Source organism: Pongo abelii, chromosome 5, assembly GCF_028885655.2.
Source record: "Pongo abelii isolate AG06213 chromosome 5, NHGRI_mPonAbe1-v2.0_pri, whole genome shotgun sequence".
NCBI lineage: Eukaryota > Metazoa > Chordata > Mammalia > Primates > Hominidae > Pongo > Pongo abelii.
The window spans coordinates 161618482-161686737 of record NC_071990.2 but is presented as its reverse complement, the minus strand read 5'-3'; the positions used below and the strand labels follow the sequence as shown (position 1 = coordinate 161686737).

Sequence of the window (68256 nt, the reverse complement as noted above, 5' to 3'; positions counted from 1 at the left end):
CCACTCAGCCTCCCGAGTAGGTGGGACCACTAGCATGCACCACCACGCGAGGCTAATTTTTAAGTTTTTTTTGAGACAGATCTCACTATGTTACCCAGGCTGGTCTCAAACTCCTGGGTTCAAGCAATCCTCTCACCTCAGCCTCCCAGAGTGCTGGGACTACAGGTGTAAGCCACTGTACCTGGCCACAGCTCCTTTTTAAAAACTCTTTTAAAAATCTCTTATTATCAGATTATTGCTGAGACAAACAGATGAGATTCCTGGCTTTTGGGCTTTTTTTTTTTTTTCACCCAAGTACCCTCCCAAGTGAATTACCAAAACCAATAAACCTTAACCAAGGTTGTAATTTAATCAAGAATGCATGAGGTGTCTCCAAAGAGGTGCAAAGCAGTCCTCACAAGATTCAGAACCACCCCAAAGACAGCTCAATGAAAGGATAGTTTCACTAACCACAAATGGAGTACAACTCTCATTCTGTCCAGCTTTGTGGGCAGCTGAGCACCTACACATGAAGGCCTGAAGGCCCCCCTGTGTCCCACCAATGGAAAGACGAGAAACCGAAAGCTGTCCATGAAAGGAAACAGGGTCAATAACAAACAGGTATTCCCAAAGCCAAAAGTCACCCAAATACCAAACCAAAGGGATGGTTCTCTGACTAAGGCCATGGCAGTGAAGGTACAGGATTTCACCTTCCAGAATTCCAGGTGGAGCAGCCTTCACTGTGAATCCCATAGGGCATCTGAAGCAGGCACCTTAAGCTTACAAAGGATTTTAACTTTGTTTTTGGTCAAATTTTTGCTCTTTACTTTTGTCAAGAGAATTTCTAAAGCTGGCCATGATACCATTATGTGTCTTTTAGAAAATCTGATCTCGGCTGGGCACGGTGGCTCACGCCTGTAATCCCAACAATTTGGGAGGCCAAGGTGGGTGGATCACCTGAGGTCAGGAGTTTGAGACCAGCCTGGCCAACATGGTGAAACCCCGTCTCTGCTAAAAATACAAAAATTAGCCAGGCATGGTGGCAGGTGGCTGTAAATCCAGCTACTCGGGGGGTTGAGGCAGGAGGATCGCTTGAACCTGGGAGGCGGGGGTTGCAGTGAGCCGAGATCATGCCATTGCACTCCAGCAGCCTGAGTGGCAGAGCAAGATTCAGTCTCAAAAGAAAAAAAAAATCTGATCTTCCCATAAGTACAAATAAAGCAATTTGTTTAGAATGAGAGATCATATATATGTATCTATATATATGTTATTATAATTCAAAGGATCCATCTCGTGGCCACTGATGATTAGAATTTTTAATGGTGTACTTATTCTAAGAGCAGCTCGATCCCATATGTGTACCAAGAAGTACACCAAGGTTGCTATACCCAAGACTAGTCACACAAATCCTTTCCTCCCATTAGCCAACATTTTGCAGAGGAAAAAGAGACAAACATGGTTTTACTGTCCGCTCAACCAGATTCCACAAAATGAAAGACAGGGAGGCTGGCTGGTAAGAAGTTCTTACCCTTCTGCTGGCCTGTCAGGTCCTGGGTTCCCTTCACTGTGGCTTAGAGCAGAGCAGGCTGGGTACTCTGCTCATAGCGCTAAAGCTGTAGGGACCATGGGAAAGCTTTCTCCTCACCCTCTGAATGTTCGCTGAAAAAAATCAACTCACAAAAAGAGATTAATGGGGGAAATGGCATGCAATTCATTAACAACCACACAGGGGATAACTATTCCCCTTTGGAGAGAAAGAGATAGGTGTGTTGTATAATTTCTAAAAGTCTCTGCCTGTCAGGTGGATGGGAGCTGAGGGAACCGAGAGGAAAACTTGTTCCCTAAAGAGAACCTAACTGAAAATCAATTTTGGCAGTCTTTTTTCAATTCAGAAATTGTTGTAGACAATTGTTTTCCTCTTGCAAATAAAAGACTTTATTAGAAGCTTTGTAAAATAGAGATGGAGTCTCACTATGTTGCCCAGGCTGGTCTTGAACTCCTGGGCTTAAGTGATCCTTCCACCTCAGCCTCCCAAAATCCTGGGATTACAGGTGTGAGCTATCACACCTGGCCTAGAAGCTTCTAAGTATATTGAAGATAGCTCTATCCATTATTTTGTTTTACTTCGGCCAGCATTTTCTGATTGAGTGCACAGATAAACTACTTTAGGGATTTTAAAGATACCCACCCCATTTTGGCCATTGTAACTTGGGGCCTTCATAAGTTATGTGAGACCATTTTTCTGAATATATGAATGAAGAGGTATTATTAGTATTGCACATGCATCCAGGCAGTATTTCTAAAGGCAGATCTCTCCTTTAGCAGTATAATTGTCCATAATTTAGATTTTCATTTGAAAGACCAAAAAGTCCTAGTGGGAGGAATTTCAGTCACTCAAGAAGAAATTTTAGATCTGTCAATTGCACCAAGTCGCAGAATCCTGCCAGTTTTACAGATTACAAATTTTTCACTTAATCCACAAGGATATCACTTTCTCTTTTCAGAGAAAACTGTTTTCTCTTTGACCAAGAGAAAAGGTTGTAAACTTTAATGAGTGAGACACACAATACCTGAATCTCAAAGAAAAGTGAAAATCACAAACCTGCAGTCAGCAGAATTTCTAGAGATTAACAAGCGAAGCTCCCACCTTAAAGCTTTAAAATAGAGCTTCAGTTCCAGCCCCGTCAGGTGTGAAGTCAGGTCAGTTGAGTAAAGTTTGAATCTCAAACCAAAAATCAGGGAGATTCAAAATCTGAGAGGAGACTCCACAGAGATTCCCGCTCACCTGCTGAGGTTGAGTGAACACAGATGTGTTCGTGTTGGCACCAAGGCCCTGATTGTTGGCAAAAGAGGGGTGTCTCCGGAGGCTCATTTCAGGTCCCTTTGTAGTCATCTCACCTGAACCCAGGCACCTCCTGGGATGAAAGGAAGAAGGGGAGAGGCTGAAAGAATCTTGGGTTAGCTGAGTGGTTTCTCAAAAGAAACTCTAGTAAACTGGAGACAATTGAAGCATGGCAAGACATAGATATCCTCCATCAGAAGAAAAAAAGTTCTTGGCTAAGTTGAATTCAGTTTTAGAGAAGTCACATTTCTGCACACCTGAGTTTGTGGATGGGGAAATTTATGCCTTTTGTGGGTTACTGTCAATCTCCTGCTAAAAATATTGTAATTGTTTCCTTTGCACTTATAAATTAATCCAAACTCTGGCCTCAGACCTTTAAGACTCTAGTTCCACCTCTCCATCTCTAACCAAGCTTTTGTCCTACTGGGTCTCCTTTTTGATGGGCACACTTGTCAAGCTCTTTCCTACCTTGGGGCTTATGTGTGTACAGTTTCTTCTAGCAAAAATGGTATTTCCTGTACCAGCTCCTTCTCAGATTTGGTGAGGTCAGTTGCAACTGGCTTAAATAGTTGTTCTGGCCACATCTCATTCTTTATCTCAACATTCTTTTTTTTTTTCCTTAACTTTATAGCATTTCACACTTTATAGTTACTTGTTTATTTATTATATGTTTGATTCATGAGATTACATGCAAATGCCTAGTGTAATACATGTATGAGGAATTCATTGAAATAGTTAATAAATCAATGAATGAGAAGACAATTTCCAATGAGTGATTATTTTCCACTTTTGCTAAGCACAGAGAGAGAAATTAGAGATAAATGCCAGGAGGAAATTTTTATATTAGACATTTGTTACATGGCCTAACATCAAGATTGGGTCATACTTTACGATAACCTATCATGGCCTATTCATCACACAGCTGAAAATCAAGTTCATATGGGAAGTTCTCTGTGACCTTTTCTCAGGTAAGATTCAAGTGATTCCATTCATCATTTGTTATTTGCCATCTCCTTACCATTCCTCAGTTGTGGTAAACACCATGGAAAATCAGGAGAAGCATTAAAGAATCAACAATTCAGCCACAGAGTTAAAAATAGCACCCCCTGGGAAATTGCAGTTAGGGACTACAAAGCAGCGTGTTATCATTCCCAGTATTTTGGGAATTATGGCATCTTTCTCTGGTTTGTGCAGATAATTTTCCTCTTTCCTCTCTAATCTTCTCTATCCTTAATAGCTGTGTGGTGTGGCATTTTAAATGAATTAAAATCAATTTCATTTTGGGAATTTTTATACCTCTGAGATAGTGCACCTGGAATTATCTGAAAACCAGGACTGGAAGATCTAAAACAGTGTTGGGGAGTATGATGAATGGGAAAGGCTTATAACAAAAATTCCATATTATCCATGGCATAGCTTACTTAAGAGAATATGCTTTACTTACTAATGAAAAAGAAAACATTATACCTAGACAGGATTTAAAAAAGAAAAACCGTCCCTGATGTTTAGATGCAGTGATGTTAATTCTAGAGGGGGCCCAATGACTCCCTACCAGGCCCTGCTGAGACAGAAGAAATCACATTTTTCAAGCTCCTCTTCTCTTAGTCTTCTTAGTTAGTGAGAGAGGAGAATCTCCACTCACCACAGGCAACACTTTGGGGCATACTTCAATGTGTTCTGTTCTGAGTCCAATGGTTCCTAATGGTTCACCTCCCGCCAAACAGAACCCAGGCTCATTTTCTCGTAGCCTGAAGAGCACTGTGCATGGAACACACTTCCTAAAGTTTGGATGAATGAACTCCAGGAGGATTCTGTATTTGTAGGGTGAGAGGCCCTGGCTCCCAGAAAAGGAACACTTTCACTGGGGCCACAGCTGCCATCATGTCTCTTGGTGCCAAGAGAGCAGCTGCAAAGGAAAGGATTCATCAGACCAGCAGGAGAATCTGCCCTTACATGTCGGGGTTGTGGAAGAATATATTTGTACACTGGCAGTTCATGAGGGTGTCTCTTGGTATTTCTTTGCCCAATTCTAATAGCAATTAGACATGATGCAGCAGCCATAGCCTGAGAAGGGCGTGATTACCAAGATTTCCAACCCCTAGAGATGAGGGTTTAGATCATCCTACCGGGATCAGGTAAGGTAACCAGACCAGCACAGGTGCTGGTTGAGTGGCAGGGAGATCTAGAATAGCTAGTAAAGAAGAGAGATGATGAATAGTGATTGCGGCCTTACCTGCAGCAAAGGAGACTAATGTCTTGGACTGTTTTATGGTGCTGTAACAGAATACCACAGACTGGGTAATTTGTAAAGAAAAGAAATTTATTTCTCACAGTTCTCGAGGCTGGGAATGCTACATTAGGGCAATCCCAAATCAAGGTGTCAGCATCTGGTGAAGGCCTTCTTGCTGTATCACCTAATAGCAGAAGATGAAAGCGTGAATGAGCGTGCAAGACAGAGAGCACACTGGGTGAGAGATTAAGCCCCCAAGGCCTCAGGCAGCCTCACCCACATGGCTTTGCTGGGCTCAGTCTACACTTCGGCTCTCTCAGGTTGAGTCTCATGACTGTAGCTCTCCCAGGCTGGTGTTGCACACTGGTAGCTACAGTTCTGGAGTCTCAGTGGTGATGCCACTCCCATCAGGCATTACCCTTGTGAGGACTGTCTGTGCTGGCCTTGTTCCGATGGCTTCACTAGGCATTGCCTTAGTAGGAACTCTCTGTGGTAGCTCTACCCCTGAAACAAGTTTCTGCCTGGGCCCGCATGTTGTCTGAACATTCTGTGAAACCTAAGTGAAGGTTGCTATGCTCCCATATCTCTTGCTTCTGTAAGCCTGCAGGCTTAACACCATGTGAATGCCACCAAGGTTTACTGCTTGCACCTTGTGGAGTCCAAGCTGCACCTGAGCCTGCTTGAGCCACAGTTGTTACAGATGAGGGGTATTATATTGGAATGCAGAGAGCAGAGTCCTGAAGTGGCTCTGGTCAGTGAGCCCATGGATGGTGCCCTGGCCCTGTCCGCTGAAACCATTCTGCCCTCGTAGATGCCCTAGGCCTGTGATGGGAGGGGCAGCCTCAAAGATCTTTGAAATGCCTTTGAGGTATTTCTCCCATTGTCTTGATGAATAACACCTGGCTTCCTTCCTGTTCATACTAATCTCTTAAGCAAACAATTGCTTGACCATACCCTTGATTTGCTCTCCCAAACACACCTTTCTACTCTTCACATAGCCAGGCTGCAAATTTTTGAAATCTTTCCATTCTTCTTTTCTTTTCATTACAAAAGTCTGTCTTTAAGTCATTTCTGGCCTCTCACATCTCACTGTATGTGTTTAAAAGTAGCTACACAGCAGCCTGATTCTCAGTTGCTTAGAAGTTTCTTCTACCAAATATCTTAGTTCATCACTCTTACATTCTGTATTCCATAAAGTCCTAGGACAAGAACATAATCCTGCAAAGTTCTTTGCAACCATATAACAGGGATGGCCTTTACTCCAGTTCCCAATACCATATGAGATATCAGAATGGCCTTTACTATCCTTGTTTATACCAACATTCTGATCACAATCACTTAAGTAATCTCTAAGATTTAGGCTGTCTGTAGTTCTGGGGTCTTCTTCTGAGCCCTCACCAGATTTTCCCTTAATGGCATTCTAGGCTTTTTCTAGCCTTCTCCTCCCAATTCTTCCAGCCTCTACCCATCATCCAGCTCCAAAGCCACTTCCACTTTTCAGATATTTGTTACAGCAACAACCCCACTCCTGGTACCAATTTTCTTTTCATTTTGTTTTCTGCTGGTATAATGGAATACCACAGACTAGGTAATTTATAATGAGCAGAGATTTATTTCTCACAGTTCTGGAAGCTGGGAAGTCCAAGGTTAAGTGAACCACATTTGGTGAGGGCCTTCTCTGTCACCCCATGGCAGAAAGTGGGAGGGTGAGTGAGTGTAAAAAAAGAGAGGAAGAGGGCCGGATGCCTGCAATAGCAAAACCACTTCTGCAATAACAGCATTAATCCATTCATGAGGGCAGAGCCCTCATGACCTAATAGCTCCTTAAAGGTCCCACCTCTTAATACCGTCATAACAGCAATTAAATTTTAACATGAGTTTGGAGAAGGACATTCAAACCATAGCAACCAATATTACTGTCATAAATTTACCCAGGAAAAGCGAGTAACTAAGATCCTGAAGTAGCTGTTTCTAGATGAGATTAAATCACTATATGAAGCAGTTGGGCAAAAGGTAGGCTGTAGTGGATGCTGTGGTATGCTGTTCATATTCACCCTTCACATTCAAAGGCACTAATTTCTCCAGATTTAGGAAATGTTTTATGCTTCACAGCTGTGTTCTTCTCTAGGTACAGTCCTCAGCTGAAAGCAGCTACCCCATCCAAGGTAACATCTTCTCCTCAGGGGCAGCTTGCATACAGTGATCAGTTTATGAAAAGATGCAGAGACTTAGTTCCCCTCTTCATTAGGGACATAAATGTGTATACTGGTACATATTTAACAAGTTGTTCCTGGTGGAGGGGGGAACCCCTGGTTTGTAATATTGGGCAATTTTCATGGTGTAAATATTTCCACTGTGCCAATGTCAAGATCAACCTGATATCACTGTATGAGGAGTTGGGAGGAGATCCACACAGCTGACTCAGGAATCCAGCTGGTGGGAACCAGGGGACCCAGTTCAGCACACCACAGACATCCCTCGAAGGGCCCTCCTCGTTTCAGAGCTCCTCACGAGATCAGCTGAGGCCTCTGTTGAAACCACATCAGACTTCCACTTCTTTCTCCACCCAATCCAGCAATCCTCCCTCCTTACAGATGTTGATTCTGGAACACTCCCCAATACACTTCCTGCTCGTAAGTTTCCGTCTCATAGTCTACTTCTCAAGGAACCCTGAGCTACAACACACTTAGATGCCAGTGTCCTTGTGCATTCGTCCTTGGCTCTGTTTTCTTCCCACTCTGTACTCTTGCCCTGGGTGTCCTCACACATTCCTGAAGTTTGACATCACATCTGAATCAGATGACACTGCTCCATTTGGGACTCCTTTTCTGAGTCCAATCCTAAATCTCCAGATTTCTGGGGACAGATAAACAAATTCCACTGGTGCAAAAACCTCACCTTATACAAAACAAACTCACCATCTTCACAAACCTGCCTTTTCCCCATGTACTCTCTCTAAAATGAATCCTCATCTTTCCAACAGCATAAGACTTTAAAACAAAACAAAACCTCAAACCCAGAATGACCTTGAAACAGTTCCCTCTCCCTAAGCTCCTGGCAATTCTCTACTTCTGTCTCTGAGTGTCTGTCCATTACCTTACATTCCTTGCATCTCCACCTTACCTGGGCCCAGGTGATCTCTTGTCTGTGCTATCACTATCATCACGGCCTGGAAGGGTTTTTCTGATTCTCTTTTCCCCATTTTCCTGCCCATACTGGTTTACAACAGCAATCTTCAAAGTCAGGGGACCCTGACGTCCAATAGGATGCAAGAAGAAAATACTTGGGCTACTATTTTTTTTAATCATTTTAATCTCTTTATTTTAATATATGTCTTAAATTGCACATGCTAGATCCATAAATGCTTATATTTTATAAGTAAAATGCTTTGATTTGGTTGCACGCTCACTTAGTTGGTTTGGTTGGTTGGTTTGTTAGAGGTATGTGATCAAAAACTTTGTGGATCACTGCTCTAGTAGCTAGTAGCCCAGTGACCTTCCTGCCACACAGATTTTCTTATGTCCCTCCTTTACTCAAAGATACTCGGTGACTCCCTGGACTCAAACACCACTTTCTTCATCACCCTTCCCAGTGTCCAATGTTGTTAACTTCTTTCCATTTATCCAGAGCTCCTCATATAACACACATTTATTTTTTTGGCCTTGTAATGTAGGTATGTGTGTAAACTGTCCTTATTCTCTAGCTCACTGAAGCTCATTGAAGATAGAAACTGTAATTACATATTTTTCACCAGAGCCTAGGATTGCTCCATGCGTATAGGAAGATAAATATTTGCTAAATGAATATTTGAAGTTTCATACACCTCAAAGATTCATCTTAATGATAGATTTCCTATTTAAATAATCCATTCTTCATAGAAAGCATAATGGCAGTTAGCAAGACATCACGCAGGGCTAAGCACTTGTCCTCATCAGGATAAGTCCACATCTCTAACAGCCACAGACCACAATCACCACAGAATCCAGAGAATGATACTGCCACAAGATGGCAGAATGACATCGTACTTCAATATAACGTTTTCAGTTTGAATTATCTTCCAAAACATTGGTAGCCTACCCACTAGGCTGCCCTTAGAGCACATTGCACATCCCCAGGAGAAAATGGAATAGAAGTTGACTTGACTTCCAGGCCATCCTCACTGTGTCTCCCGGTCTTTGCAAAGGGCATTAGACGACAGGTAATGCCCATCTCCCAAGCACCTGCCACAGGAGACTCTAACACAGTAGGTCCTGTCTCCTGCAGGAGGAGCGGACTGTGGCCATCCGAGTGTCAGGACTTGTGGGTGGTCGGGGTGCCAAGGCGTCTTCTGCTGGCAGCTTCTTAGCACTAGGTGCCTCCTCTTAGCCCACAGAGAACCAGATGGAAGTTAACATTTGGACCTGTTGGTCGGGGCTTCCCCCTCCATTTCCCTGTGTCCTTGAGCCACCCACATGCAGTCACCCAGGGCACCGCTACCTGTGGCTCATTCAAGGGATGGCAGAACGCAGACAGAAAAGGAGTAGTAATTGGCCTTGCATTTTGAGAGACTGGTGGAGATATTTTTGAATGTATTTTTTTTCAGAAAATGCACGATGAAGACTAGCAAGGCTTTCTGCTCTTGCACTTTCTCCCCAAGTCTGGATGAAGATTTCTGGAGCTAGACCTCTCTAAAGATAGAAGCCATAAGCAAGTAGATTGTGATGAGGCCCCGGGCCCTGCCCTCTCCATCCCTAGAATCCCTGGATCATTTTGAAGAGAAAGGATCAGAAGCACAAGAGCCACCTTTCGTGGGTACAGCCTGAAGGAACCAGGAACCCAGGAAGAAGGGCAGACAAGCTCCCCTGACTCCAGTGTGACAAAATAAATGTCACTTACAGAAGACTCACCGTATTCCAGGCACTGCTCTAAGTACTGATTCCTTTAATTTTCACAACAACCCTATGACACAAACTATTTTTATTTTTATTTTTTTGAGACTGAGTCTTGCTCTGTCGCCCAGGCTGGAGTGCAGTGGCACAATCTCGGCTCACTGCAATCTCCGCCTCCCGGGTTCAAGCGATTCTCCTACCTCGGCCTCCTGAGGAGCTGGGATTACAGGCGCATACCACCAAACCCAGCTAATTTTTGTATTTTTAGTAGAGATGGGTTTTCACCATGTTGGCCAAGCTGGTCTTGAACTCCTGACCTCAGATAATCCTCCCACCTCAGCCTCCCGAAGTGCTGAGATTACAGGTGTGAGCCACCACGCCCGACCTGAGTCAAACTATTTTTAATTAATGCCCAGTGTGGTTTTCAGATGCGAAAACAAAGTTCCTGCCTTTGCTGGGAAATGTGGGACATTCCTCCCATCCAAACAGTCTCTGAAGCCCATGCCTTTAACTTCTTTTTTTTATTTTTATTTTTTGTAGAGATGGGGTCTCCCTGTATTTCCTAGGCTGGTCTCAAACTCCTGGCCCTAAGCAACCCACCTGCCTCAGTCTCCCAGAGTGCTGGGATTACAGGCATGAGCCACCGTGTCACATACCTCTGACTTCTGTGCGTGGAAGACACCAAGGAGAGCTGAACCTGAAGAGGCTTTAGGCTGCACCAGGAAGATCAAATCATGAGCCGTGGGTGCTCAGCTAGAGGAAGGTGGAGGGCACCAACTGCTGAGTAGCCCCCAATGAGGACAAGACCCCAGCAAGCGTCATGCCCAGAGGCCTCCACATAAACCTTCCTCAACTTAGAACTTACTCTTAGGAAGGGCACCAACCAAATTAATTGATTTCTACTCAACAGTGGGTCGATGGCTCAAAGTAGAAATTAAATTCAGTACCAGAAAAGTAAAGAAAAAATCAATTTCTGGCATGTCTGACTTGGACTGAACTTCATTCCCACTAGAATAAGGAAAAGGAAGAAAACAAGCCAGGCACTCTTTAACACTACTCCATGAATCCTCCCCACAGATGCAAGGGGCTAATAACCTCCAGTGTTGACCCTGAGGACGCACATGCCAAGGAGTTGAGGGCCGCAAAGGCCAACACTAGTGCCGGAGCCTGGTGGAGAATGAAACCCAACCCAGACCAATAGAAAACGCTCAGTGTTTCCACTGCCATGAAGTCCTGGGTATTAAAGGTCATCTTATCCAAGGCTGCCATCTTAGTGATGAGAACACTCAACTTGAAGATGGAGTGAAGCCTCTTGGACTTGCTGACCCGCCAGCCCTGCTGTTCACCCTGGCCCAGTCCCGCTGACTGAACCCCTCTGGAGAAAACTCATGTGACTGGAAAACTTCCTCTTATTCAGTACAAATGACTCCATTTTATTTGCAGTTTTGGCACCGCCTTATCTCTGATTTTGATAAAGGGAGCTTTGCTGAAAAGCTCTTGGCAGTGGTTCAGTAAGGGATTTTTTTTAATTTAAAAAGCTTTATTGGGGTATCATTAACATGCAATGACTTGCTTATCGACATACAATAAATTGTCCATTTAAACTGAACACCTTAGTAAGTTTTGACATATGCATACACCCGTAAAACCATCAGTACCATCGAGATAGTGAACGCATCCATCCCCCATAAAACTGTCCTTTGTCCCTCCTTTGTATACCTTTCTGCCCCCTGCAAGCAACCACTGATCTGCCTTCTGTCTCCATAGACTAGAGGGAATTTTCTAATTTAATATAAATGGAACCATATAGTATGTACTCCTTTTTATGTGGATTCTTTTGCTCAGCATAATTTTGACATTTGTCTTCTGTGTGTCAATAGTTCACTCAGTTTTATTGCTGAATAATATTCCACTGTATGGGTGTACCAGTGTATCCATTCACCTATCATTGGACATTTATCCTTTTTTGGAGGATAAGTATCTAGGAGTAGAATGGATGGAATGCATGGTGGGTCTACTACTTGCAAAGATGGTTGTACCATTTTATATTCCCATCAGTAGTGTCTGAGAGTTCCAGTTTTTCTACATCTTTGCCAACGCTTAGTATCATCAGACTTTTAAATTGCAATCATCTTAATGGATATGTAGTGGTATCTCATTGTGGTTTTATTGATAATGTCTAATGATGTAGAACAGCTTTTCATGTGCTTATTTGCCATCCATATATCTTCTTTGTGAAGCGTCTGTTCAAAGTTTTTACCCATTTTTAAATGGGCTTGTTTGTTTCTTCATTGTTGAGTTCTGAGAGTCCTTTATATATTTTAGATAAAGTCCTTTTCACATACATGCTTGGCAAATATTTTCTGCCCATTTATGGCTTATCTTTTCATTGTCTTAACAGAGCCTTTTGAATGGCCAAGTTTTTAATTTTTATAAAGTACAGTTCCTCACTTTGTTACTTTACGGATGGTGCTTTTGACATCATATATAAGAAATCTTTCTTTGCCTAACCCAAGGTAACAAAGGTTTTCTCCTATAATTTGTAGAAATGCTATAGTTTTAGATTTTACATTTAAGTCTATAATCTCATTTATTAGCTTTTTGTTTTTGCTTTTTTAGGGTCTCACTCCCATTGCTTAGGCTGGAGTGCAGTGACATGATCTCAGCTCACTGCAGCTTCAACTTCCTGAGCTCAGGTGATTCTCCCACCTCAGCCTCTCAAGTAGCTGGGACTACAGGTGCATGTCACCCCACCTGGCTAATTTTGTGTATTTCTTTTAGTAGAGATGGAGTCTCCCCATGTTGCCCAGGCTGGTCTCAAACTCCTGGGCCAAAGTGATCCACCCACTTCGACCTCTCAAAGTGCTGGGATTATAGGCATGAACCACCATGCCCAGCATTTGTTAGTTTTTGAACACACTTTAAATTATGGATTCAAGGAGCTAAGTTTCTTCTTCTTCTTTTTTTTTTTTTTTTTTTTTGCACCTGTTCCAGTATCTTTTGTCAAAAATCAGTTGTCCATATATGTGTGAGTATATTTCTGCACTCTCTACTCTGTTCCATTAATCTATTTGTCTATCTTTATGCCAGTGGCATGCTGTTTTCACTGCGGTAGAGGAATTTGAGCACGAGAAGTTTAAAAATGGCTCTGAGGTCCATTTTATCCTGGAGATTTGGAATTCCTTTTTCCTTCCAAGTCAAGGGGGAAAGCCTACAGCCTCTTCTTAGAGGTGAGCATGGCCCGTCTTTTGCTCAAAGGGTCTTAGAACTACTGCCAACAGGTTGCAACAGAGAATTTTCTGGGCCTTTGTGGACGATGGGAAGCTCTGCAGAAAATTCATCCATCATTGGCTCCCCAAACCAGCCTCAGAGCCAAGCTGACAGCAAACCAAAGGCCTCATGTAGCCACTCCCACTGGCAAGGAGGAGTGCCCCCTCCTGTAGGAACAAGGACTACTGGGTGTTCCTAGCTCTGGGCCACCCAACTGGACACTTGCTAGCAGTTTCTGTAAAGATTTGCAGACACAGGGGCTGAAATGAGACATTAAAATCAGATTTAGGAACATTAAAGAATTTATTGTACCTCCTTCCCGTCCCTCATTTCCCTCTTCCAACATCACTCTCGATCTTCAGAAATTGTGAGACAGTTACATGCTAAGAAGGAAGTAGGAAAAGAGGCTGTCTCTAGCTCTCTCTCCCTAGGAGCATGGTATTGACGACTGCATGAGCCTGGCACTGGGCAATGGGCAGGGCTGGACAGAAAGTTAGGAGAGCAGGGAACGTGGAACCTTCTGTATGATCTGTGTGATTTGCCTGTAAATCTAAAACTATTCTAAAATAAAAAGTTGTTTTTTGTTAAAGGTCCAAGTAACCATTTAGAAGAAAAGTTAGGGAAAGGAAAGGTTTATTAAAACTAATGAAAAACAACCTAGCCATTATAAAAAGTAATGACTCTCTTTTTTTTATTATCTTCCCAACTGAAAAATAACCATAAATCTTCAGTCTTCCAGAGACTCCTATTTGATTGGGTGTGCATATCTTCAAGCTGTGAAATAGCCATAGATGGCTCCACGCAGCAGGAGCAAACATGTTTTTGTTTCTCCCCCAACCCTTCCTGGTTCAAACACCCTTCCCTTTTTTCCTCCTTCTCCTCAACCCTGGTCATGTCATTTTTATCTCTGGTTTAATCAGAGATAAGAAAAACAGATCTTGAAAGTCTTTTCACAGGACAATCTAAAAATCTCAGTGCTGATGGAAGGTATGAAAGCATGGGAAGTTAAAGAAGAGGATTTCAGGCTCTCATCATCTATCTCCGCTGTTCTGGCATAATACAAATGAAGGATATGAAAACATCCATTCTGTGACCTGGGAATCAGCCCCCTGCTGAGAAAAGTCTTCTACTGAGGAGTGTCCCACTAATGGGACAATCTCACTGATGGATAAACACAAAGACACAGGGCTCTGTCACACACTAGCACCAACCAGGTTGCTGTGTTTCCTGGGTCAGAGATTCGCCCAGGAGAAAGTCTATCCAGTAAATGCAAGTGTTAAAATGAAAGCAAATACACTGGAGCCTGAACACAACAATGCATACTGCAGAGTGGAATTCCATAAATGGCCTTTTACTACAATAAAATCACAAGGAACTCAAGATAAAACCATTGAACAGTATGTACAATAAGGGCAGTGTCAGTCCAAGACTTGGAGACACTTACCAAATGGAATGGAGAAGGCATTAAACATTCACTGACATGTCAAGTCAGTCTTTCCACATAGAAGGTCCAATGGAGAATGTGGCGGAAAGACCCAAAGTGACCCCCAAAGACACCCACCTTCTGGGATCATGCCTCTGGATACTCTCCTCCCCTTGAGTGTGGGCAGGACCTGGGACTTACTTGTAACTAACAGGATATGGCAGAGATAATGGGATGTCCCTTTATGATTAAGTTACCATATGTATAAGACTCCCTCTTAGGAGCAGACATGCTGTACTCTCCCTTACTGGCCTTGAAGAATCTGACATGAAGTAAGTGGCCATGGTGAAGAAGCCCATATGGCAAGGAACTGCAGGCAACCTGTCATTGCTGAGAGCAGCTTCAGCAAGAATGCAAAGCCTCAACCCTGCAAGAAGAAGGAAATGAATTCTGCCAACAAGCTGAGGGAGCTTGGGAGTGGATCCTTCCCTGGTTGAGTCTCTGATGACACTGCAGCCGAGTCAACACGTTGACTGCAGCCTAGTGAGATGCTGAAGCTGAGAAGCCAGATGAGCCATGCCCAGGCTTCTGACATGCAGAAACACTGAGATAATAAGTGTGTGTTGTTCTGGCTGCTAAGTTCATAGTAATTTGTTATGCAGCAGTCACTGACTAATACAGGAGATAAGAAATAGTTTGACTTGCTAGCCATTTTTACTTTCATAAAAATGTTGTTTCTAGTTATCCTTTCATGCTATGAGAAGCATCCTTTGCAACTCCCACTGTCACAGAGGGGATCCCACATCTCAAGCTCATGGTGGTCCCCCAGCTGAAATAAATGACTGACTGTAGAAGAGGGGTGGTTCCCCAAAGGAAATCCAGGGTCTCATTACCAAAAGAAAAAGGAGATAGAAAGTGAACATCAAAAAAATAGTAATTGCCCACCTAAGAGCCCTCCCCATTTAATTTGACAGGGGAAGGAACAGGTCCAGACATGGTGAACGGCTTCCACGATCACACAACAACTTCATGGCAGGGCCAGAAGCAACACTGTTTCCTCATGCAGTCCAGGAGTCTTATCACCAGAGCACACTCTGTGACTAATGTCTTTAGATGATTTCATTTCTCTGTTATTTTAACCTATTTAGGAATATTTATTCAGTGAGAAGGCATGAAAATCAAAGTTAAATAATTAGTGAAGATGAATAAGTTTTTAAAAAATCCAACAGTGGAATCAAGCTTGTTATTTGGAAGAGAAATACCTACTTGGCTGCCCTTTTAAAACATTTCCAACTGGTTTTTTGCATACTTGAGACTTTGAATTACTGCCACGACCAAGAACAACAGAACAGCAAATATGAACCTGTTAAAGAAAGAAAAGAAAAGAATTGAGTTTTTGGTTTCTATTTCCCCCCACCTCCTCTTCTTTTTCTCCTTTCACATATAAACTCTCAAGGGTCTTTTCGTATATGAGAAATGCAGGCTCTTGCATTGAGATTATATACTCAAATGCCCCCCTTTACACGTAAATAAATGAGTGGCTAAAGGGGCCAGTTTTGTGCTGAGGACTATGCTGGGCACACTAGAGGTGACTCTGGGCTTGAGTCTCCTTCCTTGACCTTGTGATTTCTGTCCAGTACATCTGTGGCCCAGGAGCACCAAAGCTTCCAAGAGTAGCAGCAGCTCCTGAGATTGGACCACAGCTGCTCAGGACCCCACAGGGGCCCTGGGACCACAGAGCAGCTGCATAGAAAGGTCCTATAGGTAGCATGTCACTGCTCAGCCCCTCGGAAGCCAGTCAGGCGTTTGCCTCTTGTGTTGCATTCTACTTTTTATTAAATTGATGCCAATTTCACCAGGCATGCTCTTAGGGATGCCCACAATTCCATGAAGCCTAAGGGGACAGAGGAGGAAGGAGGATGCAAGTAGAACAGAAAGTAAGTATAGTGCTACATCTTAGGAATTCTGCCACCAGCTTGCTGTGTGAGTCAGAACAAGTTAATCTCTTTGAGTCTCAGCCTCTCCTGTGTAGAATAAAGATAATAATGGCTGCTCTGCAACCTCAGCAGTTTGGGCATGTGAAAGCTGCCCGTAACGTGTTTAATAAGCATTATGGGTGCCAGTTTGAGCCAATTCTGTTTCCATAACCACTTCTCAGCCATGGCGGAGGCCCTGAGGGCTTAGAGGTGATCATAACTGACACTGATGCAGTCTTACTGTGTACTACATGCTATGCTATGCACTTTACACATGGCAACTCAGTTCATCTTCACAACTGCCTATGAGAAAAACATTATCATAATGATCCCCCATGTATAGATAAGGAAACTGAGTTACAGAAGGTTCAGGTACTTGTTTGGAGTAAACAGCTCGTGTGCTGGTACAGCCAGAATATAGGTTCTGGCAATGGGGCTCCAATGTTTGTGCTCTTCATCAACAAATTCTATGCCTTGCAGATTAAGGCAGTATCACCCAAGAAATGGACCAAACAGCCCAGGAAACCATCCGTCTCCCCGTCTCCCACCTCCTGTCTCCCATTCCCCATCAGCTGCCCCCAGCCTTCTAAACCCACTTCTGGTCTGTAACGCCTCTATCTTGCTCCAGGTTTTTGGATCCTGGGCCCTGTGCATAGCTCCCTCTATTGAATTTGCCTCTTTGAATTCTCTTAAGCACGTGTGGCTTTCTCCAAACCACTCTTAGCTCTTGCACTGCAGCCTGGAGGCTGGGAGTTCCGTTGGTTCCAGGGCTTGTCTAGCTGTGGAATTAGGAAAATTGCAGTTGTTGGTCATTTGGCAAAGAAGGCTGCTTAGGTGACCCTCCAATATTGAATGATGAGACAGCAAGCACCTGACCATGCTAAGGTAGTAATGTGCTAGTCAACCATCGAGTGGAACTTACCAGGAGATTCAAAACCCTGGTGGTGAGTTCCCGTTCAGGTAAGCTCCAGGAGACCAAAGAGACAGTACCAGGAAAAGAGATCACCCTTAAGTTCCCATCTGCTGTGACACAGATTTTTTAAAGGTTCTGAAAAGATCATAGTGGAGGGGGAGCTGGGGAATTGTGTATCTCCTCTCTAGCATCTGCTAAACAAGGATCTTGGGAATAAGGCCAAGCTGTGGGCTGCTTCATAGAGCCACAGTGCTCTTCCTCCAAGTCAAAGTTATGCTAACACTTTTCATTTTATCAAAAAGGTCTTTTGAGTTTATGACAATCTCTTTTCTTCAGCTTTCAATCTCAGAAAGGTTTAGTGTATTTTTGGATTACTTGTCAATATATTTGACAAATGAGAGTCCCTCTATTCCTTATAGTGGTGCTTAGAAGCTCATATCTGATGTTACAGTAGCAGTAACTACCAGTATCCAACCTATCGATATTGCACAGGACTAGTCTTCATTGGTTGGCCACTCAAACTTTTGTCATTTTGTCATATCTAACCAATGAAACATTGGGTTGTATCTGATACAGTGGGGCCAAAAATATACATGTGATCTGCCCTAGTAAGTAAAAGAATTACTCACTCTCCATCAAGTGATGGGGAGTCTGGGGTTTTTGAACTCCAGACTTAGCTGCCCGGGCCATCTGGTCATAGGAGCTGCCACTCCATTGAGTAGTTCTGATTGGTTTCTGATATGGCAGGCCTGGGAGCATCCCTTTCTGCTGCATGTCCATGTCGAATATCTTTATCTGCAAAGATATTCACTTGATTTAAGGGCATGACCTTCAATATTCACTTGATTTAAGAGAAAATCCCTTCTTAGCTCAAGAATAACCTCCAAAGACACACACAAAGATATTTATGGGAGACACACCGTCTGGGATTGGCTTTAAAATTCTTCAGCAGCAAAACTACGAATAACAACAACAAGACAGGAGTGGAGTTAAATAAAAAGGAACTATGGAATGTTGACAATTGTTGAGCCTGAGTAATTTTATTTATGTATTTATGTATTTTGTTAACTAAATTGAAAGACCAAGAGGAAAACTAAAGCACCCCAAAGTAGCATCACAGGAACAGATATCCTAGGACTGAGGGCACAGAGGGAAGGATTTGCATTATTAAAACTAGTAAATCTAGAGGAGACACCATGGTGCTTAGATCCAGGCTTCTGAGGAAGGGGCACCTTCTTGGCAGCAAGAAAGTGCTGGGATCTCTGAAGTGAGGTCTGATGATGCTGGTGCTGCATGTGCTGGAACAACTGCCAAGTGGCCTCAGCTGCTGCTACGGAAGGACTTCCTGCTGCGAGGGTGAAGAAGCATGGCCGGAGGAAGATCGTTAAGGTGAGAATCGTAGGATCACAAGCAGACATGGATCCCGTAGGGAGCAAGCAGAGAGGAGTGTGTTCCCTTTCCTCCTCCTCCAGCCTTCTCTCTTGAGCCCTCAGTTAGCAAAACCTAAGAGAGAGCCAGTGGCATAGCAGACATGTTTGCAGAGCTTTAGCTCAAGCACCACACAGCGGAGCATAGACAGCTGCTTATTGAGGGACAACATAATAACTGGCACAGTGGACTTACTTTGCCTCCTGTGCTTGTGCTTATCTTTTCCAGCTTAGTTCATTCATTCAAAAAACCTTGAGCACCTGCTAGATGTCAGGTGCTATTCTAGATTGGAGGATATGATACTAACAAGATGGGCATAATCCCTGTCCTGGGACTTCAGTCAACCTTGACTTTTTTTCAGTCTTTCACTTTTCTAATAGATTCCAGCCTCTGGCTCCACCCCTGCTGCTGTGCACCCCACTGTAATGTGTTGTTCTTGTCATTTTATTATATATAAAATATACATAACATAAAGTATACATAACATAAAATGTACCATCTTAACTATTTTTAATGTACCATTCAGTGGCATTAAGGACATTCACGTTGTTGTGAAACTGCCTTCATCATCCATCTCCAGAACTCTTTTTCATCTTGAAAAACTGAAACTCAGTAATGATTAAACTCTCACTCCCCACTTCCTCCTCCCTCCAGCCCCTGGCAACCATCATTCTACTTTCTGTCTCTATGCATTTGAGCACTCCAGGGACCTCATATAAGTGGAGGCATACAGCATTTGTCCTGTTATGACTGGCATATTTCACTTTGCATATTGTCCTCAAGGTTTATCCATGTCATAGCGTGTGTCAGAACTTCCCTTCTAAGGCTGAATAATATTCCATTGTATATTTCACATTTTGCTGATCCATTCACTCGTTGACATGTGTTCGGTTTGTTTGCACCTTTTGGCTACTGTGAATAATGCTGCTATGAACATTGATGTATAAGTATCTGTACAAGTCCATGCTTTCAGCTCTTCTGGGTATATGCCTATGAGTAAAACTGGTTGTTCATATGGTAATTCTATGTTTAACTTTTTGAGAAACCACTCCATGTGTTCACAGCAACCATACCATTTTACATTCCCACCAGCAACTGGTATCTGTGAGGGTTCCAATTTCTCCATATCCATGCCAACATTTGTTATTTTTCTTTTTCAATAACAGCCACAGGTGTGAAGTGACCCACTGTGGGCTCTGACATAAATTTAGCCTGAACACATCAAGTTTCTGCACAGTGTCCTTATTGAGACAGTGCCTCAATTGTCACCCTTGCAGCCTTTCGTCAGCCCAGGCTTTCTCTCCTTTTCCAAACTAGTTTGTTTTTATTGGCTTTTGGAAGTTTCACAATTTCTCAGAGAGAAGGTTTGTATTCTTTTGATAGAATGAGCTTAATGAAATGTCATAAGATCAGAGATGCAGAAAGAAACCAAGAGCTTTTTACTTTGATGTGTAGGAGTGTGAACACTGATGGGGCAGGAGCCCTTTCCAGTCTCATCTGGAGGCACAGCAACAGGGGTGGCCTTGGCCCCAGCAGCAACTGCAGCATTGGCTACCAGTGGGCTAGTTGGGTACCAACCTGAATGTCGAATAACTGGACAAACACACTATGACCATAGAGTGTAATTTCATGCTAGCATTAAATATGCTTCCAAAACATATTTAATGACACAGGAAAGGCATATGACTTAACTTAGGTGCAAAAACCTGAATACAAAGCAGTAATGATGTTAAACATTATAAACATGCCCTTTAAAAAACTAAGAAAAAGTACGTCAAAGTGTTAGTACTTATCTATGGTATAGGTCACTTTTAAGTCTCTATTTTCCTACTCCCAGATGCTTTATGATAAGCATTTCACATATTTTAACCAGAAAACAAGAAAAACATTTTTAAGCAAACACACCAGTGGCTGTAGTGGGTGCACTAAACTGGCTGCTAGCCAGGGAAAGCACATGGAACCGCCTGGAACTCTGCCAGGGAAAATCCAGAATGGGGATGGTGGCCGAAAGGATTCAGCTATTTTTATAACTGCTGCCCCCGTTACCTGAGCCCTTGTTTCTCTCTCCAGCCTGATGTGGTATAGACAAGCAAGGGTGACAAAGAGTTTGCAGCAAACATACAACCCCAAGCTCATTGCCACCTCGTAATAGAAAGAACCCCGGAATTAGGGAAAGCACCATTAGCTGCTGAGATGTTTACTGATGAAAGGCTCTCCTCTTTTTCCTCCATAGTTGCTATATAAATGAGCCAGACGTGGCCTCATGTGTTGGCCTACAATGGCTCCATGTCGTTTAGGCCTTCACAGTAGGCTAGGACCACTAGCTCAAAGCCCACTGGCACCAAACTCAAATTCTTCGACATTGATTGCTTTAAATATAATCCAGAGAAATCTTTTTTTGGTGATTTGGAGCCTACCTACTTTACATAGCCCACAAAACTGTGCCCAACATCTGCTAAGCCACAGGTAAGACAAACCCTGTTGCTATAAACTACCCTGTATTAGTCTGTATATTAACATAATGTCGTATATGTACACACGATAGAATAATATATACAGTCATGTGTCACTTAACTACAGGGATATGTCATTAGGCGATTTTGTTATTATGCAAACATCAGAGTGAAGGGTATTTCAAAAGTTATTTAAATGGTACACCTGTATAGGGCACTTACCACGAATGAAGCCTGCAGGACTAGAAGTTGCTCTGATGTCAGCGAGTGAGTGGTGAGTGAATGTGAAGGCCTGGGACTGCGCTGCACGCTATGATAGACTTTGTGAGCACTGTACACTTAGGGAACACTATATTTATTTCTTCAATAATAAATTAACCTTACTTTACTGTAACTTACTCACTTAATAAACTTTTTAATTTTTTTGTAACTTTTTGGCTCTTCTATAATAATATTTAGCTTAAAACACAAACATACTGTACAGCTATACAAAATACTTTCTTTATATCCCTATTCTATAAGCTTTTTTCTATTAAAAAATTTTTTTACACTTTTTTGTTAAAGACTAAGACACAGACACACACATTAGCCTAGGCCCACGTAGGATCAGGATCATCCATATCACTGTCTTCCAACTCCACATCTTGTCCCACTGGGAGGTCTTCAGGGGCAATAACATAAATGGAGCTGTCATCTCCTATGGTCACAATGCCTTCTTCTGGATGCCTCCTGAAGGGCCTGCCTGAGGCATTTTTTAATGAATAGGTGCACACTCTAAAATAACAATAAAAAGTATAGTATGGTAAATACATACACCGGTAACATAGTTGCTTATTATCATTATCAAGTATTGTGTACTATACATAACAGTATATGCTATACTATTAGATGATTGCAGCTCAGTAGGCTTGTACACACAAGCAGCACCACAAACACATGAATCAAGTGTTGCATTACAACATTACAGAAGCAACGATGTCACCAAGCAATAGGGATTTTTCAGCTCCATTATAATCTTAAGAAATCACCATCATCTATGATGTCCATCATTGACCAAAATGTCACTATGCAGTGGATAACTGCACATATTCTAATATATACACAGGTATCTATACATATATACACACACTATATATATTCCATATGTGTACACACACATAATATATATTATATAACATATATTTATACGTTTTATATATATATATATTTTTTAGAGACAGAGTCTCGCTCTGTCACCCAGGCTAGTGTGCAGTGGCATGATCTTGGCTCACTGCAACCTCCACCTCCTGGGTTCAAGCAATTCTCCTGCCTCAGCCTCCTGAGTAGCTGGGATTACAGGTGTGCACCACCACACCTGGCTAATTTTTGTATCTTTAGTAGAGACAGCATTTCACCATGTTGGCCAGGCTGGTCTTGAACTCCTGACCTCAAATGATCCACCCACCTCGGCCTCCCAAAGTGCTGGGATTACAGGCATGAGCCACTGTGCCCAGCAAATATGTTCTCTCTCTATGTGTATACACACACACAGAGGGAGACAGATTTATAAGGAATTGCCTAATGCAATTACAGAGGCTGAGAGGTCCCAGGACCTGTAGTTGGCAAGCTGGAGATCTAGGAGAGCCCATGGTGTAAGTTTCAGTCCAGGTCTTAAGGCAAGAGAAGACCCCTGTCCTGGTGCAAAGATGGTCAGGCCGAGCCAGTGAATTCTCCCTTACTCAGCCTTTTTTGTTCTGCTCAGGCCTCCAGCAGATTGGATGAGGTCCATCCACGCTGGGGAAGGCAGTTTGCTTGACTTGGTCTCACAATTCAAATATTGATCTCATCCAGAAATGCCTTCACAGATAAAACAGAATAACATTTAACCACATTTCTGAGCATCTCAATACCTAGTCAAGATGATGTGAAATTAACCATCACAGATCTCAAACTGCTTTGGCCCTTTGGAAGTCTCTGACCTAGAGACTCCCCACCTTGTTGCTGAGTGATGTCACCTAGACACATAAGCCCCCTCTTTGACTCTCTCTGGCCCTGGAGTTCCCTTGCCCTCTTCTCCTTCTGGGAGGGTCTCCTGCTGTGAGGGAGCCCCCTATTCTCAGGCAGCCCCACTCAAGCATCACCCAGTAAAGCTTATTGTGCAGGGCTGCCTCTTCCTGATTTGCCTTGAAACCCTCAAGCTGACCACAGCAGTCCTCATTGTATCATTAAAGAACTTTCTTTTGACCCTTTCTGTCCCTGTCCAAACTCTTGGGAAAAAAATGATCACTTTCAAATCACCATGTCCTCTGCATCAAATCTCTTCCCAAGGGGCTGGGTGCAGTGGCTCATGCCTGTAATCCCAGCACTGTGGGAGGCTGAGGTGGGTGGATCACTTGAGGTCAGGAGTTCGAGACTAGCCTGGCCAACAGAGCAAAACCTCGTCTCTACTAAAAATACTAAAATTAGCCAGGCACAGTGGCAGGCGCCTGTAGTCCCAGCTACTTGGGAGGCTGAGGCATGAGAATCACTTGAACCCAGGAGGCAGAGGTTGCAGTGAGCCAAGATCGCACCACTGCACTCCAGCCTGGGCAACAGAGCAAGACTGTGTCTCAAAAAAAAAAAAAAGTCTGTCTCCAAGCTCATTGCATTTCTTATCCCTAGCTCAGGAATTCTGGGTAGAGGGTGCACTAGGAAAGGAGAATCAGGCAGGGTGAATTAAGTATCCTTTCTTCCACTGAAGCTTCTCTCAATCAACTTGGCAAAGTCAGAGCTTAAAACGCAAACTACTTTGAGACCTTTAGTGGTTCCCAAGTACTGAAAAGATTATGACACCCACTGTGAACTTCAAATAAGAACAATATTAAACCATAAAACTCGAAACTTACATGTATGCTGAAAGTAAAAATAATTTCTAGATCCTTCTGGATGCAAAATGCTAAATGAGTTTATTGAAAATGAATGTTTTATTGAAAATTTTCTTATTCTGCTTTGTTTTTGAGCCCCTGACTTGCTGGCATGCTTAGCACAAAGCAGCCCTGTATGGCTTACACTCAAGCGTGGTAAGAAATCAAAGATCTCTGAACCAGGATCACATAATTTATGACTAGCATGGTGCATGGCATGAAGGAGGTGCTCAATAAATGTTTGCACTAATTTGGAAAATAAAGTAGAGAATCATAACGACCACTTTAAAGCCACACATTGTGGAGAACTGCATTTTTCTTCCAGCTGACATTAAGCCACTGAAATAATGTGTTATGGAAAGTATTGTACTATATTTATTGTTGTTTCTTTTTAAAAAAGAATATAAAGCTCCAGTTTCAATAAAGCCTGTAAAAAATGTCAAAGGGAAAACAGTTCCTTCTTAACCAAACATTCAAGATTTCTAAATTTAAATAGTGAGGTTTTTTTTTCCCCTCAGATCTCTTTTTGGTAGATGGAGGCTGCACTATTATATAACCCTTTCTGTTGCCAAAATACAATGTAAATTAACCAAAAGGTTAAAACTGTACCTTTAAAAATATCTTAAACAATTGTTTGAATCATGGAAAGAAAGGGTGGAAGGCAACTGACCTCTGTTCTTTCATTTGCCTTATTATTTGGTAATTAATAAATATATTTAGAAATGTTCTTTCTGTCACAAAAATATTGGAAATAATGTTCCTCATAAAAAGATGTCAGACAGAACTTGTAAAATGCTATTTATAGACTTTTCAGCAGAAAACTAAAGAATAATTGATTTGGCTTATTAAGTTCTGCCTATCTCTGGAAGCCAACAAAACTCCAAACTCCCAAGTTCTTAAATGTCAGAACCCTGTGATTAAATGTCTTGATATCTACAATCTGTCTGAGGCTATTATCTGTGGAAATGTATTTGCTTCTGCCAAATATATTATTCCCTAAAACACAGGGTGGTTGGGATTTTCTCTTGGTTAAAAGTCATCTAACATTAAAATGAGCACCTATTTGCAACTCCCAGAGAGATGTACCCCAGCAGGGGAGTCCAAACCAGAGAGAGGCAACATCTTCCAAAACTGCAGATCAGCCTCAAGGTTAGCTCAGTTCGTGATTAGATTAAGATGATCAAACTCACTTTATCTTCCTAACCAAAGCTTGCAGCACACACCCCTGGAAGAAGATAATAATATCACCCATAACTGCAGCATTCTTAACTAGGGTTCCTGATATGGTTTGGCTCTGTGTCCCCACCCAAATCTCATCTTGTAGCTCTGATAATTCCCACATGTTGTAGGAGGGACCTGGTGGGAAATGATTGAATCATGGGGTGGGGTCTTCCTTGTGCTGTTCTCATGATATTGAATGGGTCTCATGAGATCTGACAGTTTTAGAAATGTGAGTTTCTCTGCACAAGCTCTCTCTTTGCCTGCTGCCATCCATGTAAGACGTGACTTGCTCCTCCTTGTCTTCTGCCATGATTGTGAGGCTTCCCCAGCCACGTGGAACTGTAAGTCTAATTAAACCCCTCTCTTTTGTAAATTGCCCGGTCTTGGGTATGTCTTTATCAGCAGCATGAAAACAGACTAATACAGTTACATTTTCATATAATTGGTTTCTTTGTAATCTCATAGATTTTATTTTCTGCATTTAAAAATATTCTTCAAGAAGGAGTCCTTAGGCTTCTCTAGATTGACAAACGATTCCTGAGACACATTTCTTATATGCAGTGTCCAGAATTCAACCAAAAGATTCCAGGCACATACACAAAAAATAGAACCAAGAATAAAAATCAATTTCATTTCTATATACTAACAACAGTAAACATAATTATAGCAACCCCCCACCATCTACAATAGCAACAAAAACTATAGGGTGCCTAGAAATAAATCTAATAAAATATGTGCAAGACCATTACTCAGAAAATTATTAAAACTATTGAAAGTTATTTTAAAAGAACTATAAATGGAAAAATATTTCATATTCACATGTAAAAAAATACTTATTATAAGGGCACAATTGTGCTCCAAAACTGATCTATACATTCTATATAATTCCAAAACAAAATCTCAACAGATAACCTGAGAAGACATTCCAAAATCTATGTGAGATGTTTTTTAAAATAAGTTAGTTCCAAAGAAAACGCTGAGACAGGAATACATGTGAAAGTAATTTATTAGGAAGTACTCCCAGAAAAAATTGGTAGTGCAATGGAGAATGCAAATGAATCCAAAAGGATTTGGGGAGAGCCCTGGCAACAGTTGCCCTATTATCCTAAACAAAATGAACAGCAGAGGGAATTGCCCTCCAGATATCAAGACTTGTATAAGGCTATGGCAATTCCAGCATTATGGACTTGCCAGAGAAATTTTTTAACATTGACCAGGGGAAAAAAGTCAGAGTGCTGGCAGAGCCATGCTCATTCTGAAAGCACTAGAGAAGAATCCTTCCTTGTCTCTTCCCAGCTCCTGGAGGTTGCTGGCAATCTTTGGTGTTCGCTGGCTTGTAGATGCCTCACTCCAACTTATCCTTCTTGTATTACTTTTCACAAGACTGGGCAATGTACAAAAGAAAGAGGTTTATTGGACTTACAGTTCCAATAAACCTGGGGAGGCCTCACAATCATGGTGAAGGTGAAAGGCACGTCTTATATGGCAGGAGACAAGAGAAGAGAACTTGCGCAAGGAAACTCCCCTCTTTAAAACCATCAGATCTCATAAGACTCATTCACTATCAAGAGAACAGTGCAGGAAAGATCCATCCCCATAATTAAATCATCTTTCACTGGGTTCCTCCCATGACATGTGGGAATCATGGGAGTTAAAATTCAAGATGATATTTGGGTGGGGACACAGCTAAACCACATCATTCCACCCCTGGCCCCTGCCAAATCTCATGTTCTCACATTTCAAAACCAATCATGCCTTCCTAACAGTCCCCCAAATTCTTTACTGATTTCAGCATTAACTCAAAAGTTCACAGTCCAATGTCTCATCTGAGACAAGGCAATCCCTTCCACCTATGAGACTGTAAAATCAAAAGCAAGCTAATTACTTCCTAGACACAATGGGGGTACAGACATTGGGTAAATACAGCCATTCCAAATGGGAGAAATTGGCCAAAACAAAGGGTCTACAGGCCCCATGCAAGTCCAAAATCCAGCAGGGCATATTAAATCTTAAAGCTCCAAAATTATCTTCTTTGACTCCATGTCTCGCATCAGGGCCATGCTGATGCAAAAGGTGGGCTCCCATCGTCTTGGGCAGCTCTGCCCTTGTGGCTCTGCAGGGTACAGCCTCCCTCTCAGCTGCTTTCACAGGCTGGTGTTGAGTGTCTGCGGCTTTTCCAGGCACGTGGTGCAAGCTGTCAGTGGATCTACCATTCCGGGGTTTGGAGGACAGTGGCCTTCCTCTCACAGCTCCACTAGGTTGTACTCTGTGGGGGGCTCCAACCAACATTTCCCTTCTGCACTGCCCTTGCAGAGATTCTCCATGAGAGCCCCGCCCCTGCAGCAAACTTCTGCCTGGGCATCCAGGTGTTTCTATACAACTTCTGAAATCTAGGCAGAGTTTCCCAAACCCCAGTTCTTGACTTCTGTGCACTCACAGGCTCAACACCACATGGAAGCTTGTGGTTGGGGCTTGCACCCTCTGAAGCCATGGCCCAAGCTCTATGTTGGCCCCTTTCAACCATGGCTGTAGCAACTGAGATGCAGGGCACCAAGTCCCTAGGCTGCAAACAGCATGGGGACCCTGGCCCCAGCCCACGAAACCACTTTTTCCTCCTAAAACTCCAGGCCTGTGATGGGAGGGGCTGCTGTGAAGAACTCTGACATACCCTCGAGACATTTTCCCCATTGTCTTGAGGATTAACATTCAGCTCCTTGTACTTATGCAAATTTCTGCAGTTGGCTTGCATTTCACCTCAGAAAATAGTATTTTCTTTTCTATCTCATTGTCAGGCTGCAAATTTCCCAAACTTTTATGCTCTATTTCCCTTTTAAAACTGAATGCCTTTAACAGCACCCAAGTTACCTCTTGAATGCTTTGCTGCTTAGAAATTTCTTCTACTAGACACCTTAAAACATCTCTCTCAACTTCAAAGTTCCACGAATCTCTAGGGCAAGGCAAAGTGCCATTAGTCTCTTTGCTAAAACATAACAAGAGTCACCTTTGCTCCAGTTCCCAAGAAGTTCCTCATCTCCATCTGAGACCACCTCAGTCTGGACCTTATTTTTCCTATCACCATCAGCATTTCTGTCAAAGCCATTCAACAAGTCTCTAGGAAGTTCCAAACTTTTCCACATCTTCCTGTCTTCTTCTGAGCCCTCCAAACTATTCCAAACATTGCCTGTTACCCAGTTCCAAAGTCGCTTCCACATTTTTGGTTATCTTTTCAGCAATGCCCCACTCTACTGGTACCAATTTAGTCCATTTTCATGGTGCTGATAAAGACATACCTGAGACTGGGCAATTTACAAAAGAAAGAGTTTTCTTCCCACAACATGTGGGAATTGTGGGAGTTACAATTCAAGATGATATTTGGGTGGGGACACACCCAAACCATATCACCTCTGTCTTCACATGGTTCTCTTATAAGGACATATGTCATTGTATTTAGGGTCAACCCTAATCCAGTATAACGTCAATATAATTTAAACTAATTACAGCTATAATACCCTATTTCCAAGTCAGGTCACATTCTGAGGTCCAGGTGGACCGGAATTTTGGGGGAGGCAGGGACACTATTCAACTCAGTATACCATATGGCTAAGAGACATAAAAAATGCTCAACCACTTTTGTAATCTGGTAAATGTAAATAAGCCCACAACGTTACACCATTTTACACCCTGCAGATTGGCAAACATTGAGAAGTACAAAGAGAATGTGAATGAAGTAGACTCATATATCATGGATGGAAGTGTAAATTGGTTCACTTGATCTGACTGGCCCACCTTGAAAGCACTTTGGTATTGTTTTATAAATCTGACCTAGTAATCTTATTCCTAGGTATACACCCAAGAGAAATTCTTGCGGAAGTGTACAAGGAGACATATATAGAAAAGTTTTTTAAATAGCAATATTTCCACATTTCAAAAAATACCTGGAAACAGTCCACTGACAAGAGGATAAATAAAATCTAATATATTTACTCAGTGGAATATATTTTAGCAGTCAAAATAAATGAACTACACTACACACAAAGACATTGAACCACTCTGCATAATGCTGAGTGGAAAAAACAATATGAAGAAAACTACATAGAATAGGATATGATTTTTATAGACTTCAAAAACACAAAAACTATATATTATGTAACACACAGGTATGACAAAATGTTAATTGCAAGAGAGTGATAAAGAGAAAAAAGTTAGGGTAGCATTTGATGCAGACATAAGTAGATTAAACATGGACATCATAGCTGCCTTGATGGAATTTTCAAAAGCAAAATCTGAATGTGGTACACAGGAAGGCAAAAAGGTAAATCATTTCTTTGTGTGTATAGAGACTTGCTGCTGAGAACAAAGGGTGGGGGGACTTGGGCTGGATCATTCTGGAAAAGGAAGGGCTCCAAACTGCGGAAGGAGGTAGGGTGCATAACGACATTTTGTTTATTTTAAAACATTTAAGCTCCTTGGTGAAAGAAGATGTATTAGGTTGGTGTAAAAGTAGTCGCGAGTTTTTGCCTTTACTTTCCATGGCAAAAACCGCAATAACTTTTGCACCAACCTATAGATACCTGCTAATTATTACATAATGCATCTTTTATTCATAACTGTGTGTATTGCTAATCCTTATCTTTATCAAATCAGTTTCATTCTTCTTGGTTCCTTATTTTGCCATGCCCTTGGCCTTGTGCATTATCATCTAATTTATCTCCTATTCTCCCCAAGACACTTCAGAACTGCCCTTCATGCTTCCACCCCCATCTTCTTATGTCTTCCCTCTGCACCCTCCCACTTCCAGGCTCTGCTCCAGAACATTTATGCTGTTTGTGGCCCTCAGGGCACAGGACCACGGGATCCCTTTTCCAGTAGGAACAACCACCAGGTGAGACGGACCTGTGAGGTGGGAATTTCCAGATACTCCCTGGAATCCATACCCAAGTCCCTACACAACATTCTCCACTCTCTCGGTTCTTTTCTTGTTTGCAGGCAGTGTTGGTGCAGCTGAATGCAGAACCTTCCATTAAAACCTGAAAAGAGAACATTGGAGCAGCCCCAGTTCCATTTCCTCCATGAAGTGTAAGCGTAACATGCCACACTGCAGCAGCTGGGCTGGAGGAGGAAGGCAGGCGAACAAGTGAAGAGCCAGAACACCAAGACTTGTTTCCCAACAGCGCATCTCCACACTACTTATCTCTCTGAAAGATCTGAAGCTTGAAGGAACATCTTAATCTCTCCCCAGTGATTCCTCATAGCATCTACATGACATGTCAATTTCTTAACTTACTTTTCATGATAACAGTGAAAGCGAATCTTCGGTCAATATGGGAATGAATGTAATACGGGTAAGATGAAGAGCAGAGCTCTGGGCTCAGACCGTCAGTTTGAATTCTGGTTCTAACACTGACTAGTTTCAGGACAGTGGGAATTCATGGAGAGGCGGAATCTCCTCTGACTCAATCTCCGTTCTAATTCCAGGCTGTGAATCAGCCAGGGGCTGAGACCTCTGCTGGGAATGCTTCCTGAGAAAGTTTTCTCTGTGAAGATCTCCATCATCCAACAGACACTTCTGAGATCTAAGTTCCACTTTCTGCCTCATCTTCTGCATCTTCTGCATCAGCCCTTTTACTGAACTCAGATCAGCTCTGATGAGCCCCTCTGGTCACTCGGGGTCATCTCTTACCAAGTGAGAGAGAGAGCATGGGCTCATCAGGCCTCACAGGCCACTTCCCAAGCGTTATAACTTCATTCTGTTCTTCACCATACTCTTGTCTGTGCAGGGAGGGGAAGTGCAGGGGCCCAGGGGCTGTCATATTTCTGCAGCCCTCAGCAATGTTCTGCTGTCACTGGCATCGTCTTCCCTCACTTCTGTTCCGCAACTTTATGAAAAATAAGGAAAATGATCAAAAGTTGGTGTCTTAGTCTGTTCAGGCTGCTATAACAAAATCCCATAAACTGGGTGGCTCATAAACAACAGAAATTTGTTTCTCACACTTTTGGAGGCTGGAAAGTCTAAGATCAAGGCACTGGCTGATTCAGTGTCTGGTGAGGGCTGCTTCCTGGTTCATGGACAGCACTTTCTCACTGTGTCCTCACATGGTGGAAGGGGTGAGGGAGGTAATGGGAGGCCTCCTTTACAAGGGCACTAATCTCATTCATGAGGGCCTTACCTTCAGCACCCATTTACCTCCCAAGAACTCCACCTCCAAATACCATCGCGTGAAGGGTTAGGATTTCAACATATGAATCTGGGAGTACACAAGCTTTCAGGCCATACCAGTTGGGCAGGAGGTCTGCAAGGAGAAGTCAAAGCAAGCAGGAACAGTCTAACATGATATTGCTCGAAGTGTTGTGGGAGAGGGTGCTGGGCCGCTGTCCTGGAGGAGAAAATGGCTGGATGTCGAGGACTGACATAGGCCACTAGGCTGATAGGCAAGCTTTATCCATGTAAAGATAATATAGATTATTCTTTTCCATATGTCTACACCTAAAATTCAACTGGGAAATACCCTTGTTCTTGGTCTGTAGAAATAAAAGAAAAGATTTGGGGATGCTAAACCCTCCAAAAATACTATCAGCATTGTCATGCACTCACTGGGTTAGCAAGCTCCTAGCTTAGTCACATGCAGAAGGAAGACTGCTTCTCAGCCCTCATCTATTTTCTCTCCTCTTGGAAGAAGAAAGACAGGAAGTGCTCAGTGGCTCGATTCAATTCTCATAAACATTCAACCATCTTCAACTAGAGCTAATGAGCCGGAAGGATTTTTAATGATGTTTTATTGTGTCGTTATTTTGTTTTAAGTGTTTTAAGGAATGTTTTGAGCTTTTGACATTTGCCTAAGGGCAACTAATTCTAAAGGGTACATTTGATTAAAAGCACACATCAATAAATCAACGTAATACTGACCTTTGCAACTGAGTTCCTGAAATATTTATCCTGCAACTTGCGACAAGGCTTATGTTCCTTGTTGAGGATAGTGATGGTACAGAACCTGCAAGTGCTAATCAACCCAATATGAGGAACGTTCTGGTTTTTAATTTGTTAGCAACTACGTTTTATTCATGCTGTACCCAGAAGCCATATGTGAGATCCTTATCCTTCTAAAAGCCCAACACAAAATTCTCGTGCATGAACATTTTATTCCTGATATCTGAAAAGTTCCAATAATTCCCTCTGAATCCAGAGAATATGGTTTGATACAAGTGAACAAAATGGTCCCTGAGCATGTAGAATTGGAATTCTATTTACAGCCAATGTACTTACTACAGAAAATCTCTCATTTTTTAAATCACCTTGTGATTAATCCAAAACAGAATTTCTCAACTTTACACCAATCTCATCCATCAGGATGGACGGGTCAGGATGTCTGCTGGTCCTTCTGCAAAGTTAAATCCACCAGGAAACAAGGACGATTTGCCACCGCTGAGGTCAGGATTGTCAAATGGACGTGCTGCAGCCACATTGGAGAACATTTCAGAACGGGGAATTCCCAAAACACTCCAGGCTGGAGGTGGCAAAGTCCGGCCACTACCAAATCTGGCTACCACCTGTTTTTGTAAAACCCACAAGCTGAGAATAGTTTTTTTACATTTTTAAATGGTTGAAAGGGAAAAGAAAGAATTTCTATGACATGAAAATTACATGAAATTCAATTTTTAGTGTCCATAATGAATTTGTTGGCGTGCAGCCATCCTCGTTCATCTAAGCACTGTCTGCTTTCACACACCCACAGAGTTGTCATTGCAGCACAGACTGTACGGCCCGCAAAGCCAAGAGTGGCTGCTATCCGGCCCTCGACAGCAGCTTCATTGGAATCAGGGGAGTCTGCACTCACTTGGAAATACAGGTTTGAGGTGGGTTGTTGAATTGGCCTCGTGTCTTTGCCCCTCGCTGGCAACAGTGCCAGTGCTCCACTCACTGGAGTGAAGATGAAGAGGAGGTTTGTCTTCATCCTTCATCCCCCAAGTATTGACTTGGTGCCTGTCTCGGGACCATGTGCTGCCCAGCATCCTGAAAAACACACCGAGTGCCTTGGAAGTACAACAACTCACTTTTTTTATTGCGGTAAAATATACATAACATAAAATTTACCATCTGAAACATTTTTAAGAATACAGTACAGTGGGGTTAGCTACATGCCCATTGTTGTGCAATAGATCTCCAGAACATTTTCATCTCCTCAAACTGAAATTCAGTTCCTACTAAACACTAACTCCCCACTCCCCCCTCCCTCCAGCCCCTGGCCACCACCATTCTACCTTCTGTCTCTATGAATCTGACAACTCTAAGCCCCTCATATGAGTGGAATCATACAGTCTTTGTCCTTCCGGGCCTGGCTTATTTCACTTTGCATAATATCCTCAAGAAACAACTAACATTTGCTTGATGCTTGAAAGTTTACACAGAATTTCCTTGTGCGTTATTTCACTTACTTGGCACAGCTACTTTGTGGGGTACGTTACTTTAATTCCATGATAGCAGATGCCATTGGTCAGCCCTGAAGCCACCCCTGTGGTCACTTGCAGGTAGATCCTGTACCTGCCCATGGCTCCCTGTGTCGCTCTGCCTAGACATATTCCCTGCTTTGGGCCATGCTCGGCCTGAGCACAGGGCAGGCCAGGAAGAGCTGGGAGTTGACGTCGGGGAGTGATGTTCCCTATTGAGGGGCAGGAGGTGGGGGTCAGCGCCACGGCTCTTTCGCCCTTCCAGGAGGGCAGTTCTGAGGTGGGACCTCACTGTCCTGGACCCTTGTTCTCCTTCATTCACCCTTTGCTAACTTCCTCCTTTCCCTGTCTAAATTCTCCACTCTCTCCCATGCTCCTCTGGATGACGGCCACATGAATTACTTGCACTAAATCCTTGTCTCAGGATCTGCTTTGGGTGGAACTCCAACTAAGTCACCAGTCACAGAGATTAACTTGTTGACACTTGCCAAGCTACTAAGTAGACAGTCAGGCTTCTAGTCCTGTTTTCTCATTCCGGAGGCCTCTGCCTCAGGTGTTGACAGGCTGGTGTTGGCCAAAAGGTACCATACAGGGAATGTTAGCATCAAGCCTGCGAATCACTCCTTCCCCACAGCAATGCCTGCAGGAACAATAACCTCAACCAGGGCACCTTGCAAAGATGCTGAAGACCTCAATCAGACTGCTCTGTAGAAACGTTATACTCAGTGAACTAGTCCTATTTCCAGCAGGATATACCTAATCTGTCAAGATTGTTTATTATAAATAAATTTGGGATTTATAGATTTATGGGGCAGAGAGGCTGGAGAAAGGGTATGGGTAGTCACGTAAGTATATTCTACCTGTGTAATGAACAATGTGCAAAATGGAGGTACCCCAAACTTCACAAGTTTCCTTTGAGAACAATGTTTCTTTGTGTACGTTGCTCAAAACTCATCAGTCAATGTAAAACTTAAGTGTGTGCCAATGTATGAGAAGGGGACATTTTGGGGGGGCTCAACAAGATGGCAGAATAGAAGATTCTCTGGAACCATTCCCCCCACAGAAATATATTCCAACTATTCAAAGACAAGAACACCACCCTGAATTCACCAGAACTTTGGGGAGAAGCTGAGAAACCCCCTGGGTCCACAGAATTGAAAGAAGCCAGAACTGGTAAGAGAAAAACAATCAATTCATACTGTGCCACCACTCCCAGCTGGCATAATGTCACTCAGAGAATGTCTCTAGATCCACGGTTTCCAAGGTGACAGGAGAGAATTAGAGGTGAGCATTTTATCTCCCCACTGATCTGGTCATCTTCATGGGACACCCACTCTGGCCCCATCCCACAGGAACCACTGAGTATGCCAGGATAGCTGAATGACCTGGGGTGAACTGGGGACAAAAAGCCAAGCACTGATTGCAGCAACTGGTGCACTGGTGCACTCTGAGCTCTGATCAGTGGGGACACCATGGTGAAGGGACTGGCTGGCACAATCCACATGGAGGTCCAAATCCCTGGCTGCATTTTCCACAGAGCCTAGGTATACTCGAGAGCCCTCCCCTGGCCTGGAAACAACAAAAAGCTCAAGATTAAGTTCTGACACTCACTTACATCTTCCCTGAACTGGGAAATGTTGACAGAGCAGCAATATAGTTCCAGGGCAATGTTTAAGTTCCAGTGCTCACTGCAAGTCTCACTCAGAACAGGAAGAAACAACAGACCAGAGTTTAAGTTCCAATACTAAGTAGCAAAGCTCTGACACCACCAAAGAACACTTGAAAAACTGTCAGAGGTGACTATCTTCTCAATTGCACGGGGATCGACATGAAGTGCAAGGACTGTGAAAACTCAGGGGAAAACGACACCATCAAAAGAGATAACAAAGCTGTAGCAATGGACCCAGAAGAATTGAAGATCTCCAAAATGTCTGACAGAGAAATCAGAATAATCCTCCTAAAGAAGTTCAGGGAATCACAAAAAGTACAGATAGAAAACTAAATGACATTTGGAAAACAATCTAGAAACAAAATGAGAAATTTGACCCAAAAAACCCCAGAAACAATTAAAACTGTTGGTCTCCTCCAGAAAAGAGTGTTTCATTTGTGCCTGGCACTTGCCTCTTATCATTTGAATCATTAGTTTCATGTTGGGTAAGATCTGTAAGTCACTCTGAATTTGCTTTAACAATTCAACCTTTTGTATTAACATGTATATGTACACATTTAAATAATTAGTGTAAGAGGATCTCCTTATCCATGAATGATTGGTTTTAGTAAAAGATTGTTAAAAAGGAATCTTGTTAAAATGAGGACCACAGTTTCATAGAAAATCATGAAAAAAGTGAAATTAAAATCATGAAAATTGTTTTAATTGTGCTTTACTAAAACTCATTATAATTTCAACAACATGCCAATAATTTTAAGCAAATGAGACCCCAGTAGCTGATTTTTGGCCTTCAGGAAAAGCTAAGTCTCAGGAGACTTCCTTCCAGAACACAATCACCATGTTGTAAGAAACCCAAACCACATCAAAGGGCCTTGTGTAGGAACTCTGGTCCACCTTTCCAGCTGAGCCCCAGGAATGACCAGCCTTGTGATTGTACCACCTCGATTGCCCTGCCTAGACAAGCCTTCAGGTGGCTTCTGCCTCAGCCAACAACTCACTACAACTACAAGAGACGCCAAATGAGGGACTGAGCTCAATCAACCCATGGAGACTTGAGAAATGACAATACATTGTTCTTTTAAGCCACAAAAATACTTAATTTTTTGGCATAATTTTTCTTTTTTTTGAGACGGAGTCTCACTCCATCACCCAGGCTGGAGAGCAGTGGTGCAATCTCAGCTTACTGCAACCTCCGCCTCCCAGGTTCAAGCAATTCTCCTGCCTCAGCCTCCCAAGTAGCTGGGATTACAGGCGCTCGCCACCACACCCAGCTAATTTTTGTATTTTCAGTAGAGATGGGGTTTCACCATGTTGGCCAGGCTGGTCTCAAACTCCTGACCTCAGGTGATCTGCTCACCTCAGCCTCCTAAAGTGCTGGGATTAAATGCATGAGCCACTGTACCCGGCCAATTTTTCTGTCTTTACTTAATGGTTACTTTTGCTGAATATCAGAAAGTGGGTAATTTTTGCAAAAATATCTAAAGACTTCAGCAGTTTTCCCAAGAGCCTCTCTTCAACATTTGATATTAAAATGCTTCTTTTTGGAAGCTCCCATCTCATCATCATCCTTGTTTATTTTCCTCTGATTCAGCTGCTAACCGGTCTAGCTCTTCTCCATGCTCTTTTATCAATAGTTGAAGTGTATTTTAGCAGTTCTGTGACACCTCTCTTACCAACTTCACTGAATCCTGAATGTTTGTCAAGATCATCAATGAAAGTTCGAGGACAGTTTGCACATTGACTCTGAGGCATTACAAGACTGATCCACAAAACTGTAGATGAGGCAGCGAGAGAGACTGTGGTGCTAAGCAGGGGGAGGCCTGATGGTACCCATTTTATAAGTGATACATTTGCTAATGTTTTCATATCGAGGATTTTTGTTTCCCACATAACCTTGCAAAGTTAAACAGTCAAATGTTAGGTAAAGAGAAAAGAAGCTTCCTGTTTGTGGAGTCAAGCAAGCAAATACGTGATTGCTCCCACCTCCTCCTTTCTTCACTTCTACCACCCACTCCTCACCATCTCATTCAGCAGCCTGAACAGCCGGGTGTCTTGTCTTGTGCTGCTCCTCTCCATGAGAAAAAGCACAGGAAAAAGTATGTATGACTTGATGTGTTTTCCTTTCCAGGGGTGATTTCTAATTTAAGAAGAGGTTGAGTAAAAAGACAAATTTCAACCTAACGGAACTACTCTTCCAATGGTGAAACTGTAGGGACACCCATAAAGCATCTTCTAAGTGCTCCTTAAACAACTCCATGAAGGCAGCCAATGATCCCATCTCCATCTCCATCAGTCACTGGAGCTGTGAGGCACAAAGGGAGGAGATGGCTGCTGGTGGCTCTCCAGTTGCTCATCTCAGTGCATACAATGCTGTCTCCAGAGAAGCAACCAGTATGTGTGGCAGGGAGCAGGCTAGTCAAGGCCAGTGGTGCTGTTCACCAACCCTCCTCCATCCTGCTTCCTGAAAATTCTGTCCTCCCTTATCCTGGACTGAAATTGATGGTGCAGGACAGAGAGGGAAAATTGCTGGAGAAATGCCACTGGGCAGGCAACAGGGGAAGGGGCTGGAGCATCTTAGCTAGGGTGTCACCTTAGCCAGGGAGGGGCATACTGAGTTCCCCCTGAGCACACAGGGGAGAGGCCAATATGCAGGAGATGTAGCTAGGTGAGCAGAGGGGACGGCGGGGATGTCTGGAAGAGTTCTTCCAGTTGCTTCTCTTCCCCTTGTGTAAAGGGGAGCCAGCCATCATTTACTGAGAGTGAGGAAGGGAAAGATGTGGAAAGTCTGGGAAAGAAAATGTATGGCACGGTTATCCAGGAACTCAGCTTCCAGAGGCTCTCCTGAGTCTCTAATGCTTGAGCTGGACGTAGATGGATAAATGGAGTTTGCTAGATTTAAAAAAGGTAGAGCGATCTGTGCAAAGGGAATAGCATAGCAAGGGGGACAGGGTGACAAGTGGTGTCCTTCACTGAAAAAAGAATAGGGGCAGGCCCAGCACAGTGGCTCACACCTGTAATCCCAGCTACTTGGGAGGCTGAGGAAGGAGAATTGCTTGAACCTGGGAGGTGGAGACTGCAGTGAGCTGAGATCACGCCACTGCACTCCAGCTGGGGCAACAGAGCAAGACTGTGTCTCAAAAAAAAAAAAAAGAAAGAAAGAAAAGAAAAGAAAAAAGAAATGGTGGGGAAATGAATGGGTTACAAGCACCTGTAGGACATTGGGTCAAAAAGTCCATTAGATGGTTGGACACACAGGACTGGAGCCCAGCAAAGGGTTCTGGTCAGCAAATGTATATTTGAGGTTCATTAATAAGCAGGTGATTATGGATCAGGATCCAGGGAGAGTTCTCAGAGAGAGGAGAGTGGAGGCCCAGCCACTGAACTATGGAAAATGTGTCCATTTAAGGGAGGAACAGTAGAAGAGGGAGGAAAGAAGTGAGAAGAATCCAATCAGGAAGATAGGATTCAAAAAAGAGAGCTGGAGAAAAATGTAGCAAACTAGAATCCAAGAAAAGAGATAATTTCAGGAAGACTGTGGGTATTAAATGCCACAAAAGGCATAGGTAGAAAACAGCCCATCAGATTGGCAGTGTGGAAGTTACTCACCTTCCTGTCTGGACCAATCTCTCTATGACGGTCAGGCTGCAAGACAAATGGCAGCATGTTGAGGGCTGAATTGTGGCAAGAGTCAGGACAGTGAGTGTGGAAGAGGCTTTCCAGAAGGTGGTTTGGAAGAGAGGGAGGGACGGGAGATAGAAACTGGAAAGGACTGTGGGTCAAGGAATGGCTCCTGGTTAGGTGGAAGCAATTTGAGTCTATTTATATGTGCAAGGGAAACAGCCCAGAGAGGGGTGCAGTGGATTCGACCACCACAGCAAATAAGCTGGAGCTACAGCAGTGAGCAAAGCTACGTCCCTGGCCTCAAGGAGCTTATAGTCTAGCGTGAAGAGTCAGAGAACGAGCAAACAAGCAAATCGATATACGGCATGACGAGTGCTGAGGAGAAACCCCAGTGGGCAGGGGAGGGAACAGAAGAGGCTGCACGCAGTATGGGGTGGCAGGAAGAGCCCCCTGCTGCGGTGACCTCTGCCACACAATTTTGTTCCTAACACTTGTCAAACAAACTTGTGTGCAGCCTGGCGTTATAGTTATGCGGTGTCTCTCCTATGACACAGGACAGCAGCTTCCATTTCCCCATCTTTGCCTTGTCCACATCATGGTGTTCTGCAGAGAAGGCTGTGCATGAATCTTTGTAGTAGGAATGCTACAAACCCTTCCCGTTCAGTTAGGACAGGCGTTATCCAAACAATCTCCTCCCCATCCCCAGGGAATTCTCGGAAGTGGCACCTAGTAACCTACGATGACTTAGGCAAATTGTCTGAATGCCTAAAGGGTACAAATGATTTAGTATTCTCTACATATTTGCAAATTTATGTAAATCTTCTTGTTTTAGTTTTAACCTTACATTTCACTTTGGGAATGGGTTTGGGGAAGAGAGAAAGAAATTAGTCTTTGTAACCCTGCCAAACTCTGAATCCTACCTCTTGGTAAGGCATCATTTTAAAAGGTTAGAATAATTTTTATATTCACTATTGCATTTGATTTCCCCACTTTATCTGCAGAAAAACAATAAATAGGGGCTTTCTATTAGTTCACCATATTTTCCTTAAGTAGAAATTCTTTGTATCTGATAGTCTTTAGGGTCCCCTTTGAGACTAAGATCCCCTTAGAGATGAGACGAGGTTGGCCCCCTTTCCCTACCCCAGAGGCCGGCACACAGCACACACAGGAAAGGACAGGAAACAGAGGGGAGTTGCTCTGATCTCCATATTCTGTTCTTTCCCAGGGAAGATGCTCTGTTTTCAACCAAAAACAAGATCATTCTAAATGTCATTGCTCCACACCCCATCTGGGCTCCTGAAAGCAAAGCTGCCTTGTTTCTGAATCAGATGTCGTCACCCACTGAAAAGCCTCCTGCATCCAAGCTTGGCTGGCAGTGGGGTCCTTGCTCGAGGGGACAGACTCCTCTCCCCCAGCTAAGCTGCCCCGCATCATTTCTTTTGAGAAAGGAAGAGGATGGAGAAGGACCAGCAGCAACAGAGAACCGTTTCATCACTGCCTCTCTGACCTTTTAAAGAGCAAATGCTTAAAATAAATACTATCTGGCTCATTTCTATGGACTTGAACATTTTACAACCTGTAGAATCATGTGACATATTGCCCTTTTGTGGAACTCCTAGAAGGGACAGGAAATAAACATAGCTATGCGACAGGCTTCACAGCTAAAAGCCAGGACGTGCCGTGTCTGGAGGGCAACTCATGGCAGGCAAGAGGCAGAGCCCACCCTGGAGTGCTGAGTAAAGATGCTGAGGAAGTCATGCAAGGATCTGTCATGAGCAAAAATATCAGAGTCCTCCAGGATGTGACCACATTTTCATTAGCCCTTGCCACTGAGCCTCCTTCCAGGTGTGATTAAAAAAAAAAAAAAAAAAAAAAAAAAAAAAAAAAAAAAGCCTCAGGAGGAGAGGAGGCAGACAGGTGCAGAGACCCGCACTTGGCTGCAGCTGAGAACTCTGGCTATAAATAACCCACCTCTTCATGGGGGAGGAGGGTCCCAGTCACCCCCAGGAAGTCATAAATTCAACTCCATTCGTAAAAATGTTTATGCAATCAAAGGATTTCAAAACACAGACTTTCATTTCATCTAGTATTCCCACAGAGGGAAGGTAAGCCACCACTCCTCTACTGGTGGCCAAATGTTTTTCTGCACAACCTGAAATGATGCACTAGCACATGGCTGGTTAGATCATAACATCCACGATGTTTTTCAATAGAGGCGTAATGCCATGAAAAGCTTTCATGCTGCAAGCAAACAGAAGACCTTCGTAAATTTACATTCAACATGTAAAAACACATAATAACTTCTGTACACGATAGAGCTGTGTGTATGTTTGTGTGTGTGCTTTACAAAACAAAAATTTATATCTTGTCTACCATTGAAGGGAGTAAGGAGAGACTGATATTTGTTGAACATCCACAATGTGCCAGGTGCTTTACAAGCCTCATCTTCTCATTTCATCCTCACAGCAGACCAAGGAGGTATAGACTATTGCCGCGACCATTTTATGAGTGAGAAAATGAGGCTCTGAGAGGTTTAACAACTTGCCTGAGGTCACACAGGAAGCGACCCTTGTTCTTCCTGCTACATCAAGCTGCCTCCTCAAGCTCCAACAAATACTTTTGTTACCTTGTCCAGTACACATCTGTAAATCTTCCTGCTAGAGTCATTTTTATGGTTCACGGTAAGATGCTGCCAAAAGAGCTGAAAGAAATAGAAAGAGTCTTTGTCAAGTACAGAAATGACAGGTCATTTCCAGAAGATACAGTACAGAGTTCAATTTCATCATTAATTAGTATCTCATGCATATGGGATGAGATGTCCTTCTGTATCACATTTAGGAGATACTTAAGTTATATTCCAAGCACAAACTAAAAATGACCTGTGTTCCACCATTTTTATCCACAACTTCCCTCACAGTTCTTAGACGACAGTCTCAACTGTGACTGTATTACAATTGTCTTCTTGGCGCCGAGGTTGCATTTCATCTTTGAAAGCCCTGGTCAGAACAACTTTTAAGGACTCCTTGAATCTCTTCTTCTTACTGCTTCCCACAAAGAAGTAAATGAAAGGGTTGGCGCTACTGTTGATTGTGGAGAAGAGCAGGGAAATGTGGTGTAGGTTCCCAAAGGTCGACCAATACTCATAGTACAGCAGGTAAAGGAGTCTCATGGGCATGGCGAAGATGAGGAATATAATGATGGTGACCATGATGACTATGTAAAGCTTGGAGGAATGGGAAGCCCACGTGTTCTTCCGGATCTTCACGACCAAGATGGTGCTGGACACCAGCATGAGGGGCATGAAGACCAGGAAGCTCAGGACGGCTATAAAGATGATGACTGCCCGGCAGTCACTTCGAGAGTGACTCTCTTCTTCTCTGTCGATGCACATGACATACTCCATGGTGGTCACCAAGCAAGAAAGAGCCCACAGAAGGGCACAGACCAACGCTGACTGGTACTTGGGGCGATGGCATCGGTACCAGATGGGGTAAAGGACTGACAGGCACCTCTCCACGCTAATGGCCGTCAGCAGATAGAGGCCCGTGTTGTAGCCAAACAGAAAAGTCACTGATAATGTGACAATTGTATAGTAATGGCCAGAAGAAAGCTCATAATCTAAAGCATAGTCGATAGACAAGATGAAAATACAGAAGAGCAGTGAGATGTCTGCAATAGACAAGTGGGTAATGTAGACAGTGAAGGGATTTCTTCTCATCCGGAAGCACAGGAACCAGAGGAGAATCCCATTCTCAACAAACCCCACTGGGGAGATGCTCATAATGACCCAGTGCACGATGGGGATTTGCCGATGTGCATTCCCGACCGAGGCGTTCGTGCCAGTTGAGATATTCGTGGGTTCCTCAACAACAAATGATGTCACGTTTGACCCATCCATGAGGAGGCCTCAGGCTGGAACTCTTCAGGTAATTTTCTGTAAATATGTCCAAAGCAAAACAAACACAAAAAGCCATGAAAATTGTTGAATTGGAATAAAAGGGAGAAATTCAGCTATAAATCACAATCTTCATGTTATTACAAAAAAGTTTAACAGACTCTACAGTTATCTTTGTCACAATGATAAGATTAGGCCTTTAGGACCTGATAAGAAAGGAACTTAGACCTGATAAGAGAGAGAACTGATTGAACGACCCTTCTGGATCCCCAGTGATAACCATTCATTCTATATCATTGTGTTCTTGTGGCTTAGTGCCAAAAAGGAGATGGCCAGGCAAGAGTGGCCGAGTGCCCTGTGCAGGACCCATTTCCAGTTCTGGCCCGAGCTTTCCTAATGGCATTTTGAAAATCATTTCACCTTCTGTGCCTCCATTCATTTGCCTGAGGGACCAGGTTGACTGCATTAAGACTTGATGACAAAACGCATGTCTGGGCAATGTTGCCATTGTCATTTTTTAATACATGAAGTGCCATAAGCAGTAAGGAGAGGGAGTGCCTGGGACAATGGGTTTAATATTGTACCAATATTGCTTAAAGTGTGAACAATCAAAAGGCATTTATTTTACACGGCTTCAATATCTGCAACAAAGCTGGGCACCCGCTCAGACTACGTAAGCCAGGCAAGCCATCGATGTGTGGAGTGGATGGAGAGCCCTAACAAGACGTATGTACATCCCCACAGACCACAGGCCAGATGGTGCAGGAAACACCATCACCAGATGCCAGACAAAGCACCCCAAAAATTTTTTTTTCTAGTTTGTGTGCATGCATGTGTATGTGTATGTAGTAAAACATTGTTCTTTGCTTTCTGAACTTTGTCCATAGGAAGTTGATCAAAATAATTTTTTTTTTTTTTGAGACAGAGACTTGTTCTGTCGCCAGGCTGGAGTGCAGTGGCAAGATGTTGGCTCACTGCAACCTCCGCCTCCCGGGTTCAAGCAATTCTCCTGCCTCAGCTTCCTGAGTAGCTGGGACTACAGGCACGTGCCACAATGCCCGGCTAATTTTTTGTATTTTAGTAGAGATGGGGTTTCACCATGTTGGTGAGGCTGGTCTTGAACTCCCGACCTCAGGTGATCCACCTGCCTCGGCCTCCCAAAGTGCTGGGATTACAGGCATAAGCCACCGTGCCAGCCAATCAAAAGAATATTTTTAGTGAATAGATACCTGTCTTTTCCTCATGAGCTCACCTGAAGCAGAATAATACATAAATGTGTTATTTTGTGGCACTTGAACGGCTCAGGTGATATTAGACATTTCTAGAATCGAGTTAGCAGAGCCCCAGCACGTGCAGGCCCTGAGCTGTGATCTCAGTACAGCCAGGCCTGGATCCTGGACCAGCAGGTAGCCTTTGGGTTGGCGAAACAGGTGTTTCCTTCCAGCGATGTGATCCAGGCACCCAGGAGGACCCTGCCTCCGTGGTCCCGATCATGCCTATCCCACTGACATTTCCCTCAGCTGTTCTAATGGGATGCAGGAAATTACTTTCACTGGAGGAGAGCTTCCTTTTACTTCATAATTAGTAGACAGAGACCCGGATAAGAACCCACACAGGACGAGAGCTCGCATGCCCTGTCATGGCTAACCAAAGGCCTGCTGTAGAGACCAGGCCTTGTTAGAAGTTTGCAAGTAAGACCACCATGTTCCCCAAATTCTCCCCTCACACATTTAGCCCATACCAGGCACTGTTCTAGGCACTGGGACATGGCAGTAAATAAAACAGACAAAGTGCCAGCCTGGTGGAGTCTGTATTCCAGTGGGGAGGCAGTCAAGCAAAATACAATAACAGCAACAACAATCAAACTGACGTCAGTGCATGAACAGTGCTATGGAAAAAAGTAAAGCGGCATTAAAGGAAAGGAGTGGCAGGGACCTGGGGGTTCCATTGTCCATAGAGTGATGGGAAAAGTCTCACTCATGAGGTCACACTTGGGCAAAGACACGAAGGAAGTAGGTGACCGAGGCCTGCGGGTTCTTGGGGGAAAAGTATTCCAGGCAAAGGGAACAGCAAGTTCGAAGTTCCAGAAGCAGGAGGCAGCCAGGAGTGAAGAACCGCAGAAAGGCCAGCGAGGCAGGAACGGCCCGGAAAGGAGAACAGTCAGGTGCTGAAGGCAGGGGTCTTTGGCGACCAGGTCCAAACGGGCTTCGCGGGCTGGTGCTTTTACTCCCAGTGAGACGATAAGCCACAGGAGGTTCTGAGAGGAGGAATGTGGTTAACTTGGGGGACTGGGGCGTGAACAGCCTCGGTATGGCCCCTGTGTTCAGGTGACACTCTAGGGCCCATGGCAGGAAGGAGGAGGCCAGGTGGGACGTGAAGGCACTGGCCTAGACACAGGGAGGATGTTAGCATAAACCAGGTTGTGGCAGAGGTAGTACTATCTGGTGGGAGGTCTTTGATTTGATTCACTGACGGAAGAGATACGTGTTGTGGTAGAAAGAGAGAATACGTGTTTAGCCATTTGCTGAATGGACAGGTGCAGGTGAAGCAGGTTAGCAGGGCCTGTGGAGTTCGAGAAGCCTGTGAGGCAGCCAGGCCATGTCCGGGGAAGCCTCAGGAGCCGGGGGAAAGTTGTAGCCTGGGCATATAAATGTGGGTGTTGTATGGAAACAGGTGGAATTTGAAGCCATGAGGCAAGATGAGGGTATCTGTGAGGGAGGATGAGAGTATCTGTGAAATATGGGCCATTAAAAAGGAGAAGAGGTTCAAGGACTTGGCCTTGAGGCATTTCAAAGTTAGAGGCTGGGGAGATGAGGAGGAAGAAGGAGAGGAAACTGAGGATGACCTGACAGGGAGGCAGGAGAACAACTGGGGAAGAAGGGCTCCCAGGAGGCCAAGTAAGAACGAGTTCCAGGGGAAGAAAATGTAATCAACTGGGCTAAATTCTACTGCAAGTTCAAGTGGGCTGAGACCTGGAACTTGATATTGACCATGGGAGCGGAGCCACTGCTGACCTTGGTAGGAGTATTTTCAGTAGACTGGACAAAATGAATGCCTGATGCAAGTGGTTTAGAGCGACTGGGAGAACAGGTGGAGACAGTGAGTGTAGACAACTCTCTTGGGGGCTGTGGGGTTGAGAGGTGATAAATGGATAAGAATTATCCAGTAGAAAGCAAACAATTGAGGAGTCAGGAAGTAGGGGTCTAGAGCTGGGTGGAGTCGCGGCCTTGCCAGAGCATAATTTATACCTGGTGAAGGGGAAGGCAGGCTGTGTGGCTGCAGATCTGGTGAGGTGGGTAGATGTGGTTGTGGGAGTGCCCAAGGCGAGAAGTAGTCTTCTGAAAACACAGTATCTCTTTTACAGCAAAGTAAGGAGCAAGGTCATCAGCTAAGAGTGAGGAGATGTTAAGGGTTTAAGGAGAGAGGGCACGATGTGAAATAAATGAGGGAAAGAGAGGGCTAGGGACATACACAAAGTGCAGGATCTCCAGCCAGGCTAACCTAGAGCCCGCCCAGGTTAGTGCTCGGGAACCTGGGAGAGACCACTCAGCCTCACCTGTGCTTCTCTACAGCTCAGCTCAGCTGTCCAGGTGCCAGCATGGAGAAAGGGGAGAGTTGGATTTAACCAGGGCTGGGGTTTACCAGGCGGGTACGACACAGAGTGGGGGTCAAAGGAAGCAAAGCATGTAGAAGAAAAGGGCTACGATGATGGACTCTGGAGCCCAATGGGGTTAGGAGAAAAATGAGGGCACGAGGGAGGTAACAGATGTGAACAGGAAATAGGAGCTACATATCAGAGGTCCCAGCAGTGTCAGGGAATCATTGAAGTCCCCGTACTAAAGGCACTGAAGGGGAAGGAGGAGGTGAGGGCTGGAGAACGTGATGCTTAAAACTGAGCTTGGGGCAGTGTAGTTTTGGGGTTATCAGTATTAAGTGCAGAGCGTGACTGTGGAAAAGAAGGGCTGAGGGAGAGTGGAGGATAAAATCATTTGAGCTGAGAGCAGAACCTGTAGCTGCAGCGCTGGAAGAATTATCCACAGATGCTCAAATCGCTGAGAAATAGTGTTGGAGACAGGAACATTGATGGAAAACGTGGCTGTAATCCAGGTGCTAAAATCATCAAGGAATTTGGGACAGCAGCCCAGGGGTCTGAAGCGACCACAGCAAGGAGGATGGGAGGCGATACAGTGGCCAGCATGCACTTCAGAGACTGGTGTTTCATTGCTCCTGCTGCTGCTGGTGTTGGAGAGAGAGGAAAGAGGGAAGAAAAGTAATTCAGAGTACACAAAAGGTAGGGGTAACAAGGGCCTTGACCAGCGCCGTCTAACAGAAACACAACGTGGGCCACCTGTGTAAGTGAAGTTCTAGTAGCCACATTAAAGAAAGTAAAAAGAAACCAGCAAAATCCATTTTAATCATGTACTTTATTTAGCCTAATGTGTTTAAAATATTATTTCAACACGTCATCAATACCAAAAATATGGATGAGGTATTTCATGTTCTTTTCCATGCATTAAGTCCCCCAGATGCAGCGAGTATTTCACTCTTGGGGTTCATCTGGCTTCCGATGAGCCTGGTTCCCTATGCTCAGGAGCCTCATGTGACTCAGTGCTCCCGTTTTGGCCAACACAGGTAGACAGCCATGGCAAAACTGAAGTCGCTTATGCAAGGAAGCCAAGTGCTTTCATCTTTTAATTACAAACCTAAACCAAAGACCAGAGATGTAAATTCAGGACCTAATCTGAGTTTTTGAGGATACTGACAAGATCCTCTTTCTGCCTCCAGTCCATGCCCTGGAATCTCTCATGGACCACATCCTTCAGCTGCAGCTTCTTGCTGTGAGCAGAGAGCTCTCAGTTACCCCAGGTCACCTCCCCTTCTCTGTCACCCTGCTTGCTCATCCTAGATTCAAGGCATGCTCTATTTTCACCAATGACCCATTCTCCCAAGCAGCCTGTCCTACCCTTTCCTTTTGCAATACCAGTTTCTATTTCTGTATTCAACTTTTCTTCTTTTCCCCAAAAGTTTCCAAATAAATTCACAAAAGTCAGCTGGAAAGGTGTTTCAAATGGCATCTTCTTTCTTTAATTTTTTTTTTTTTTTTTTTTAGAGATAGGGTCTTGCCCTATTGCCCAGGCTAGAGTGCAGTTGTGTGTTCATAACTAACTGCAGGTTGAACTCCTGGGCTCATGTGACACTCCTGCCTCAGCTTCCCAAATCACTGGGACTACAGGTGCATGCCACCACACCTGGCTCATTTTTGTTTTAGTTTTATTTTTGTAGAGATGGGGTCTTGCTATGTTCATACCCAAGAGATTTCTCCTTGTAACAGAGCAGAGTTAAAATTTTTTAATTAAAAAAAAATTGTAGAGATAGTCTCACTCTGTTGACCAGGCTAAACTACAATGGTGCAATCATAGCTCACTGCAGCTTCAAACGCCTGGGCCCAAGCAATCCTCCCCTCTCAGCCTCCTTTACAGCTAGGACAACAGGCATGCACCATCACACCTGGCTAATTTTGTTTTTAATTTTTTGTAGTGTTGCCAGGCTGGTCTCAAACTCCTGACCTCAAGCAATCCCCCTGCTTCGGCCTCCCAAAGTGCTGGGATTGCAGGTGAGAGCCACTGTGCCTGGCCTCAGAGTTAAAATTCTGTCTTACTGACTGTTGTGGGCGGAATTGTGTTCCTTTCCAAAATTCATATGTTGAAGTCCTAATCCTCAATGTGACTCTATTCGGTGATAGGGCCTTTAGGGAGGTAATTATGGCCAAATAAGGTCCTAAGAGTTGGGCCCTAATCCAATAGAAGTGGTGTCCTTGTAAGAAGGGGAAGAGACATAAGAGATCTCTCTCTCTGTGAGGGCACAGAGGAAAAGCCATGTACGGACAGAGGGAGAAGGCAGCCTTCTGCAAACTAGGAAGAGAGCCCTCACCAGACCAGCCCTGATGGTGCCTCGATCTTGGACTTCTGGCCTCCAGAACTGTCAGAAAATAAATTTCTGTTGTGTAAGTCACCCAGTCCATAGTATTTTGTTATGGCAGTCAGAGCAACCTAATACACCCACTAAACAGCGAACTCCGTGAAACCAGGACCTTATCCTTTTTGAGTCTGAATCTCCAACACTTGCACACAGTAGGCATTTAATAAATACTTATCAAACTGTTTCAAGAAATAAAGCCCATTATAACAGTTCTAAGAATACACTCTGCTTCCCCACGAGAGAAAACCACCACTTTCAGTGCAGGGCTTCACACTGAATAAACGTGGGTTTCTAATGGTTAGAGCACAACTCATGAAGCACATGTAGTATTCAGGCAGACTTTGATCATGATGCGGATTTTAGTCGTGATTGGAATGCACATAAAAAATTCCATTAAAACTAGTTCTTATTTAAAAACGAATCATAATCCTCCAAATTGTTTTTATAGCGGGGTTCTATTTAAATGAACACATTGCTAAAAATCACATTCCCAGTCTTACCCAACCAACTGAGTTTCGGTCTCTGAAGTGAAATAGCAGATGGCGAGAAATGCCTTGACAACAGCCGGCCCTACGTACTCGTCACCCCAGCCCTTTCCTCCCCCAGCTCCTTGGTCATTTTGTGTATTCTTCATCTCTGTCAATGGATGACTGACGGAGATATTTGAGGTTGGGAAGTGTGAGGAGAGTAGAAGGGTAATTGCTGCTAGCTGACAAAACAGTCTAGCTCAGAATAATTTAGTGTTGGCTCAGTGAGCCTTCCCCAACAGCAGAGAGGAGACCACACATTGAGATCTCAGAAAGCCATGCAGACGAGGTAGGCACTTGCACTGCAGGGTGCATCAGTAGGGTAACTTCTCTCTGGGTCAATGCAATTCTAGGACCAGAGGCTCTCTGCCCAGACATGCCAAACATTTTTCATTTTTATTATTATTATTTTTTGAGATGGAGTCTCATTCTATCGCCCAGGCTGGACTGCAGTGTCACGATCTCATCTCACTGCAACCTCTCCCACCTGGGTTCAAGCGAGTCTCCTGCCTCAGCCTCCCGAGTAGCTGGGAATACAGGCACCTGCCACCAGACCCGGCTAATTTTTGTATTTTTAGTAGAGACAAGGTTTCACCATCTTGGCCAGACTGGTCGTGAACTCCTGACCTCGTGATCCACCCGCCTCGGCCTCCCAAAGTGCTGGGATTACAGGCGTAAGCTACCACACCCGGCCTCATTATCTTTTTTTTTTTTTTTTTTTTTTTTTTGAAACAGGGTCTTGCTCTGTTGCCCAAACTGGAGTGCAGTGGTGCAGTCATAGCTCACTGCAGCCTTGACTTCCTGGGCTCAAGTGATCCTCCCACCTCAGCCTCCCGAGTAGCTGGGACTACAGGCACTCACGACCATGACAGCTAATTTTTGTTGTTGTTGTTGTTTATTTCTTACAGAGATAGGGTCTCACCATGTTGCCTAGGCTGGTCTCAAACTCCTGAGCTCAAGCCATCCTCCTGCCTCAGCCTCCCAAAGTTCTGGGATTACAGGCATCAGCCACCACACCCGGCCACCAATCATTTTTCTTACACAGCACTTGCATTTGCAGGGATGCATGTTTACCTGGCAGTGACAGCCTGGGGTGGAAGGATAGCTCATCCTGACAGCCCTCAGTGGCCCCTGGAGTGGTCAGTTACACTGCAACGGAAACCTCAGTTGGGAACAGATTGCAAAGACAGCCAAGGAAGTGACAGCACCACGACTGGTCAGCATTACTGGCAGCGTCACAGAGCATCTTCCCTCCTCTCTTTCTTCTCACAAAAGAGATGTCTAGGGAGAAAGAAATAAGTTAGACTGTGAGAATATCGTGGTGTGGGGCTCTTGGGGCCAAAGCACCTTTCCTTCCATCCTAGCTTTGGAGCCTTGAAATCAGCTTGGGAGGCTGATAAGGATGACATCATTGCCCCCTTTTTAGAGGGAAAAACCTAAGGATTAAAAAACATGCCAGGCTCAGAGCCACCGTGTTGCACAGCCCCAAAGGGCCTACCGTCTGCCTTTGCTCCAGTATGTCCGGTGCTCCCTGGGTCCTGCAGGGCTGTAGTGCCCAGAAACTTATGTGGATCCTATTAGTCACAGTGCTGGCCAGGCAGAAATCCAGGTCACTTGACTTCTGACCATGAGCTGAGACAATAAGAAGAAAGAAGAAGGGAGAAGGGAGGAGAAGGAGAAGAAGGGAGAAGCGGAAGGAGAAGAAGGGAGAAGGAGAAGGAAGGAGGAGGAGGACGAAGAGGGAGGAGGAGGAAGAGGGAGGAGGACGGAGGAGGACGAAGAGGGAGGAGGATGGAGGAGGAGGAAGAAGGAGGAGGAAGAGGGAGGAGGAGGGAGGAGGAGGGAGAAGAAGGAAGAGGGAGGAGGAGGAAGAGGGAGGAGGAGGAAGAGGGAGGAGGAGGAAGAGGGAGGAGGAGGGAGGAGGAGGAGGAAGAGGAAGGAGGAGGGAGGAGGAGGGAGGAGGAGGAGGAAGAGGAAGGAGGAGGAGTGAAAAGGAAGAGGAGGGAGGAGGAGGAAGAGGAAGGAGGAGGAGGAAGAGGAAGGAGGAGGAGTGAAAAGGAAGAGGAGGGAGGAGGAGGAAGAGGCAGGAGAAGGGAGGAGGAGGGAGGAGGAGGAAGAGGGAGGAGGAGGGAGGAGGAGGAAGAAGGAGGAGGAGGGAGGAGGAGGGAGGAGGAGGGAGGAGGAGGGAGGAGGAAGAAGAAGGAGGAGGAGGGAGGAGGAGGGAGGAGGAGGAGGAGGAGTCGTAGTCTGGAAATCACTGTTCTACCAAACCCCTCAACTTTACAGGACAGTAAGTGGTTGCTGGAGAGCCTGTGAGGCAGGCCAACATTCACAACCAGTTTGAGAAGCCCTGTGGCCCAGCGTGCCTGATCTTAGCCTGGAGCTCTCTCCACTACACCCTGGGGCCTAATCCTATTTTTAAGACTTTACCGTTTATAGCCTCTCTATACTTAAGTTTTCTAATCTAGTCTGCCTCTAACCTTTCCTATTTAAGGAATTCAAGTCACCATATTGTAGGGAATATTTTTTATTAAGACTTGTTTAGGCTGGGTGGAGTGGCTCACACTTGTAATCCCAGCACTTTGGGAGACCGAGGCAGGCAAATTACCTGAGGTCAGGAGTTCGAGACCAGCCTGGCCAACATGGTAAAACCCTGTCTCTACTAAAAATACAAAAATTAGCCGGGCGTGGTGGCATGTACCTGTATAATCCCAGCTACTCGGAAGCAGAGGTAGGAGAACCACTTGAACCTGGGAGACAGAGGATGCAGTGAGCCGAGATCGCACCACTGTACTCTAGCCTGGCCAACAGAGTGAGACTCCATCTCAAAAAAGAAAAAAAAAAAAGACTTGTTTAATTTCTAGTTGTGACTTTGCCACTATGTGGTCTCTGCATGTGAAGTAGTCCATTGTGAAGTAGTCTGCAGGGGCTGATCAAACCACTCCTGCCTGTTCAAAGAGCTCTGCCACTAAAAAAATGATTACCCTGAAACCACCTTTGCAAAAATTATAACAGTGAGAAAATTATGACAGTGTGAGATCCCACCTAACTGATTCCATCTTGCTCCTAAACTCTAAGCTGCCCTTGTTCATTCCTGAGCATAGGCTGAAATAACTTTGGGAGAAACTTAGTTTATAGTTTAACTTTGAAACAAAGACAATAACAACCCTTTCCCAAAACAAACCCACTTCTTGCCTGGGTACCAGAATGCCTTTGTAAGACTAACAAGTTAGGCACAAGATTCAAAATTATGGTTTAGGAGTCATGCAGCCAGAGGCCACAAGATTCTCTACCTCCCCATTGCTCCTAGGGATAACATCACTAGTGTAAACCCTGTTATTTGTGCTCAAGATATTTTTCAGACCCTGCATTCTGATGCACCAGCTGGTGCCACTCAGATAGATAATCTGCCTCAACCAGTTCTGTGATCCCACCCAGAAACAGAAGACCGCAAAAACAAACTGCTTCAACTTCCTGTGACTTCATCCTCCAACCTGACCAATCAGCACTCCCCATTCCCTGGTGCCCTACACACCAAATTATCCTTAAAAAAAACCCCAGTCTCCAGCTGGGGGCGGTGGCTCACGCCTGTAATCCCAGCATTTTGGGAGGCTGAGGCGGGCGGATCACAAGGTCAGGAGATCAAGACCATCTTGGCCAACATGGTGAAACCCTGTCTGTACTAAAAATACAGAAAAATTAGCCAGGCGTGGTGGCGGGCACCTGTAGTCCCAGCTGCTGGGGAGGCTGAGGCAGGAGAATGGCGTGAACCCGGGAGGCGGAGCTTGCAGTGAGCCGAGATCGAGCCACTGCACTGCAGCCAGGGTGACAGATCAAGACTCCATCTCAAAAACAAACAAACAAACAAACAAAAAAACCCAGTCTCTTGATTTTCAGGGAGACTGATTTGAGTGGTAAAACTCTGGTCTCTCGTTTAGCTGGCTCTGTATGAATCAAATTCTTTCTCTATTGCAGTTCCCCTGTCTTGATAAATCGGCTCTGTCTGGGCAGCAGGCAAAAAGAACCCTTTAGGCAGTTACAGTCCCAGCAGGGCTCATTTTATAGCCTCTTTAATCTTAACACAAAATGGGGGTATTTTCTTTTAAATGTTTATCGCCTTTCTTCTAATTTTAAAGCAGTATGTGCTCATTGAAGAAAATTCAGAAAATCCACACATACAACTACTATTAAAAATTAACCTGATTCAACATTTAGGATATTCCATTAGTCTTTGTTCAATGTCTTACACACACTCGTTTTTAAAATTGAGATTGCATTTTATAATCTTTTGGTATCCTTTCCTTCTACCTTTTTTTCACTCAGTATCATATTGTAAACATTTACTCATGTCAGTATATACTCTAAAAGTATGACTTCAGTATCACTAACTGAAGGTATCATGATTTATTTATTTATTTATTTATTTATAATTTTGAAACAGGGTCTCACCCTGTCAACCAGGCTGGAGTGCAGCGGCAAGATCACCGCTCACTGCAGCCTCAATCTCCTGGGCTTAAGTGAGCCTCCCAGGTAGCTGGGACTAGAGCACATGCCACCATGCCAGCTAATTTTTTGTATTTTTTGTAGAGACAGGGTTTTGCCATGTTGCCCAGGATGGTCTCGAACTCTTGGACTCAACTGATTCTCTTGTCTTGGCCTCCCTCAGTGCTGGGATTACAGGCGTGAGCCACTGTGCCCAGCTTTCATTATTTATTTTTAATAATCCCCTAGCCTTGGACATACCCATTTGCTTCTGATTTTTCACCGCTATTTTTAAAAACAAAGCACCGTAATGAATTTATGGATGCAAATTTTGTGCACATCTCTAATTATTCCCCTAGGACATATTTCTAAAAGTGGAATTGCTAGACCAAAGGGTATAAACATTCTTCAAGATTTAAATGTGTATTAACAAACTGTCATCCAAAATAACCATGCCAATTATATTAATACCAACATCAACAGTATATAAATTTTTTTCACAGCATATATATGTTTCTTTTTCTACAACATCTTCAGTTTCTTAAATTCCCAAATTTGATAGATGATAAAAGATACCTGGTTTTAATTTGCATTTATTTGATTCCTAATGAGGTTGGACATTCTTTTATGTTAGCAGTTACTTGTATTTTTTGATGGATTGTTTTTTCATATTCTATGTTCATTTCTTTTATTGAACTGCAAGAAACATTTGTAAATATGGCAATTTGTTATATGTTATATGTTACAAATTATTTTTCCCCAGAAACTGGAGTATTTTATAAAAGACATGAAAGGATGAGGCTTGGAGTTTTCTTAAAAACACTTTCTTATTGGTAAAGTCAGACCATCCTGTGCTGATCATTAAGACTTAGAGCTTGAAAAAATCATGCAGATACTGCAAACCACCCCCTTGTTTTTCCAGGTGAGGAAATTAACTCAGGACTAGTCCAAGGTTACATACCTAGTAACAAAGGCAGCAGCAGAGCCTGGATTGCCCCAGGTCCAAATTGGCGCTATTTCTAGCCCTCCCCTGCCCCACCCAACATACACACACACCAGCTCATTGTCAACAGTCCATCTATGTGTGAAGTTCACACACCCATTCATGGGGCTGCTGTTAGGACTTCTAGAACATTTATTAATGGCTTCTATGTCACCAGAAGCAACCGCACAATCAACTGGGTTGTCAGTAATTAAAATCCTTAAAAGATGGAGTTTTTAATTTATCAAAGGATGGATCTTATTTATCAAAGAATGGATTTTTATTTATTATAGCACCATCTACCCAATACCAAACCCATAACCAAAACAACACAAACACACAGGAATGAGTTATTTTCAGAAATATTGTCTCTGTTTTCACTTTCTTCTGTGAAACAGAGTAGCTGCTAGCTATCACTATTATCAATAAACACATCTATTGATGAAGGACACCATGCTTCACCATTATGGGTAAAGATAATTGATGTCAGAGGGGGCAATTCAGGCATGTCCTTTCATCAGAACAAATAAGAGAAAGGAGCCAGTGCATTCAACAGCGCAGCGCTCTCAGCCAAGTCCTCCAGAAGGGGGTGAGACAAGATCTGGGGCTCGAGCCCCTCCCCGATGCATGAATGTTGCTATGGAACCCCACTTCGCGTCTCCTCGCCTCTGTCTCTGAGATGATGCCAGAGCCTAGCATATTTCTTCCCTCTGGCTCTCCTCCTGCCTTCCTGCAGTTCTTCTTCTGTCTCCTTCGCTGGATCTGTTCTTACACTGCCCTTTGCACCTCGGAGTTCCACCAGGCTCCATTCTCTTTTTTTGTTATTTGTTTTTTTTTTTTTTTTTTTGAGACACGGTCTCACTCTGTCACCCAGGCTGGAGTGCAGTGGTGCCATCTCTGCTCAATTCAGCCTCCGCCTCCCAGGTTCAAGTGATTCTCCTGCCTCAGACTCCTGAGTAGCTGGGACTACAGGCACCCACCACCACACCTGACTAATTTTTTGCTATTTTTAGTAGAAACGGAGTTTTGCCGTGTTGGCCAGTCTGTATGCTCCATTCTCGACCCTCTTCCCTTCCTACTCCACAGACTCTCCTTGGGTGGTCTTGTTCAATCCCACCGTTTCAACCATCACCATTTGCTGATGAAATCCAAATGCACAGCTTTAGCTCACACATCTCCCCAACATGTCAGACCCATATAACCAACAGCCCTGGGTATCTCCAACGGGGCCTCATGGTGGCACAGCAGCCTCAGTGGGCCAAAACAGCAATCCAACCTTCCCCGCTGGTCCACACTTCCTCCAATATGCCTAATAGCCTTCCAACACAAAAAACTGGACACTTTACCATAATCTTGTATGTCCCCTGCACCAGTGCCTAGAATCAGCCATTTCTCCAAGGAGCCCTGGTTCCTTTCAGTAAATACTTATATTTAGAAGCCAAGATCTGGGTGTAAAATGTGCTCATTGCTAGGAGGCTGTCGCTGCTCCCAGCCCCTCTCAGTGGCAGGGCCAAGGAATATATGTACATAGATACATTTATGTATAGTCATACATACACACACCTACAGCTGTATTTCTATGTCTTTTTATATCTTTATAAAATATATACATATAATCATGAATTGACACCAATATCTCCAGTTTTGACCCACCACCAGTGAATTCATTTGAGTTTTCTCCCTCTCCATATTTGTAACTCCCTTCTCTGAGAAACCTGGCTTCTGTGGCCCTCTATGCATTTACTCATTTGATCAACCCACCTATGAATGGTTGCCTATGTCTGCCACTGCTCTTCCCCTGCCCCTGCACAGATGCCCTGCTCACTTTGTTGGGCCCTTTTACTTCCTGTTGGACCAGTGCTGCCCCTGCCACCTACCCTGAGACACAGACCTCACACTGCAGGAGCTCCGACACCCAGCATCTGTTCCCTGTACCACCCATGCAGATATCCTGCCCTGCCCAGGACTGACATCCCCTGCCATGTCACCACTGCCACTGCCCTCACCCCAGCGTGGCTGCCCCCATGGGGATGATCCTTGCCTATTCAGGCTCCAGCACCTCACACAAGACACCACAAGCCAGGCTCACCATGGTGGAAAGTAGGACTTAACACCCACCACCTTCCTGCAAAACTCAAAGAATTGTAGGCAGTATCACATCTGAATGCAGAAGAGACTTTTGAGAAGAGGGGTTTTGACACTGATCAAAGTACAGTGCAGAGGCCACAGCCTATTCTGCTTGTGCCTACAGCTGCTTGGCCTGGGAGCTGCACTTTCAGTCAAACTGACCACAAGAGGCAAGTCCTCCATCAAGCAGATTAACCCCACTGGGTCTCAACTGTTTCACATGCTGGCATTTTAATGTAGTTTTGAAAGGCTGGGGTATGAGAAATGCTAGAGATTGAACAGCACTTTGCCAATATGAGTCTCATGGAAATGCCAAACTGAGATAATGAATCAACAAGCAGGGAAACAAGCATGGTGGTTTCCATCGATGTGTAAGGATGTGGGCTTTGCAGAGCCTGTGTCCTGGCAGGTCCACCTGAGATTGCTGGCTGCATTTACCTCTCAGTGAAAGTGAGAGGAGCAGATGGGTGGTGGAGCTGATAGAAAAAACAAGGAGACTCAGAGTCAGCAGAGAGTTCTAAATGCCATACATTTATGCTGCTCAAGTGTTCTCTAGAGACCTCAGAAGAAAACAACCCCTTCCACATTCCCATTCAGTTCAGCACAGTCCTCCCATGGCCCCAGATGCCCAGCCTAGCACATCACTCTTAGAAGAAAGAAAGAGGGGGCTGGGGAGAAAGGCAGGGAGAAAAAAGGAAAGAGAGAAAAGCCAACAAAACTCAGGTTGGGGGAGTGGGCCATCTGAAAGCACCTGTTGTTCCCAGGAAACTTAAAAGAGAGCCTGACCCTAGGCTGGATTTCTAGGTGTGCAGATCCAGAGAAAAGGGCAAATTCTTCCCTGTGTGTGTGTGCAGTCACCTGGACAAACAGAAACCCATTTGTGAGATGGAATTTCCATGGCAGGCAAGGGCTCTGATGGGAATGTACAGGGCAGGACCATCTGTCCTGGTATTAAATGCATCATTCCCATCTTCCCCACACTAGGGCCATCTGCTTGCAGAAGCAGAGACTTCTTGCTCCCTTTCCAAACATACCACAGGATCAATTTAGAGCCCTGGTCTAAAAGGGGGAAAGGTGATTTTGTCCCCTAAGGGATGTTTGGCATGACTGGAGATATTTTTGGTTGTCACAATGGAGAGGAGTGTGCTACTGGTATCTAGTTGGTAGAGGACAGAGATGCTGCTAAACATCCTACAATATACAGGACAGCCCACACGGCAAAGAATTATCCAGCCCAAAATGCCAATGGTGCCAAGGCCATGGCACTCTGCTAGAGGCCAGCTTGCTACTACCTTTTTACTGCTGCACCCACAGCAATCTAACAACAGACTATACATTCTCTCACCAAATTACTCCTAAGTATCCTGGCTGGGAAGTGTTGCTAAGATGCTCATACCAAAGATCAAGACTGAGCAGGAGATTCCTTTTAACAGACACCTTGTCACCAAAGGACTGCATATGACTTCATAAGCAACAGAAGCTAATACTGATGCCAGTGCCCACTAAGGAAAAACGAAGAAAATCAATATTGCTTGCCCCTGTGATGCTGAAGAGCTGATAGCCAAGTGATTTCTCCAGAGGAATCAAATTCAATAACAACCCTTTCAAACCTCAACTTCTTTATCATTCATAAGCTTTCATTAAGCAGCCTTGAAAACTCCAAGTCCACCATTCGAACTGTGAATTGATCCTAAGATTCTTTCCCCTGAAACGAGTTAAAAAAGAAAATGCTACTGCAGAAGTTTCAACCCTGAAGTTGAAGAACAATGTCTGGGAACAGTTAACTCAGCAAAGAAGTAAATTTTCCAAAACAAAGGCAGGAGGAAAGAGAAGTTTTTGCCAACACACACCAACGGCAAACATCTAACACACTGAAAAAAAAAAAAAGAAAGAAAGAAAGAAAGAAAGAAAAACCAGCACAGAAAAGAGTTACCCAAGGAATAGCTTTTTAAAGAGAGAAAATCTTACTCTGGTTGTCAAGGACAGCTAAGCAATGAAAAACTGGGACGCAGACTCGCTGGTGTCATTTGCTCAGGAAGGGTCAGACGTGGCCAACAGGTTGGCTGCCCCTTCACATCTGGGGCATCAATGCCCAGCCAGCCTGCAGGGTCTCTGGTCCCAACATCTTGAAGGATGGCTGCAGCCTCTCATCTCTGAAGGAATCAGAGCTGCTCTCCCACTGCTGAAAATATTTGAGATGTGCCAAGCAGATGGTCCCACGCTTATCAGCAGAAGCTTCCAATGGCATCATTCAGTGACACACTCAAGTGAAAATCTTCACGCCAATCCAGAGCGGGGTGTGAGCTGGTGATAATGCAAGGCAGTGGACCACCTTGAACCACTAAGGCCAGCCAGGGCTAAAGAGAAAGACGACATGGAGAAATGCCACATGGAAGGGCAAAACCACATGTGTAGTAGAAAGACAGAACCAGCTCAAAGTCCCAGCTCAGCTTCTAATAAGTTATGTGACCTCTGCCAAGCTCTCTAAGACTTGGTTTTCTCATCTGTAAAATGGAGCTAATAATATTAACTCAAAACCTTGTTATGATGAGATGAGTCTATGTATAGACCCAGAGAGACATACGGGAGACACATGGCTAGATAGTTAAGGATTTGTTCCCTTCTCACAACCCAGTTTCGGAGAGTATCATGCTCAGTGTAGTATATAAAACCCATAGGATGCTATGAAAAGCAAGCAAGCCAAGGAGTGTGTTCAGGGGTGAAGGCAGGGGTCTGCACCATTGGCCATGCCCAGACTGCTTCCCAGCCTGGTCCGGGGACTCCTCCTGGGAGCAGCTGTTTCTGTTAGATGCAGACTCTCACCCGTGCAGTCAGGAACATGAAAGTAAATTCCTTTTCCCCAATCCCTGTTCTGCATTCTTTGTGGTTTTTTGTTTTTGTTGTTGTTGTTTGGTTAGGTTTTTTGTTTTTCTATCTTTTAAAAACCAAAAATGGTCAATATGTTACCCATTTTTCAAATAATCCAATGTGAAGCCCCAAAGGCTGAGAATTCTGGATCTCTTGTATCTCAGGTAGCCAAGCCTGAGATCCCAAGCCTGAAGACACACCCCTCACTCAGGGTAGCATTTTCTCTTGTTTAAAGGGATTCCTTCATAGATATTGTGCCAAAGTATTAAGGGACCCCGGGGACCAACTATATCAAAAGGGGTAAGAAGGCAGTTTCAGACTCTGTGGGAAAGCAGACATAGGAACCCACAGATGAAGTTCCCCTCCGACTGTTTTCGTAAGCAGGAAGACCATAGTCCCAGGGCAGAGCCAAACTACTCTTGTGGGAAGCCTGACCAGCAACTCGGTCCTCCCAGTGGGAAGAAGAAGGGGGAGAGAAGAGAGCTTCCCCTGAAGCCAGCAGGCATCTACTGGGTAGGCAGTACTGAGCAGCAAATCAACAGACCAGGTGAACTCGGTCTTGAAGTTGGAAAGGTGTTCTCATTACCTGGTTCTGATGTTCCAAGGAAGGAGAAGTTCAGCTTCCTGAAGAACTTTAGTTTCCCAGAGGATGGTCAGAAACTAAAAAGGAAACAGGCACCATCTAAAGCAGACTGCAAGGCAGAAAAGAAGGAGCACCTGGTGGGAAAGGATCAGACCCACGGAAGAAAACATGATTAGGGAAAAATAACAGGCTGCCCAGGAAGATTCCAATCCCAGCAGGGGAGGAATTAATCCCGAAGGAAATGAGGAATGAAGGAGATGGGATGGGACAGAGGGATCCTCTCTGCTCCACATTCGCTGCTTCTCAGATCAGGCGCTGCCCAGATGTTATGAACATTTCACCCTGTCCCCATGGGTGCTGTGAAACCCTGCGCAGAGTGACCAACTAGAAGGAGGACTCCAATGTCATTACGTAAGTCAACAGAACAGAGGGCCTTACCAATTTGCTTTTTCCAGTGCCTAACAGAACAGAAGTCTGTCCACACGGGCAGAGGACAACAAGCTGCCCAATTTGGAAATTGACAATGGTCCCAAGGTGAATGAAGAGCAAGCCGCCAGGAAGCCAGGGTGGCCCGATGGCTTCTAGGTAGGGAGGTGGCTCTCTTTGCCCCCAGCTTGAGTGGGTGGCGGAAGGCCCCAGTTGTTTTGTGACTAATTGGCACCACTAACAAAGCAGGAACTATCGCAGATGGAGCTGGAGTCACATTTTTGGTAGATAATGATTTATCCTTAGAGAAAATACAGCAACTCACTGTAAAAATAAAACTGCTTGCATTTAAGCCACAAATAGGTTGGCTATTTCTGTGCTTGGTTTGTCTTTGTGAGTAATCATTCTCCCCTTCAGAGGTGGGCTGAGTTTGAGGGGAAGGAGGTGTAGCAAGAGTGGGTAACAAAGCAACTGAACCTGGGGAAGAGGAGGGTCTGGAGCTCCAACTTCCGGCGGAAGTTCTAGCATCCACCTCCAAGTCACACCTTCCAAAGTTCCCTAGAGAAACAACATCCCTCCTTCTGCCATCAAACAACAGAGAACTATAATGAAGGGGGCCTGGTGGAGGGCCTTATGGGAGCAGGGAAGAAGGAAGCTTATTTGCCCACGGCCATGCAGTGGACCCATAAGTGGCAGTACGCACAAGTGGTAGGTCCCTTTAAGTAGGGTACAGTGGTAGAATCCCTACATAGACCATAAGTGGGAGAGCCCGTAGGCACCCCAGTAAGTGGCAGAATTCCTTTCTTCCATCAGTGCTTTACCCTAAAGCTCCAAACCCTCTCCGTGCCTCTTCACTCAGCGCTAAACCCAAGGAAGTCTAGAGAATTCAAGTCACATCCCAAGATGTGCTCCTTATCTGGAAGGAACTCTTCTATGCCCTCGATACCGAGCCTAATTCTGTGGAGATAACCATTAACTGCCTCACAAAAGCCCAGCACTCCCCTCTGTGTTAGAAAGATGGAGAGTCAGGAGGGCAGGGGGCTGGGCGGCACCAATGGAAGGAATGGTCAGTGCCTGAGTGCTCACTATCACAGAAGACGGTTCCGGAATAAGAAGTGGAAACACATGAAAGGTCCACAGAATGGCAGGCAACTGGCTTAGGACACATTGTCTCGGTTCACCATTCAGGAGCAGAACAACTTCAGGTATGCTAGAAATTTAGACTTGCAAACTTGACCGGAGGGATGAGTGATTAACCCATCTGTTTGACTGACAGAGTCTCAGAGTGGAACTGGTCTGCCCTCTGCCCTCTGGAGCTGCAAAAGAGGCTTCAGACCTCATTGACCAGATAAAAGCCCAAGATAAAACCCTGAGAACAGAACTCTCCCAGGCTGATCGGATCCCCATCAGCCTCAGGGAATCTTCTCCAGGCTTCTGCTAGCCAACCCTGCCCCAGAATTGGTTGGGTCTGTCCCCAGTAATAATCTTTACGCTCAGCATACATTTCTTAAACATCAGATCTGAAAGAGAAATGACATTTTCTCCCCGACGTGCTCTATTTCTTCCAGCTAGTCAGGTCCACATGGGGGAGCACAGTGAGAGTACTACAAAGGGCAGAAACTATACAAGTATGAAAACAAGGAAGCAAACCTGCCAGACACAGTGCAAGTAGCCCTCCAAGATGCACCCTGGGAAGGGCCCGAACACAGCACAGCTGCAGATAAGAATTCAGCATGTGGGAGGCTTTGCTTCCAGCCCCCAGGGCCTCCCCAGCCTCCCCTCAATCATAGGAGTCTGCCCAAAAGGAGACTTCTCATCTGGCACAAGTGCCTTTGCGGAGCAGTGAGGAGGATGTGAAGTGACCAGAGTCGGGCATCCCTAATCCAGGATAGCCCTTCCACTGAGGGGCGGGGCGAGGCTCAGGGAGCTGCTTCCCTGCTGCAGGAGAGCCTGGGATGGTGTTCGCCGCCCCAGAGATCATCGCAGTGGACAAACTAGACCTCACTAGTTCCAAAAGGAGAACTCCCAACTAATATAGCTCATATAAATAAGAAAATAAATAAATGCTTCTCTGAGTCCCTCAGAATCACCAGATATCACGTCTACAGGGCTGGCTAAAGTTTGCAGCAGGAGAAAATAATTAGAAAATAAACCGAGCATGGTGTGAGGCAGCCTGGGCCAACATAATAAAGATGGGCGGAGGCAGGGGTGGCACCGGGTGCCAGGGCAGGGTGGGGAAGGAGGGAAGAGGAGAGGAGCACACTCCATCCCCAGGGGGAGATTGGGGTCTGCCTGAAGAGGCTCACATGCTCTGATGATTTGGGAAAATACCTTTACCCCAACTAATTTTCCTCCCTTCCTCTCCCCTCTTTCCCTGGGAGTCTTTGTAAAAAGGGCCCCTGAGGAAAACCAGTGCCAGAGCCCTTTGCCCAGGACGGATCATCTTGCTCACAGGGACATCCCTAGAGAAAGTTTGCATTGAGTCACAGGTGAAAATGTACGAGCACTTCGTGGATGACTCGCTCCATCCAATCTGAGAGCTCATCTGTGCTTCAGGTGTGTGTATTCCTGTCCATCCCTCCTCCAGTTCAGCACCATCTGGGTTAATATAGCTATAGAAGAAGTCCCCAAAATTCCTTTTTTTTTTTTTTTTTTTTGCCCCCGGGAGTCACAAGGACATTTCTTAAGTGCTTAATATTTTATCCCCATTTTACAGGTGAGGAAAGTGAGGCTTGCAGAGTTTAAGTAACTTGCCCTAACTCCCTTGTCAGAGCAAGGAGAAGTGACTCCAGAGTGCACAATCCCCACCTATACCTAGGACATAAAAGCTGTAAAGTATAAACTCATTTTCATTCTCCTCTTCTTTTTTTAATCTCATTTTTCTCTTTTTTCTAAATCCAGAACACCATACTAGAAAGTTTTTTCTTGAAACAAGTTTGGAAATAATTGTGGAGTGGGAGATGTTCAAAAGTATGTGCTCATTATAAATTCACAGCAAAAGGGACTTCATGAGGTTCACGGCACTTACAGCTCAATATGAGAATAAATGACTGGTGATGCACACCCATAGATACTTTATGGTATCTCTGATTTGGGAAGTAGGATAGATGTCTGAAGCCTTGTAGTTTGTTAAAGGAGGATTTCAAGTTAAAGTATGATACTCCACTTGACTTCAAGATTTATTACAAAGCTATAGTAATTAAGACAGCATAGGCAGGGCGCAGTGGCTCATGCCTATAATCCCAGCATTTTGAGAGGCCGAGGCAGGCTGGTGTTGGCAAAAGAATAGGCAAATAGATTAATGAAATAGAATAATGAGTACAGTTATGACACACACATATGACAAGATGACTTTCAAAAAGGGTGACAAAACAATTCAATGAGGAAAGCCAAGTCATTATAGAGCAGATGAATATTCACAGCAAAATAAGTGAACCTCAGCTGCTACCTCACACCGTACACAAGAGTGACGTTGAGAGGGATCACAGATGTGAGTATAAAAGCTAAATCACAAAGTTTCTAGAGTGAGCAAGAGACTATCTTCCTGATATTGAGATAGGCAAAGATTTCTTAGGATACAGAAAGCACGAACTGTAAAAAAATTGATTAAGTGGGCTTTATTAAAATTAAAAATGCCTGTTCATCAAAGACACAAAATTTCTAGGCAAGCCACAATCTTGGAGAAAATTCTTGCAAAACATATATCAAACAAAGGACTTGTATTGAGAATATATAAAGACTTCCTACAACTTTAAAAAGACAATACAGTTTTTTTTGAAATGGACAAAAGTCTTAAACAAATGCTTTCTAAGTGAAGATATGCAAATGGCCAAGAAGCTCATGAAAAAGTATTCAATAACGGCCGGTCGCAGTGGCTCCTGCCTATAATCCCAGCACTGTGGGAGGTCGAGGCGGGCAGATCACCAGGTCAGGAGATCAAGACCATCCTGGCAAACATGGTGAAACTCCGTCTCTACTAAAAATATAAAAATACAAAAATTAGCCAGGCGTGGAGGCGGGCACCTGTAATCTCGGCTACTCAGGAGGCTGAGGCAGCAGAATCGCTTGAACCCGGGAGGTGGAGCTTGCAGTGAGCCGAGATAGCGCCACTGCAGTCCAGCCTGGGCAAAAGAGCAAGACTCCGTCTCAAAAAAAATAAAAAAATAAAAATAAGTATTCAATATCATTAATCATCAGAGGAAGGTAAATTAAAACTGTAATGAGATACCTTTTCATACTTACCAAAGTGTGGGTACAAAGGTTGTTCACACCAAATGTTGGTGAAAATGTAGACTGATTAGAACTCTAACATAGCTCTGGAGGGAGTATAAACAGCATAGCCACTTCAGGAAACTGTGGAAGTTTCCTAAACATTAAACACACGTCTACCCTACGACCCAGAAACTTCACTCTTAGATATTTATCCATCGGAAGTTAAAGCCTATAGCCACAAAAAGCCTTGTGAAAGGATGCTCATGGCAATTTTATTTACAAAAGTAAAAATTAGGGCTGGGCGCAGTGGCTCAGGCCCATAATTTCAGCACTTTAGGAGGCCAAGGTGGGTGGATCATCTGAGGTCAGGAGTTGGAGACTAGCCTGGCCAAAATGGCAAAACCCGTCTCTACTAAAAATACAAAAGCTGGCCAGTCATGGTGGCATGTGCCTGTAATCCCAGCTACTCAGGAGGCTGAGAAATAAGAATCACTTGAACCAGGGAGGGAGAGGTTGCAGTGAGCTGAGATTGCACCACTGCACTCCAGCCTGGGTGACAGACCGAGACTCTGTCTCAAAAAATAATAATAATAATGATAAAATAAAATAATAAATAAATAAATAATAAAAATAAATACAAATTAGACACAGCCCAGATATCCATCAGCTGGAAGCTGGATCAACAAAGTGAAGATCATTCATATCATAGAACAATGGAATATTATTTGCCAACAGAAGGGAGCAACCCACAGATATGGTTGCATACAACAACATGGGTAAGTCTCAGAAGCATAAGGCTGAGTGACAGGAGCCGGACACTAAAGGGTACGTATATATTATCTGAATCCATATGCGTATATGAAGTTCTGGAAGGGGCAAACTTGTCTATGGTGATGGAAATCTGATGTTTTTTACTAGAAGTGGCAGATTGACCAGGAAGGGGCACCAGAGAACTTTCTGAGGTGAATATAACATCCTATATCTTGGAGGTATGGCCAATGTAGACATATGCATTTATCAAAACTCACCAAACTCAATAACTAAGATTTGTGCATTTCACTACATGTAAATTTTATACCTCAAGAAAAGTATTTCTTAATTTAAAAAAAGTATTATAGCTGAGCTTAGTCATTGAAATCTTCACACTTTTTTTTCCCTTAGTGGCTAAGGAAAGTGATTTGTTACAAAACTACAAAATACACATAGACACATGCATACAGAAGCATATACTTATATAATGTCAAACTGAAATGCCTTCTTTGCAAACTATGAAAGGAAATGGAATTCTGAATTCATTTTTTAATAATTTCAAATTATGTGCTAAAGTTACGTGTTGTTTTGTGGCCCCCATGTCTTCTCCCCCACTGCCTCACACCAAAATTATTACTAAAGTAGCTTGCATTGTCTGCTGCTAGTCTTTTGCGGAGTAAGGATAGGTTTAAAAATGAATTACAAGTAAAGGGTTTTGATACCAGCCTAAAGCATCATAGCATTATGGTACTTTTTTTTTTTTTTTGATACGGAGTCTTGCTCTGTTGCCCAGGCTGGAGAGCAGTGGCGCGACCTCGGCTCACTGCAACTTCTGCCTCCTGGGTTCAAGCGATTCTCCTGCCTCAGTCTCAGCCTCCTGAGTATCTGGGACTACAGGCATGCACCACCACACTCAGCTAATTTTTGTATTTTTAGTACAGACAAGGTTTCACCATATTGGCCAGGCTGGTCTCGAACTCCTGGCCTCAGGTGATCTGCCAACCTCAGCCTTCCAAAGTGCTGGGATGACAGGTGTGAGCCACTGCGCCCGGCCACATTACAGTACTTTAAACCAACTAGACCCCCCACACTTTCCAAAACTGGTCCTGGATTCTGCTGGCTGCTTTATATTTCCACTAAGGAGTGGCTCAAGATCCAGGTTAATAGGGATGAACATGCTGAATATATAGAGAGCCCATGCAAATTGATAAGAAAAAAACAGTAAGACTCCAAATAGAAAAATGGTCAAAGCACATGGAAAATATCCAACCTCATTATTAGCTAAAGAAATGCACACTTAAAAAATATATTTCCCTTTTTCACCCACTGTGTTGTCAAACACTTAAAAATTAAAATATTCAGTGCTGGTAAGGGTGCTAAGAGGCAGGCATTCATACATGTTGCTACTACAGATATTACTATTTAGGTAGTACGCAAGGTGGCAGAATTTCCGGGGCCTTCCTGGGCCATAGTCAGGTGGCCATCCATGAAGACATCAGCATTGGGATGGTGATGCGAGTTTTAAAATAATTGAAACGTTTTCTTGTCCTCTGAATCGGCACCTAATCTGCTATACAGACACTTTGCCTTCTAATTCCTTACCTAAATTATAATCCTGTGCTCTTTCTTACCCAAACATCTTGAAAAAAATATCCAGTTGGGAGAAAGAGTATTTTTGGAGTATTGCCTTGGATCATGGACTCTATCCATTCCGTTCCTCTAGCTGTTCTAAATATTACCCCGGGTTTAGCCCTGCATACTTGGCCCTTCATGGAACTGTACCATCTCAATTATCCTTTGGAGATATTCATCAGTTAGCATTTCAGGGCTCTACAAAAGAGAGACACAAAAGATCAAAATCGTGCTCATAAAGGTTGGCTGACACCCTTCCCACTATACCTACAAAGTTTCCTTTTTGAGATTTCTACATCTGGAGTAGCTGAGTTTCTTCTGAGCAGCAGCCAATCTGTTTGTATTGATAGAAAACTATAAATTGGTTAGGTGGAATGTTTCTCTTTTCCTGCTAAGAAGCCTGAAGATAAGTATTTGACCTGTCTTTGCAAATGTACCATATGGTTACCTAAAAGAAAAATACTCAAAATTATTTAGTCAGAGGTCAAATCTGGGCACCATAAATTTCTATCGTCCTTTTTCTGTCAGTAACTATAGATTTTGGCAATGTTTTTTTTTTTTTTTTTAAGTATTTAT

General features: G+C 44.0%; 1 protein-coding gene across 2 annotated transcripts; it reads right to left on the bottom strand.

The window, feature by feature from the left end:
• Positions 1-32602: 32602 nt before the first annotated feature.
• On the bottom strand, positions 32603-59373 carry MAS1 (MAS1 proto-oncogene, G protein-coupled receptor). Of its 2 annotated transcripts, XM_024248895.3 has the most exons (3): positions 59228-59373; positions 50693-50899; positions 32603-43151 (listed from the first exon to the last, which is right to left on the bottom strand). In XM_024248895.3, the coding sequence occupies exon 3, from the start codon at positions 43113-43115 to the stop codon at positions 42138-42140; it is 978 nt and encodes a 325-aa protein (XP_024104663.2). In that variant the 5' UTR covers positions 43116-43151; positions 50693-50899; positions 59228-59373; the 3' UTR covers positions 32603-42137. The 2 variants fall into 2 exon arrangements, with proteins under 2 accessions (XP_024104663.2, XP_054413046.2); XM_054557071.2 differs by lacking the exon at positions 50693-50899 and having other exon boundaries at positions 59178-59373.
• Between the last annotated feature and the right edge of the window lie 8883 nt (positions 59374-68256).

Bases quoted from the DNA above. Each gene is read 5' to 3' on its own strand.
- MAS1 (XM_054557071.2), bottom strand. From the start codon at position 43,115: ATGGATGGGTCAAACGTGACATCATTTGTTGTTGAGGAACCCACGAAT.